The sequence below is a fragment of the Phymastichus coffea genome, unplaced genomic scaffold (assembly GCF_024137745.1).
Source record: "Phymastichus coffea isolate CEN01 unplaced genomic scaffold, Cenicafe_Pcof_1.1 PCOF00071, whole genome shotgun sequence".
Classification (NCBI taxonomy): domain Eukaryota; kingdom Metazoa; phylum Arthropoda; class Insecta; order Hymenoptera; family Eulophidae; genus Phymastichus; species Phymastichus coffea.
Window position 1 is genome coordinate 17,394 of NW_026706882.1, and position 60,948 is coordinate 78,341.

Sequence of the window (60,948 nt, forward strand, 5' to 3'; positions counted from 1 at the left end):
CTTGAATTAGCAGCCTCGTAAATACGAGGCATGCCAATGACAATTGGCAGTATTAAGCGGAGACTGCGCAGGATCGAATAACGACGTTGGCCACGGCGACCAATTAATTTCCAACCTGTAGAAGGCCAAGCAAGAAATCGCGAGCGAGCAACTCGCAGCAGCAGAAGAGAACAGCAGTACACGGCCTCGTCATTCGGGGGCCGGCTGTGGCTGCGGGCCCCGTAGCCGCACGAGCATCTGCCCCCCCCCCCCCTCCATTTTCAGGTCTCTCGCTCCACAGCTGCGCCAAATAACAGAACCGATCCCCATATGCCTCGCGCTTGTGTGTCCCTTTTTTCTTTGGCGCACCTCTCCGCCACCGCCGCCGCGAGCGCGCAGCTCCTACGGGCCCTTTGTATTGTATATATTGCGCAGCCTTATACACATCCTATCCCGCCAGCCAACTTCCTTTCGGCTGATTTTTTCTTCCGCGCGCAGCGCGACGGAGAGGAAGAGAGGGAGAGAGGGAGAGAAAAAGCTCGGTCGAGAGTCGCGCGCGCTAATTGTTGGGGCTCCTCGTTGCGTCGAGTGCAGCAACTCTTCGACCAGTTGCCAACGCCGAGACACTCGATTAATGTACGCGGCCATCGGTCATCGATCGCGTCGTTGATCGAGTTACGGCCGGCCGGCCGGCCGGCGAAAGCAGCCGCGATTCGATAAACTGGCCCATTGCAGCCGATGCCCAAGGGCGCGCTACGGAAGCGAGGCATCAAAACGAGACGCGCGCGCGCTCCGCGCAAAGGCCAGCAGCGGCTCGGTGAAAGGCGAGCAGCAGTCTCGCCTACGATCGCGTCGCGCCGCAACGACGCAGGACCAACGCGACAACAACGGCCGCCGCTCGCCTACGAAATGGAACGGAAAAGAACGGCGCCTCGTCTTCCCTCTTTTCTCTTCTAATCGGGGCGCTGGCACGCGCTCTCGTAGGCTCGTAGGCGGGATGAATGGGCCCGGGCGGCCGGAGGTCAACGTATCGTCGTGAATCCGACGCCGCCTCATCTTTTTAGAGACGCGCGATGCCTCGGCCGCGCGCGCGCCTCGTTTGTTTTGGGATACGCGTTAGCTTCGCGCTCGTCCGACGCACTTTGTGAGCCCCCAAGCTCGGGTTTTCTAATGACTCTTGCGACACGCGGTGCTTGACATTTGGGGAATCTAATATTATACAGCAAGTAGACCGGATGCATTGATATAGCTTCCGTTACAGGCTATAGCCAAGGAACTACCAGGCACGATACGCCCGACTGTCAACGCGCGGTCAAACATTAATACGTGATTTCTTCGATACACGTTTGCCTTTCACCGCAAAGCCATGAAATCCAATTGAATAAACTGCTGCGGAAGAGCTTCGGCTCTGTGCAAAGTAGTTGACGAGAAAAGAGAAAAAAATAAATTAACATAAAAAAGGGCGGCGTCATTTTCAGCTCCAGCTATATGTTTTCAGTGCCGGTAAGCTGATATCGAGCAGAGCGCTTACATTGGCTGGCGCGAGTGTGCTCTACGTCGGCGTTTCGAAAATTAGTGCTCGATGTCGTCGTAACCGGGCGAGGATTCGGCGGGCGCGGGGAGTATTTCGCGAAAAGAAGAGCGAGACCCGGTCGATCGCGGAGCGGAAGAGAATCGAAATCGCGGAGGCAGGCCAGCGAATTCGAAAATGGAGAAAAACGTGGGATAGGCGGCTTTTGAAAGCAGGGCTGTTTCCGGAAGGCTGCTTTATCCGGCTGAGCCGCCCGCTCTCCTGACTTCCCTCTGCCTGCTTCTTTCCCCCCCATTTGCGCGCTCCTCCGGCGCCTCCCAACAGTATACCTCTTTAGTCTTCTTTTTGCGGATTAACCAGCGTGTTTGCGGCGACTCGCGCGACAATTCGTGCTTTAGCGCACTCGTTTGGAGTCAATTTAGGTCAGCTCGGATATCTCGTCCTTATTCCTCAAATCCAGCTTTTACGCGCTCGCTCGCACGCTCGACTCGACATCACGTCCGCGATTTGCCCAAGTTCGTCCGGGCGAACGAAAGCGAAGCCGCTCACCCTCGGTGAGCGCAAAAACGACGGCGTCCGCGCAGCTCTGCAGCGGTGCGTCGGCGGGCCGATAAAGTTGATTAGCGCCGAGGCAACGCGCGCGAAATAGCCGAGCCGCGCAGCCGAGCCCGGCAGACGGAAAAAAGCGTGACGTTCGACGTGCGAAGTGAGAGACGAGCGCGGATATCCACGACGCATTGCGAGAGAACGTTGTTGCGATGGAGCTCGTAGGAGGTGGAATCGCCATTGGAGCACGAGCGAGCCGCAGCCAATTAGCATACTAACACGTTCGCCAGAGGGCAGCAGCTACAGCGAGCGAGCGAGCGAGCGCGGCCAAGCGCCAAGGTCGCTCATTATTCGGAATCGAGTGAGGCGGCCGCGCCGAGCCGAGCCGAAGCGCCGAAGCGGAGGAGGCTGGAAAAATGGGCCTTTTCTCGCGCCGACAAACTTGACCGACTGGCGCGTCAAACATCTGCTACCTTTTCGAATCGGCTCTGCGATCCTCTAAGCCGCTTATCTCTCCGCTCGCGCTCGCGTCTTTCGCTTTTCATATCCCTCCAACTCGGAAACTCGTCGCAACTGCGGAGAAAGAGAACACAAGCGCTCGTGCATTATTAATTCCCGCTGCCTCTCCCTACTTCTTTTATTGGAGCTCCTTATGAATAATCGAATCATTGTGCAGAGCTCGCAGTTGCCCGTCCAAGTTTTTCATTGAAACGTTCACTTCGCGCCAATTCGGACGGACTAGGGACGACAATGGGAGAGCGCGCAACCTTCTTAAACGAGCGGTGGGCGCTCCTTTGGTAATAAAAAGCGCGGCCGGCCGCGGTGCAACGATTACGCATCGCTCGGAATTGGAGCCAACCACTTGGGAACCGAGTGAGCGCATACGGCTACGTGTCCTTTAAAACACCGGCGCGTCCTTCGCCGGAAATAACTAAATCAACTTGGCGGAAGTTCATCGCTTTAAAAGCACGCGCGCGGACGAGGACAAAAGGGCGGGAAGGAACTCGGGAAAACAAATTCCGCGCGAAAAAAGAAGAGGAGGAGGAGGAGGAAAGTTGGTCGTGGCTTTGGCGGAACGCACTTGGCGGACTGCGAGCACAAGCGAAAATCGCGTCGAGCGAGAGGTGCACGACGCGCGGGAGCCTGTTAAATTGGGCCGTATAATGCGGAAAAAAGATAAATAAATAAATAATCAGGCGTTAACGACGCTAATCGACGCCGCCGCGCCAGTCCCTTTTCGGGTTTACGCCTTGCTTTCTTCTTCTGACGGCCGAGTTGGCTTCGCAAAGCCACGATCGAGTAGCTGCCCCATTGGGCATGCCGATAAAAATGTTAATATGAACCGGCTGACGGCGCGATCGGTCTTTTATGAAGAGGGCGGCTTTTAAATTGCTCGAGTTAGCAGCTTTTATTGAGTGAAGTGATACGGTAATGGCGCGTCGTGCGGCTAGATTATATGGAGCTACCCGCGAAACAGGGCGAAACTGTGTCACGAGCGGAGTCACGTATTTTTACGAGAAAAATACCCGGCCGCGCGGCTCTGTCCTCGTAAAAGTCGAAAGCTTCAATTTTCATACGCCTCTCGTGCGATCTTGCTCTTATCGACCGGCGTTTCAAAGAAATACGTATTGTTGACGAGCTGTTTAGCGCTTCAAGGCCTGTCTTTGTTCTGCTCGTCCGCGAGCGCCTGCGTATTGCATGAAACCTAGCGGGCACGCGTTTTCCTCTCGCGAATCCCCGCATCCTAACAGCCGATTGAATCGTTCGTTGTTACGATCGCACGAAACTCACGACAGTGATCATTCAACGTTGCTCATTGGGAAATCCAGCGACGCCAGCGATCGAGCCAAGTAACGCGAATTTCGCGCTTGTCCGTTTCAACCGGGCCGCCATCCCAGCCGTCCGGTCGAGGCTTTCTCCTCTCACTAGTAGATAAAGGAAGCATTAAAGAAGCAATGTTCACCCTCAAAACGACGTTCATGAGAATAAACATTTTCCTGAGCCACGAGAGACCCAGGATTTTTCATCCAACACTGTGCAGAGCCACCCAATCAGATTTAATGCTGTAACAAGTCAATTCGCTAACACGAAGCCAATTTTACGCGCTTGTTTAAAAATTCAGTGTCGCTGCTTGCTCTACATAATTGCGGTTGCTTTTTGAAATGTTGGATTTGGGATTTATTTTCAAGGGTTTCGCATGGCTATAACAATGTGAAATACGTTCGGCATAAGATTCGATTTAAAAACGCCTTTTAATGACCCGAAAATGAGTTGTTTGTTTTGAGTCATTATCCAGTTGAATGTGCGTGGGTCGACGTTAAAACGGGATCTGGACGCAAAATTACACCTACGTTCTAGATTTATATGGTGATTTCGAAAAATCAGCACAGGGCAATCGAGCTGATGTGTGATGTTAAGGACAGGGGCGGGAAAGATGGGTAGAGTCATGAAGATACAAGCGTCAGCGATGATAGAGAAAGCATCAAACGAGGTGGAAAATGAAGAGGAGCCGAAAGCGTTGGCGGAGCACGCGGAACCGGACCAAAACGAACGCATGTCGTCAGGACTGACCCGTAGGGGCTGACAAGTGCGTCATTAGCGGGGGTGCGCATTTTGGATTCCGGCGCTGCCGTGCGCGCTCCTCCTGCTGCGTGTCTTTCGCCCCGGACGATTGGCGAACGATCGATCGATCGATCCGCGGAACATCGGATCAACCAATTAGCCTACAACAACTCCGAGCTGCGACGCGAGGCGGCGTCGCGCCACTTTCGACTGTTTCCTCTCAATCAACCCCCACTCCCTCCGAGCAGCCTTACGCGTGCCTGGCTATGCTCCTGTTTATACTAAGACCGACCGCGAGATGCACGAGTAGTCTTACGAAATTCCAATAACGCCTACGAAAAAAAATCCTTCCGACCGTGCAAACATTTGCGAAGGCTGAGCGAAGGAAACAAGTACAGCGCAACGACGAGCTTCATAAATATTCCCTCCGGGTTTCCATGTTAAATGCGAGCAAGACGTTTATCATGGGCACGCGAAGAAACCATAGTTTCCAGCTAATTTTACAGGCTCCTTTGACCCTTTCAAGCACTAGCCACTCGTCGCTTGTTCACGTTCGGCTCAGAGCCCGCGGTTCATTGTGCGCGCGCACCTACACTCGCTGCATCTCTCTCTCTCTTTCTCTCTCTTTCGAGCTAATTTATCCATGAAGAGAGTGCCTCGGGCGCCCTAAGTCGTATTTTTATTGGTGTGCGCTATTCCCGGAAATTTCGAGTGACTTTTCGGTTTAATTAGTAGATTTCTTTACACAGCTCATTTGCTTGAAAGGTCTGAAGGGAGATAAGACAGTGAAGCGGAATGGGGCAACTTGTAAAAGCTGGCATCGAAAAATGGCATCAACGATCTTTCGAAAAGTGTTATCGTTCGTCGGTAAGCACCAGTGCGATTATGATGCCAGTACAATTTTTAATTTTATGCGTTTTCTACGTTACGGGGGTCAAGCGGACTTTCGCGTTGCACTACAAGCCGCAGACACACCACCCGTGCAAAATCCGACGAGCTGGACGGAAAATTATTTTTTCTGTTATTGCCGTTGCAAAATGTTGTTAATTGTTTGTTTCGTACTTTCGTTGAATTGACCTTTGACAAGCGCGTGTTTATATATGAATGTGCTCATATTCAAGCGACACTCTATTTAATGGAAAATTGGGAAATTTTCTTTGAACCGCAAAGAAAATGTTTTCCTCGATCATTCGTCCCAGGTAAAGATGGGTCTCTAGTCAACTTTACTATTTTTTAGTCAAGGCTTTGCTTCCTTCTGTTAAAAATAGGATTTCAGACGACGGCAAACGTATTACGAAATGTCAATCACTTATTCCACTTTGTCATAACTATGCAAAAGTTATGAGACCTGTTGGACTCAATTTGTACACATTTCTATCCTGATTCATAGTGTCGTAAGCTTGCTTCACGCTTTCGAGATGATTTATTGATGCAGCGGAACCGTCGTACGTAAGGATGCTAACTTTCTTCGACAAATAAATCTTTTGAAAATCTTTTGCAGTAGTCCACGTGGGGTCGCAGGCTTTCCCGAAAATCCGTGCCTCGGGTGACCGTCTCACGTTCCAACTTTCTCCTTTATTATAATTGGCCGCTTAAAAATTGAAATGAGTTTCGGCAGACAAAACCAAGGGGCAATTAGCGTCTAGCGGCGCAGCATGCCCGAGCCATAAACCGCGGCCGATCCCGTCGGAGGCCTGCCTGCCTGCCTGCCTGCCTGCCTGCTGCCTTCCGCGCGCTTTCCAGACGTACTTAGACGCGAAAGCGAAAACCGTGGGCGGCCGAGAGACAAGGGCACGCCGCGCACAGCAGACGCATCTCCGCGTCGACGCGAATTGACAGATGTCGACAGATCGTCACGAGCGGCACTCTCGGCAACGTCGCCTCCTCCCTCTCGAAGCTCAACCTTGCCCTTTGTACGCGCGATTCGGCGCGCTCTTGCTCGCTAGCTCAATGCGGATGCATTGTCTTACTGCTGCGATTGCTCGCCTGTTGAGTCGTGCCATTCTTCGAACTCGCTTTAACGCTGTCATCGAGCATCGAACAGAGCACGAAGCATCGGAGAAGACAATGGTTTTCCCAATTAATCTAAAACGATCGGTTCGACGGCTCTCTACTATTGGACTTTGTTTACCAACAAGGCTACGGTTTAGGTCGCCGAATAAAGTGCGCACGAAAGTTTGCGAACGAGAAACAGCTGAACGCGCTTGTAAAATGATTTGAAAACTTTGCAAGGGGTCAAGCTCCCTCCGGCCGCGCAATTTTTATTTTCCCACGTGGAATACAGGTACAAATGCTGAAAAGTCCAGAAAAAGGAGGAGCGTGGGATAGGAGCTACAGCCCCGGTCTAGCAGTCGGAAAAGCGTGCACAATTAAAAAAGCGTTGTCGCCGACGAGTGGAACGCCCTTAACCGCGCGAACAATAGAACGACGCCCACGAGCACGCAATAATAAATAGAAGCGAATGCACCAGTTGGAAGCGCAGAAGACGTACCCGACTAATGTGGATTAATTTCGAAAGCCGAGATGGCAATCGATCCGCGCTCCAGCCGCACACAGCGATAACCTCAGCCGCGCATAGGCCAGGATAGGCGTGTCGATGCATTCCACGCGTATAATGTTGTACAAACAAGAAATGCCGCCATACGTCGCCGATAAGATCATCGGACGTTTGCCCATTACAAAATATCGAGTGCAAGTTGCGGCAGTGGCATTCCACGGGCGGGCAGGCAATCGTCTTCCGAGCTCGGTGGGGATTATCAAATTTACAGCTGGAGCTGAGAGCTTGCGCCAATAAAAATCGGCAAGCTCGATTATGCTAATGGAAACGTATTACTTAATTGGACGGTCGGTCGTCGGACCGGAGGAAAGCAGTCGGTCGGAAAGGAGAAGGCAGGCGCGACCTTGTTCGTCGAATAGGTCCGGCCGGACGAAAAGAGGAAGAGAGGAAGAGACGCGGCCGCGGGCCGCTCTGGCGCGTTCGTCGCGCAAATCGACGGGCCGCAGTGCCAGGCCAGCCACGCGCTGCCGCTCGCGCGATACGCTCCGCGCGTCGGCCGGCGGCGTCGAGCGACTATCGGAATATCGGAGGAGGGAAGAAGATTTGTCGAATTGGCGAAACCAGTCGATCGACAGCGGGCCGAAGTACAGGCGCGGACGGGCCGGGGACGCTGCAGCTGGAGGAGGGCCGAGGCGACGGGCAAGGCCTAACTTATCGGCGAGACACTTGCGAAAGCAGCATTCCCCGAAGCAGCTCGCACGGAGTACACGGCCGGAGCGAGGCGCGCTTACGCTGCGGCGAGGACGGGAGCAGCAGGCGCGCGAGCGTAGAACGGCGACGACGTACGGATTCCAGACCAGCGCGCTGCGCCGAGCATAGCAGGGGTTATCAACCGCCAGCCATGACGTGAAAGTGCGCACCGTGTCTCTCCGCCCGTTTGCGAGCTGCTGCCTCCCTTCTCGCTGCGCTATTCTGCGCCTTCTTTTCGCCGACACGATCGGCCTGCCAATTCGCTCTTTGCCCACTGCCGTATCATTTTCAACTTGCAATTCTTTCGGAAGCGCGTGGCCCGCGCCGCGCGTCGCCTCGATTCCCGATCCTCCTTATCCGCGCGTCTTTTTATTTCCTCTCAACGGGCTCGTCGTCCCTTTCTCGATCGCGCGGCTCTGCGTTGTTTAATCGCTAGCTTTTAGTTTCGCGCATCGCTGCCAACTTGTCAATTTCTCGTTTCCCCGTTCTACAACAGCGCTTTCGAACGCTGCCTTACGCAATGCTTCTTTCTTTACCAAAACTGTATCAGTCGCAAAATTACCTACCACGCATTATTCGACCAAAGAACTGGCTCTACGAACTGGGAGGAGCGACATTCGTAAAGGAAATAGGTGTTTACTATCTTAGTCGTTCAAACGAACGCAAACGAAAAAAATCGATGAAGAATTATAATTTCTTCCCAAACATCCTCGTGACATTGGCTTCGGCAAACGATGAAAATGTCGCAGAGTATACATGAAAAAAAACTGTATTGCGGTTAACAGAGCGGGTCCTCAAACCAAAAATTAAAGTTTTTGCTTATTTGTGAATGACTCTACTACTGCTACTACTACTACTACTACTACTACTAATAATAATAATAATAATAATAATAATAATAATAATAATAATAATAATAATATAGATCATTTAATGTAAGCTGAACTTGCAGGTTGCATTTTTGTTATTCAAACGTTATTTTTTTAATGCTATTATATGAATAAATCCCAAAATAAAATTACGAAATTTTTTTTTTCTTCGTTCAATCAGTAGCAATTAAAATTATGTTCTTTTTCATCAATTTTACAGTATACAATTTTTTATAACAGATTGTACGTAAGACCTCAAAAAGTGCATTTTATTTCAGGATTTGCTCACATATATATATATATCGAGTCAATAGGTTCATAATCATAGTTAGATATGACAGACATAACCCAAGAAAATCGAAAAGTGATGGATTTCTGTGGAATATGGATAAACGGGGATTTTCACTAAGAAAAATAACCAAATCACAGAACAAACATTCCTTTGTGAAGAGAGCAATAACGCGTACTCGGCCGTTTACTCCATTTTGTTCAAAGGTTATTGCTTAAACTTTTACTATTAAAAGAGGATATAGGCTTGATGAAAATGAAAATGTTAAGAGTTCTTTTTGAAGCTCAAAGGCTACGTACTAAACGTTGTACATATTGAATTTTAACCGTGTTTATCCATTCACCTTGTTCGCTTGGAAATAAAAATTCGTAAAATCAACGACGTCACATTTTTTTTAAACGAAAGATTGAATTTTTGCGTCTGCGCGCATTTTCACATCATCATCGTAAAATAATAGAAAAGAAAAAAATTTGGTCCCGCGATGAGGAAATCGACCCAACGAAAATTACATTATAATTGTCTCCCTTTGTCCGCTGCTCCTTCGTTATACAAATCTTTAATTGGTGTCCCATGTGCCTACATAAATCATATAATTATACAGTGTAATAATGCATTACTCCTAAATTGAATTTCATCTTGAATATATTTAACAGTATCAATTTTTAAATTAGACCTCCATGCAATTTCCACAAATAACAGACAATATAAAAGCAATTTAGAAAATATTTCACTCTATGCATTGTGTTTACCTTTGATATTATCTAGACAACAGAGAAATTCACATCTACTGCTACATAAAGACATTTATTTGTGAACTGTGGATGATGTTCGTACGTGCTCGTAATGAAACGTAAGTCTTTACTTGTGTAATTTTATGAGGTTTTGTTATATATTATCACAATTATCACGATAGTGGTTTGCGATCACATGGAACTACTGACTGCTAACAAAAATTGATAATACTTTTTTTTGTTTAACCGTTTAATACGACTGCAATATAGATTTACACTTAGCCGTGCTCATGGTTTTACGATTATTATCAATTTTTATGACTATGAGTTCAATTTCAACTGAAAAAATCTTCGCGTTACAGAGATGACATATAAAATTTAAAGTAAAGAAATCCCTATTATTATACAGAATTTCAATCGAACTGATAAAGAGTATAAGAAAAAATTAAACTTTCTGGACAGTGTTAGCGAATGTGAAAATATTTTTATCCCGCTTTTCTTATAAAGAAAGCTTCAACTTAATAAACTGAAATAGAACTATCGTCCAAGAGAAAGCATACGATAATCGACGAGGATATATAAATGTGGGTACGGTTAAACGAACGAGTAACCCGATATTGAATAGGTCTCAAGTCCACGAGAGAGAAATGCATAGGTAATAAACGCACAGAGAGAGAGAGAGAGAGAGAGAGAGAGAGAGAGAGAGAGAGAGAGAGAGAGAGAGAGAGAGAGAGCGAGGCAGCAAGCTCGTGCCTTCATCTCCAGAATATTCAGCAAACTTGCAGATCGCGCAAGTTGAACAAGCTGTCCCGCCGAGCAGCGCACAGGCCAGACTCGCAACAGAACATTGTAAAGCACGTATCGGAGAAAGTTGGCCCAACACAATTAGCCTCTAGCCCACATTCAGCTTCCACGCCGCTACGGCACGTCATTTCGTGCGACGAACGCGCGATAATGATTAAAGGTAAGCTTAATTGACGCTGCGAGTCCACTGCGCGCGAGCCTTTCACAATGTCGCTTCGCGCGCGGCGGGACGACCGCGCGATCAGATATCAGTATAGTAAGGCTCGAATTGGCATAGATGATCGCGGGCCGATAAGGCGGCAGCTCGTACCGAGAGCGATGGCCGTTGCCGAATGTAGGCCGCGCGTTATGGATCACGGTCCTTTTCTTCCCGGCGATGCCCTGACGCAGCGGCGCCTTTGCCTGCACTTGGCCGGCCCTGACCGAATTACCGTTGCAACGTCACGCGCACGCGCCTCTCCGGCCGATTCTCGCGCCCGGCAGCTTCGCTCTTCTTTCGATCGTCCGCGCGGAAATGGGCTTAGCTCCACGTCCAAGATGAGAATTTTCCGCGCGCGACGCACCTCGAGCGGTGCATGCGCGAAATAACGCCTCGTTCGCCCCATTTTCGCGCTCCAACGTTTACACCGCTGCTGCGGACGAGCGCGCCACTCCTATCGGCCAGTCGCGACAAGTAGAAAGCCTTTCGGGAGCGGCGGCAATGCTCGCCGACGAAACAGCCGCGCCGCGCAAGCTTTTTCTCTCGACTGCGGGATTTTTCTTGCGGCGCACCGCCCCTCTGCTTTCGAAAGCCCGACCCGGGAGCCGCGAACTGCCAGCAAATAAATTGATCGCCGCTGCAGCCAAGTTTTACCCGACTAGGGAAATTCGCGTAAACTTGTGCTGTGCGTCGACAGATTGACCGAGGGCAGCGCGCGACGTTTATATTGCCTTCGATATCCGCAAACATCGAGCGTTACACGCCGACGCTACAAATCTACTAGCGAGCCCTTGGCAAAGCGACATCGCGAAGCGACGCGAATCCCAGTGTCCGCGTTCTGCAAACTCGAATAGCCCTTGTAGGTGTCGGACGAGAGATTGTTTCGCACGATCTTTCCGGGCGCGCTTCATCGACTCTTTACAATGCCACGTAAACGCGGACTGTGAGTAGAGCCTCGCAGCCAAGTGCACGCGCAATGACAATTCGGCGTGAGGTTTTTAGTGGTTCGCTCGCAGGCCTGGTAACGCCGGCAATGGAATCACCTCGCCAAGATGCCCTTTGCTAATATTCTGGATCCGTGCCGCCGATGAAACATTGCCATTGCCCCTTTTGTGTCCCAATCCATTTAGACATCTATTTATGCGCGCTAATTTTCAGATAAGTATCTGTCCTGCCGTTAGGCTTAAAGTGTTTAAAGACTGCAGTCCAAAAACTATTCTAAGCTATCCATAATTGTTTGTTCGAACTTAATCTCTTATAATTGTAACGACTAATTTCACGAAACTCTTGAAAGGTCTGGTAAACAAGAGTTTCGGACGAAAACTCAAATGACCGATGATTCTTTTTATACAAGTTTAAGGTCATGTGTGAACAAGGTAAATCAACAAGTAATTTGTGCAGTGCAGAAAACAATATTATGTATGGCTGTTCGCATCACTTTACATTTTGTCGAATTCACAAACCAATTGTACATTCAATTAAGCAACTTGATCAGCTAGGTAACGTCTGTTGTCACCAGCCATTGGAATTTCAGCTACGGCTATGAATTTGCTGACTAAACTGGAGTATCTCGTCTTCGATTTTTAATCATTGGAAAATTGAGATTTGGTCCAATTTTGGTTAATGACTATTAAACGACTATTTCATTTGTTTGTTGACTTAATTGTGCGATATTTAATGAAGCCAAAATATTAAACTGTAGTTAATGTATAAGCAGGATTACAGAACGTTACCTGACTAGTACGGGAAAGTAGCTCGCTTCGCTCGGGCGTCAACTTCACGCGAGACGAGGACTTCTTCGCTGGGCACGTTAGCTATGATATTTTTCAAAAGAACGGGCGGAAAGTACGAATTCCAGTGCACATTTCTTGCCGAGCAAATCGTACTTTCCGCACGATGTACTGAAAATACCCAAAAAGACGACTTTATTATTCCTACATAAACTGTCGAGCGTGCAAAGGGTTTTGCAAAGGTGCAACTGCGTCGTCCCACAGCTGAATCTTCCTCAACGTTTTATTGGCTATTAGTCGACAGTAATATCAGACATTTCAAAGATCCGCACGATTATTGAGTGGTGATATAATATAATGAGTTTTAAAAATGGGTTGCCATTTTCGAAGCCCATTTAAAGCCCATTAAGCGCTCATTCAAAAGTTTGTGATAAAAATCAAGGAATATTCGTTTTGATATGATTTCATTTGGTACCTTCTGATTCAGATTGTACAGCCTGCATAACACCAACAGAGCCATAAGATTCAAATTCTACGGGGTGCGAGTAGCACTCTCGCTCAAAGTCGCGCTTTCCCCTGCGTGACCTGTAGTTTTTTACGCTACTTTTCCTCTCCCTCAAGGACGAGTCGACTTTCTCTCTTTCTCTCTTTTACTATCATACTCCAAACACACACACAAAATTACTAGTTTCTCCGTTCCTGCGCTGTATTTTAAAGATATTTTAAAATAGACGACTTTAGCGAGAATGCAGTGTTGCTGAATATTTAACTGGACAGCAAAACGAGAGTTTTTTGACATATCATCAGATTTGTACTCAGTAGTCAGCATGGATTCCGTTATTCAAGTATTTAGCGAAGTGGAGCAATAGCACGGCAAGGGTATCGAATGATCACATGTTCATGTTTTTTAACTTATTCACTAACACTTTTGTGTGTGTGTGTGTGTGTGTGTGTGTGTGTGTGTGTGTGTGTGTGTGTGTGTGTGTGTGCATGTGTATAAATACTATTATTGAATATGAAATTGCTTGATATAGTTACTAACCTGCCATAGGCATGTTGGATGATTCTTTGACTTCGCAGGAAGGAATTTTGACGGCTGATGTATCAACGTAGATCAAACGAAAATGAAAGGCCTATAATGGCCGTGTCTCTCGATAGCTGAGCGACTAAACTTAGTCACTCACTCACATGGCACGTGGTGTTATCGACATACCAGCAATATTTACGCGAAAAATGCTCAACAGTATGTGGACACAGAGAGTTACATATTCCACAACGACGATGTTCTGTACTGCTCACAGCTGTAAACGAAGGCGTCGTCGATCAGATGAGCGTGTATTTACATCGCAAAGACGAGAGAGAGACAGATATCGAGCGAGTAAACTTTATCGCGGCTCACGCCGTTCCTCTCTTCGTTCGATCAGAATCGCGGGCGCGTCCAAACTATCACGAGCACCGAAGGTTGTGGTTCGATCTCCGCGGACCCAAAGATCGATACTCGAAGCCTGCGCTACGCCGTGAGAACACGACCACCGACGAGAGACAAGCCTATTACTTCTGAATCTTCCGCCATTTTTCATTCGCGTTCTTTTTCTCCTAAGCTACGGGGGCAAGTGCGGTGCTGCCATCGCGTTCGTACTGTCACATTTTTTGTTCAGCAGCAAGCTCTTTTCGATAAACTCTCCTTTGCCATTCCTAAGTTAATGTCGTTTGTTCGATGAAAGCATATCGGATCGAACGCTGCTTTTTTTTTGTTTTTTCTTCGTTCCGCCTACATGCATTGCTTACCGAGTGACGCACGACAGCCGCACGTCTCCATACGCGGAGCTGAAAACTTTACAAAATTGAAATCAAGTTCCGAAGGCTTTTGTCTCGTAGCGTCACGTGTGATTTGTCGAGCGCGCTTCGCCAATGTGACTCTTGATTTTGTCGCACTCGGCGCGCAAAATCCGCGCGCGCGAGTTTATTGACAATCGAAAACGTATAATTTCGCTCCAGCGATGCTGCGAATGTTCAATTAGCTGCACTTCTACAACTGCGAGCTGTGATTCACTTGCCCAACTGTTAACCGTCCTAAAAATAAATTGAATCCGATCTCGCGTCAGTTCATTGCATAATGGCAATACGCGTAGCATCCGTTCAACAAAGCCGCGCACGTGTTTTTCTCGTCTGGAGTTAATTTTTCGTGGTCGCTTTTCCACGCGGGGCGCTCGAGATGTCTTTTTTTGCGCAACAACGTGAAATATGACAATGGCCAGAAAAGCGAAAAATGCGGCTAGTTCGCCCGCTGAAAATTTCATTGTCGCGCACTTCGCAGCTCGCATCCTCTACCTAGCCACCTACTTCTTTTTATAGCGGCGCTTGCACTCGAGTCTTTTGATGAAATTAAAAAATGGTGGATTACAACGAAAGGCGGAGAAGGTATTGGCAAATCCGTAGTGCGTGTAAATGGCAAACAGGCGGTATGGGCTTGCTTATATCGCTACTATGGATCGTACGCTATTTTTTGCTCAGTGAGGTCGAAATTAGCATGTTACCGACCGAGCCGCGGTCGGGAAATGCATTTTTTTGGGCGAAAATGATCGTTTTTTCAAGAGGCAAGCACATACACTCGTTCTCTAATTGCGTAATTTTACGAGCGAATCTTGTACGCTTCGGTTCAAGTTTTCGAGCATTCATTCGAACGGACTGCAGTGAAAATGCGCGCCTACGTCTGTCAGGGGAGATCTTGGAAGGAAACAGTGCTTCGTATCCGGCACAAAACAACGAACAAACAACATCAAGCGCGAAGTGGCGGCCCACTATGAGTGTCCGATAAACGCGAACGTAAAGCGAACGGAACGATGATAAACGAAACGAAAGTCAATACGTCGAATAGGAGCTAACGGGCAATATCATCAGTCAGCGATTGAAAAGAAGCGAAAAAAAGGCCGTTGCACGCTCGTTAAAAGGCGCAGAGCACTCGCGGCACGATTGGCCAACGACGGCGTCGACGAGTCGAAAATAGTCGCTTATCAGTCTGTGACAATGCGCAGGCAGCGGCGCCTGTAATAATAACAATAATCGTATGGAGTGCTCGCGAGGCTACGAATGTGCGCGCGCGAGAGAAGAGTCGAACCGGTCGCCGCAACCAAACGAAACACGTGAGAAACGAGCTTCTCTCCGTCTCTCTCGTTATCCTCTTCTCTTCTTCCGGCTGTGCAGGCCATGCTCGCGCGCGCTCGCCTTCGCTTGGGGAATAACGCAACGTGTCGTTCCTCGTGCTACCTTTGTTGTATTTGGGTTTACCCCCGCCCCCCTTTCGAGCTTCTTTTTTGCGCCTCTACCCCGTCGACGAAAGTCGCACGTTGGTCGTACGTTCGCGCCTCGACAGTAGCGAATCGCAAAGTTGAACCGCGCAAAGTCCACCCGGCGCTCTGCAGACACGGATAATCGTCTCCAAGAAAAGCCAACGGTTGACCTTCCGGGCTCTCGCTAATTACCCTATAAGCCTAGGAAGCAAGCGAATCCGTAGACGCGGTTACGCCGGCAAGTGCAAGAGGGAACAGCCGCTTAATTACAGTGTGACCAGAGCCCACAGTACGTTCGTATCGCTGGCGGATCAGCGGGTGTAATGCGAGCTAGCGGATAATCAATCGAACAGCGGCCATAAAGAAGCGCTAATCGGCCGGGAGACGGCACTTATCGCGGACGGCGAGTAGGAGAGCGGCGAACTCGGCGAAGTAATTGGCGACGGCCCGGGCGCAGGTGGCAACTGGCGGCGCAGAAGCGGCGCCGAAGCCAGGCCGGCCGCGGAGCCGCTCGCAACTGCGCGGCTCGCCGGCAGCGCGGAGTGCGCGACGTCGATTGACTCGCTCGATAGTCTCTCTCCTCTATGCAGGCTCGCGGCCGCGCGTTGAACAGGTGCCCGGTGGCCGCCAACTGGCGCGTTTTCCTCACCTGTTCAGCGGAGGACAGCGGCGGCGGCGGCGGCGGCGGCGACGGCGGCGACGGCGGCGACGACGACGACGACGACGACGACGACGACGACGACGACGACGACGACGCCGACGACGACGGCGGCGACGAGGAAGAAGACGACGACGACGACGACTACTACGAAGAGGCACGGCAGCAGAGGAAACACTAACATGCGCGCTGACAGAGCCAACAGCGCGACTAGCTGCCGCGCCAGAGACGGACAGCAGAAGGCAGCGCGCACGTGTTGTTGCCGCGGCTACGAAGCGTTCACTGCGTAGTTGGGGGGCACTGCTGGGCTCGCCGCCGCGCCGCTCTCAGAACTGCGCATGAGCTCTCCGGCTTGCGGCCGAGAAGCACGAGAGAGGGAGCCGCCGCCTCAGCCCCCACGAGGCCGCAACAAAGACAGCCGGAGCGGCGAGCGGCGAGCGGCGACGAGCGACGAACGGCGAACAGCTCTCGCTCTCCGCGACGTACGTGCTCGTGCCAACGTTCATCGACGTGCAGACAGGCCAAAAGTCCGTTTGTTTGTCTCGCGGCGACTGCTGCTGCCGCCGTCCCAGCTCTCGGCGGCGCTCTGCTCCTGCACGCTTCCCGCCCGCCGAGCTTCTGCCGCCGAGCTTGCGAGCAGCTCTCGCCAGGCAGAGAGCCTTCGATCGACCACGTGCCGACACTTTATCGCTCTGTGGCCAATGAGCCTCGATTGCCAGTGCAGCAGCGAATCGCACCAATCTGCGCTCTGCCAGCAAACGAATTTTCGCAGGCGCGCTCTCGCGCTTGTCCGCCGTTGTAGTCCGCGCCACATTTTCACCGAAACTCGCGGACCGAATCGCCCGGTCGAATTCTGTGCTGCACTTTCCGTTCAAGTGGCTTTCCAAGCTCCAATGTGCGCTTTACACCCTAAAAATGCCTTCAGCAAAAACAAACTTATCAGCGTTTCAATTTTCTTGGCTACTTATGGCGACCACAATAACTGCTATCTTTCTTCTTTTGCTTCTCCAATATACAGATACTCGTATTATGCTCTTCTTTGCAGTATCGAGTCGTCTGGTTTTCAATTTCCAAGCTTTGGCAGTTTCGCCAAAATGCTTTCAACACAAAGATCTTTATATTAAATGCGATTGACTCGATCTCTAATCGACTGGAATATTTATTTAAAAGTGTTTTTACCGAATCGTAAGACCGTTTATAGTTTTACTGTAAACGGCGTATGCGATAAGAACAAGTTTTGATGGTATTTTACAATAACAATCTTTATAATCTACAGTAATATCATCTTTCTAATTCATGAATTGTCGATTAGTACCCAATGTTTTTATTCATTGCATCACTATTGCTATAGTGTCAATCCATTTCCGTGAAGAAAAATACGCTCCGATCCACTGTTCGTCCAGAAGTCAAGATTTGTTTTGAATAGGTAATATGGACAAAAACACCATAGCGCTATATGACGCAAATTCATAATAGTTATCATATGAGCGTCGGTAGGGCGCATTTTAAGACGACAATAATTTATTCAAGCTTAAATAAGTACACGGTATCAAAGTATTTGATTTCACTTTGCTACAAAAATGATTTTTGATACGACATTGACCTGTTAATAACTCGAAAAGCGCAAATATTTTGAAGCTTGTATTAACGAGTATTCATGCCGAAGCTCTTTATATAGCAGTGACGTTCTCGGTTTTTCCACGAAAAGCGATTCCGAATACTTTATCTTTGCACGTTTTTTTTTCTGTAAACAGCGTCATGAAAAAGTACGTTATCGACGTTATGGCTATGTAATACACCGCCCGCTCTTAAGAGAAAAGCGGCTTGCACCTGAAAAATGAAAGTTACTTGAAAATCCTGCGAGCTCTGTTTCAACAGTACCTCGATGCAATGCACACGAAGATGGCAATGGAAAAGCTCAACAGTGTATGACTGAAAAACCACGTCTAGCATAGCGACGTCACAAACGATGCTCACATATACATCAAAGAGAACAGATAAGAATAACAGCTGAAAAAAAAGGAGCGGCAGCAACAAGAAGTCGATGCAAAGGCGTAAGTAAGCAAAAGTAAGTTGTCGAAGTTGCGAGATGCGTAGAGCAAATGACGGACCGGCAGAAGGGAGCCTCGGTATTCGAAATAGAAAATCAGAAAAGGAGCGGGAGGGATGCGCCAGCGTGTGCGCGAGTTGCAAGCAGAGCGCAAGAGTACGTACGCGTGGCGGCTGGGCAGACTTCGAGCGAAGAGCGCCCACATGCATGCAATATCGAAAACTACGCGTGGGGGCGCCGCGAGAAAGCAGAGCTGCTGCGCGCCAGCGGATTACGTATTGTGTACATATTTGCACCGCGCTGCGCGCGACAGACATACTCGCTCGCTCTTTTTTCATTTTCAAATTATACCGGAGAGAAAGAGTCTATTCCGCAAATATTTGCCTTTCACTCGTTTCTCTGGCTAAATTATTTAACGGATTACGTACCGGGAATCGCGCTATTTTTATATACTCTGCTAATTACTCGCCGCGAACTCGACCAATTTCATCGAGTCGATTATCCACTGCTGCAAAGCTAATTAGTCTTGTAAGCGACAATCCACATTATCACGCTGACTAAATTGCAGCTCGCACGTGAGATTTCAGTGAGGCCGAATCTATCTGAGTTGCGAAAATGCGACGCGCGAGTCTGCAGCGGAATCGAATAACTGGCAAAGCCGAAGAGCTGCCGGCACAACTGTTCGTCCAGCTATATAAGTGCATGACTCGCGAGAGAAAGAGAGAGAAAAAGAGACAGAGAGAGAATGTATGTCCGTGCAGACGGAGACGCTGGCCCCCTGGACGTGTTCTTCCGCGTCTGCATACGATGAAACGAGCAGTGCAGGGGAGCGAACGAGAGAAATGAGAATGCCGCGCGCGAGGCAACGAGCAGCCACTGCAAGGACGATGACAAAAGAAACGAATGCGACAGATTGCTAGTCTGCCAGGAGGGACTACGCGAGTAAATAAATAAACTCAGCCTGTGCGAATTTGTATCTGGCCTACTTCGTAATCGTAAAAGTGGGTTACGGCATTGCTACCGTTATTACCAAAAAATATTTAGTCCTTTGTTTCTCTCCTCTCTCTCTCTCTCTCTCTCTCTCTCCCTCTCTCGTAAAAAAACTCTCGAACAATGCCGCAGATTCGAAATTGACGCGCGAAAGCGCTATTCAAAGTCGCTGTGTCACGGGAGGGTTTACTTAACGGTTCGCCAATTTTTGAGCTACTTAGCCAGTCGCACGCGCCACTGAAAAAGATAAACGACCAGTTTATACCACAAGATGTTCAATTGATTTCTAGAATCTTCAGTTAACCTATCTGTTTGCGAATGGAAAATGGATACTATGCTTCTTTTGATTACACAAGAGAATGGTACTTTATTAATCATACTGCGCTCTTTTCTTCGCAAATATCTGCATTTTCGTTCTACCCAAAAATAAAAAAAAAATATGCTAGAGTTGATATTCGTGCCGAATGAAAAGCATAGAAGTGAAATTTTACCCGAGCAGAGCAAATTTTTCATCGGGGCAGATAGAGAAAGACTGTCTACAATAGAAAAGAATTTCGCCGCTCCCACGAGAGAAAAAGAGATACGTACTATCCGCTCAATTAGGCTTGTTTGATTCTTATCGTTCTTCCAATAAACTTATTTCAAAAGCTGACACACAACTTGCGATTATCCGGCATCTGAGCCCACATTTTCGATTGAATTTACAGTACACGAGATGAAATAGATGCTGGACAAGTGGAAAAAGAAGGGAAAAGCGGGTTTTGGAAATAGAAATCAGGAAGATATGTAGAAAGACAAAGAGCTCTCATTGCACGGTTATTTCGCGGTCGAAGTTGAGGCCCTTCATACATCAACGGGTGCACGGCTGCAAGTGGAATTAAAAAGTAAAGCCGCCAAGAGAGACGGAGCGAGAAATATCACTGCTCCTTAGACTCGCCCGCGCACGCAAACAGAGAACATTTCTCTCTCTCTCTCTCTCTCTCTCTCTCTCTTGCTCGCTTTTCCAGGAAATTCTAGCGACTGTCCAGCCTGGGGCTTTGATACCCGCGTGCAGAAAACCCTGGCGTTTTATCCTCGCCTTTCTTCCTGCTTTTCGCTTGTTCGTCGTCCTCTTCGTTATGATTTGAAAAGGCTTCTCTCTCGTTTACAAGAACCACCTCGCAATTGAATTCGTCGCGCGCATTACGTTATTACGCTGCATTGAGCAATTTTTTTGCGCTTGTCCACTCTTCCGCCCCGCCAGGATGCATTCTTTTTCTCGGATCCGGAGCAAGCTGATGAAACAAGTCTCAGTGTGCGCATCTCTCTTTTTCACGAGTTTCTACATTTCTTTTTTGTTGTTCAGCGAGTTAAGTACTTTGCCAGACTTCTCCTCTTGCGCTCAAAGATTTCACGTGTTAGTTTTTTCAAGTACGCTTTGCTGACCTTGCTCTGTTAATTCTGTCATCGTAAATGTCCAAATTATTTCACATCTTTACAGTCAGTGTCAAACCTTCAAACCACTTTATTAATTGAAGACTTGGCGACTACGGAAAATCCCAAACGCAATTATAAATGATTAAAGGTTTGAACCCCACTGTAAAAAGCTCAAGTTACATTTCATTCTATACATGATCGAAATTACAATTTAAAGTAATTCATTGTTCATCATTCGCTGGAATATGACTTACTTTTATTGATAAAGGTTGAGAAAGAAAAACTATTGCATACGAGAAATAGCAGGTAACAGTTACATTGTCAAAGTGTGATGGTGTAGAAAAGCGCAAGAGAGTTGACTCACCATGCTGATGTGGCGCTGAAAAGGCGGAGTGCCGCCGAGGAGACATGTTCGAGTGGTTCTGCGAGCCGGGCGGCTGCATAGATGAAAGCGCGCCGAGTGGAGTGTAAGATTTGCACGGCTGTTCCTTCTAAAAAAAAGTAGCCAACCGTCTCGTTAGCAGCTCGTCACCCTCAATTTTTTTTATTTAAATTATACGCCCAAAACGATGTCATTTGATTTTTTACGCTACCCACTCGTATATGACTGCTTAACTATAGTTATTGCAGGTTTGACGATAAAAAAGGAAAATTGCTTGAAACTTCTAAAGCATACCAGTGTTGTGATATATTTAATCTGTTTATGACTGACATATCATGTGTTTAAAATTTCTGAATATTATTCTTCTATTTATAATTCGTTTCGCAATATATATTAATTTGTAAGAATTTGGTCGAGTTTGATACACAGTACGTGTAGATCACATTTTTTTATATTCACATGTAATAAAAATCGTCTTAAAATGGAATCGATTTCTATAGAGTTTGCTCAAGCAGACGAGATTAAATATTCCAATACATATTAATTTTATAAGACGCGAAAATATAATTTTGTTTTTAGTTTATCAACATGTTGAATCCATTTAATCGAGACAAACATACTTTATGTATTCCATGTTAGATTTTATTTCATGTAAATGTATTGAAAGATAAAGGCTTTAACTTTTTATATCAAGAATACAATTTATCAAACTGTCATGCAATGCAATAGAATAAATATTTGCAAATTCGTGTTCAAAGTTTTAATTAACAAAAAGATTTATTAGGTCAGTCACATTATTTTACGGACCAACAGAATGGGAGCAGAATGAGAAACGCAGGCAATCGTAAAAGTTGGTTAAAGGGCAGTAACTCGTAAAACGAGCAAGAGTTGTAGGTTAAGCTAAAGTGTAGGAATTAAATAGTAATTATATACCTGATCGTGGAGCTCCGTAGCGACGGCTGTCGCAGCAGTTTGCGTGTGGCTGGTCGAACTGATTCTGTATTGGAGTCCAGCGATACTGCAGTACTCTTCTCGATGAGTCGACCGGGTTTGATTGACGTAGACACCTTTAACAAATCAATTCGTGTTTGTTTAATTGGATTTAAATACGACCTTTCAATTCAATCAGTCCTAATTGGTTGTTCATGCATTTTTATTTGCATTATTACTGTTGAAAGGTACGCCAAATTTGAAAAGATTCCTCTAGATATTTCTAACACGTTATAAAAGAAATTTAATATTCGAATTTCAAATGTTTTAAAAACCATATAATTTGAACAATATCGATTCATGAAAAGTATTTTCACATTGTAATATTTACGCTTAAGACACAGTGGATATCGCAATAATTTTATTATCAACGTATAAACAGCACTGAATACATCCTGATTCGGTTGTATTAGCAATAAATTTTAATGTTATAAATTAAATTTAAGTTACAATGATATTATTACCACGTAAGCTTATTACTAAAGAACACATGCGTCACATGAATTATTCATATGTCAATAAAAGAGTGATTTGAATTAAACAGCTTTTTACACGTAGAATTTATTTCAAAACCCATTTTGAGATGAAGAATGTGCTAAATGTGAATAATAAGATGATGTATATTTCCCCAACAATTATTTACAGGTGCATAGAAAACATGAAATAAAAGTATTTGGAAGAAACTGAAAGCTCACCTGTGATGGTAACATCAGTGTCCTGATTAACGATGACGACCTTCTTCGAGGGCTTGACTAGGTCGTCAGCGTCAGAGCCCGTTTGCCGTCCTTTTCTCTTATCCAATTCCGAGTCACTCTGCCGTCTCCTTTTGATAAATTCAACATCGGACTCGCTACTGGACGAGGAGTCGCTACTTGTGCCTAATCGGTTCTTTTCGTCGGAGTATGAGGCGGCAAGAATGGCCGAGGCGTTAAGACTGGCCATACGTTTGCACACCACCATATCCTTAAGATCCATCACCTCCTGGTTCTTCTTACGGCGCTTCTGCTTGGGTTTCCTTATCACCACCTGTCCGTCCTTATCCTCCTTACGCAATTCTTCTTCCTGTAGTTTGCGTTCTTTGACCCTTTCCAGCCTCTCTCGCTCTTTTTCCTTCCTCTTGCGCTCCTTGGCGCGTTCTTTTCTCAGTTCAACGTCCTCCTCCTCCGAGGAGGTAGCAGACGACGACGATCCCATACCTCGCAGAACATCGTAGTGTTTGCCCCTTAGTCCTGGTACGTTTCTAAGCTTGCGCTTGGACAGTGCGTCTTCTTCTTTGCAGACTTTCGGTTTCTTTTCCTTTTTAGGCTCCTTAGGTTCTTTCGCTTCCTTCGTGTCCTTTGATTCTTTGGATTCTTTGGACTCCTTGGAATCCTTGGAATCTTTTGCGTCTTTAGGCTCCTTCGAGTCCTTGTCCTCCTTCTCCTTCTTAGGCTGCTGTTTCGTAGCGTCCTTCTCGGGCTTGGGCTTGCAGAAGCCACCGAGGTAGACTCCACCGTTCTCATTCTCGTAGAGACAGTGCACCTTGGCGAGGGCGTTCAGCGACGCGACACGGTGCCTTTTGGGTCCACTCCAGAAGCCAAAGAGCTTCATGCGATTGGTCATTGCGCGCTCCTCGCTGGGCGTCCTCTCTCTAGCTGTCCCCCGCCTCGATCTGCTTCTACGCGCGTTGTACTCCTCGTCGCTTGACTCTGACTCGGAACTCGTCGCCTCACTATCCCCATTCATAGCCTCCGCCTTCACTTTACCTATCGCCGGCTCTTCCTTGGGCGTCAGATTGTTCACTGGATTGCGCACCAGGTTGTCGTTTTGCTGCTGCTGTTGCGATTGCTGTTGCTGCTGTTGTTGATGCTGTTGATGTTTAGGGGAACGTTTGGCCGAAGCTTTTTTAGCGCTGGCTTTAGACTTGGGCTGCTTTTTCGCGGGCAACGCGGGTGGTGTTGGCTCATCCTCGATCAGCTCCTTCTTGATGTGGTCCGTGTTGACGAGCTCCGACTGTTCTTTTTCTTTGCTCGCCGCTTCTTTCTTCTTGGCTAGTGGACTATTGCCATGACTGCTCTTCAGCTTGTTCTCGGCTTCTTTCTTGAGCGGTGCTGCTGCCGGTGGCTGCTTCTTCTCAGACTGCTGTTGCTGTTGTTTCGGCTGCTTCTGTGCCTTTAGTTTCTCCTCGGCAGCGAACTTCTTGATGAGCATTTTCTTGCCCTTGGCCAGGAAAGAGGTTGGTGGTGATTTTTTCGACGGGTGATGGTGCTGATTGTTGTGATAATGTTGATATGCCCTGGAGTCCAAAAATGTTAAGGATTATTCATAAGCTTAGAACAATAATTCATGTTATTTTTAATTCTAAAATCTCGAAAAAAATGTTGTCTTGTGCGAAAGATAATTTAATTTCAAGTAAATTCTCTTGTTAAATAAAGAATAGTATTTGTCTCGAGAATATTTTTTTGTAATAAGTATACTTTTTAGCGTAAGTGTATGTAGTATAGTAATGATGGTCTCCTTGTTGCAAATGACAAAAAAACTTACGACTTTAAAATAGAAAGTTATTTCAGGCTAAGAAAAATTTCATTTTTAATAGAAGATATTTACTAGAAAAATCATGAGCACTCAGCAAGAAAGAAGAGGACTATAAAATATAAAGTGGAAATTTTGCCAGATTAATAAATGTGAACCATACTTTGTTTACCTAATAGCTTGATACATGACTAATTCAAATGTTATTCGAATCTAATAAGATTTTTATTTCATATAAAATGTGACTTATCATTTTCATAAGGAAAACAAATACGAAATTGAAATCACGTAGGTTTATTTTACCAGATATTTAACGAACGATGAAAATATTTTTCACTTTTTAATTTGACAGTCGTCGAACACTTCAAACACGACATTATATCTCGATTACAAGTAATTATGCAAAGGTCACAAGCAGAAGTTGAAGTAAGAAAGTTGCAGAGCTCGTAAAGTGAACGATCAGGGTGGAAAGAAGAACGCACCTCGGATGGTGAGGCGGAGAGGATGCGGCCTCGGTCTCGGACTTGTTGACTAGCTTCGGTTTGAGGGGCTTCTTGGCGATGGCGCTGGGCTTCTTGGCGGCGAGGACCGTCCTCTTGGGCGGGCTGGGCTTCTTGGGCTGCTTGGACTGGTGCTGCTTGCCAATGTCTTTGGCCGCAGGCTCGTGCGCGCCGCGCTTGTGCTCGTCCTTGATTCTCTTCTTGACGGGCAACGCGTAGGTGGCGGCGAGCGGCAGCTTCAGCTGCTGCTCGTCCAGCGAGCCGCTGAGCCCGTTGAGCGGCGCCTTCTTACCGCGGTCGAGCTGCTGCTGTTGTTGCTGCTGCTGGTGCTGCTGCTGCTGCTGCTGCTGCAGTTGCTGCTGCTGGTGCTGCTGCTGTTGCTGCTGCTGCTCGTCGCCTGCGTCGCTCGGCGGTTGCTCCGCGGCCATCTGCACTGCCGCGAGCAGCCTCTTTTTCTTGGGCTCGGATCGCGGCTGCTTCGGTTCGTCTTTCTTGGCCGCGGCGAGCGCCGCCGTGGTCGCTGCCACCGTCGCCGCCGCAGCCGCCGTGGTCGCCAGCCGCTGCTTCTTGGCCAGCTCGGCCGCGCTGCTCGCCGTCGTGGCGCTCGCCACCGCGGGCCACTTGTCGACGGAGGCGCGGCGCTTCTTCGCCACCGCTACCGGCAGCTTGCTGGCGGCCTTGCGGCTGGCTGCTGCCGCCTTCTTCTGCGGCTTCATCCCTGGCAAGCGCGCCCCTTGCTGTCCTCTGCTTCTATCGTCTTTCGGTCGCTCTCTCTCTGGCACTCTGGGACTCTCGGCCTGGCGCTCTGCGCTTCACATCGTTCCGGCTGCCGTCGACTGACCTCGCTCCCAACTCTTGCCGGCTGGACAACACTACCTCACCGCCATTTTCGTGTGCCGGCCCACTGCAATCGCTTGCAGCGGCTATCCTTAGCTTCGCATCCGGATAAGTGTTTCTGAAACAGACGACAAACCAAATTGTTATTATCAGTGGTCATATCGTCGCTTGTTATTTGGTCTTTCTCGATGACATTCGAGCATAGAGCAAGAGGACAAAGCATGCCACGCGCGGTCATCAGTGCGATAATTGACTTCGGAATGGCGACACTCATTTAGCATTCTGTCTGCAAGTGACGAGGAAATGAATAAGTTTGTCGTTCCAATCTAATGGCATCATTTGTCTACTCCGAACTAATTCTTCAACACAGTAAATTGAGACGACAAATTACTGTACTGGCTATTCCAAGAGAAATGCGCAATGTTTCTAGTGTCCCGCACGATGAAATTCGGAGTCGGTCTTTAAATAAATAAAATATGATATTTTTGGATGCCAAGGAAAAATCTGGTGTTTCAAAACGGCATTGAGATAAAGCCAAAAGCGCCACGGCGGTATTGACTGCTAACGAGCATTTCTAATTAAACACGAATTAAAACGAGCCTAGCGTTTTTCAACTTTTCTCGCAAAAGCCGTTGGCCCTACTCTGGCGATAAGAGGAGACTCTCTTTCACTTGAGTTTATGATGTATATCATACTCACTCCGCGAAAGCCTTCAGCAAAGTGTAGAAGAAAGTAACAAATGACTGCCAACCGACCTGAAAAACGTTGTTTATTTCGAGGTCGCGTAATTTTTTTGCGCGATACAGAGATAAAAAAAAATACGTGAAAAAACTTGATTTAGCTCGTAAAATATGAGCATAAGCCGACAGGAAAAGTGCGCTCCCGAGAGCGGACAATGCATTGCAGTGTGATCTTTTATGCACCAGCACTAAAATTTAAATTCGAGAATACTCCAATTTTCGCGCGTATACCCACATAAACCTGCCTATCTGTGCGCGCCAGCGACGTGGCAGCTACTGAGATTTTAACTATTGCATAATCTTCCTCTCCTGTTTTCTCATTAATTTTCATAAATACATTGACAAAATAGTACTCTTATAATAAGAGCACAGTAATTTTGAACAAATCTTACTGTGATACACAGAAATCCGCTCGTAATGACAAGACTCATCTGGCGACAAGAGCCATTCGGTCTGAGATCACTTTCATAAGAAAATTTCGCGGCAAGAGGAATTCTGTTGCAAGGGGGGTTTCTTTTAGTGTACTCTAACTATCTTTGTAACCAAGTTTCACAAAAATCAATATTTATTCCCGACAAATTTCAAATAAAAAACAAGGACAAGTGAATGTTCACGGCTTTGTCTAACAAAATATGTGTTTTCTTTATTTCCAATCTTTTTAACTTTGCAGTAATCCTCGTGCATTACAAATTCAATTACGAACGTTGCGACAAAAATGTCTTCGATTCTTGTTATTTCATTAAAAGTATATGCTTGAAATGGTGTTTCCGCGTAAACATAATTCAAAGTTTAATAATAAAACAATGTGTAAAGTAACAAACGAAACGATTTGAAGAAAGTCTGAAAACAAAATACTTAAAATTCATCTTTTAAAGAGAATTTCTTGTATTATAGGAAGAATCAGTGGAAATAGCAAAGAAAAACTTTTTTTACAAAAGAGTCACTTCTTGTTTCAAGATAATAGGTTGGGATGACCGCGCTCTCTTGCAATGTGAAGGCCATTTTTTTTCAACGACACATTTATTTCAGGAATCTTTTCTAAAATATTTATCAATGTAAGATACGCGAAGATTCGTTATAATAATCTTTGATTAGGCTAATAAGTAGAGCATTCTTTTGCATAGCTCGAATATGCTCACATCAAAATGGATCAAAGTTTGGACAAAAGTCTTTTTCCTTGAGTCAAAATGGACAGGTTAAGTTAAATTGATCTACCTGCATGAATAAAAAAATTGCTTTCAAGATAGAAAGTAACCTTTACTTTCGGTTACTGTATCCGAGTTACTCGTTAAAACCAATAAACAGCGCTTTGAAGAAATGACATTTCACAACCAAGGAGCTGTGGAGATTGTAGACACGAGTCACGCGAAGAAGGGATCGATGCGACAGGACTACACGTCTCATAATAATTATAAATAAGACTTGAAACAAGAACGTTATTCGTAGCGATTGACGACTTGACGCAAGGGCCGCTCGATCACTCAATCAATGTTGCCCAGAGGGTAGCGATTTAATGAATTGCGAAGAATTCTACGAGCGATGTATTGGCTTAATGAGAACATAAAAGATTGAGCAAAGAAAAGTAGCCGACGGGACGGGAATGTATATTTTGTGCGTCCGTGGCCGCCAACAAGAGCTGCAACTAGGTATAGCGTTCGGTTGCGCGAGGGCCTCAGAAGAACAATCCATTCGACGTGGAGCCGAAAGGAGCGCAGCCGGAAAGTACAATGGCGCTGCGCGCGTAGCTATTATCGCGAAACTCGAAACAGTAACTAATTTTTTTGACGCCGAGGGGACAGCTCCGGCGCCGGCTCTGCTGGGCAAGCACATATCTAAGTGCGCTGATGTCGCAACAATCGACCCTTCGGCGGCTAACGATCGCAATTATTGGGTCGGCACGCAGAGAGGAGAGATGCAGCAAGTCAATATTGCACTTGATCGCTCGAGCACATACACACGTGAATAATTAGCGAGACCTCGTAGCGAGGATCGATTTTCCGCGGGTATTGTCCAGGCGATTAAATCGCGCGAGAAGGCGAGCGCCGTTAGAAGCGCGGCGAGACACGCGGAAGGCGCGATACTGCCGGGAAGGAGATCGGCGCGCGCCGCCGGCCGATGAGCTTGCTACACGGCCGCGCGGCGCGGAGCCTGACAAAAAGTCGGCTTGCGCCAATTGGCAGGTCAGACTGCTGGAGGGCCAAGCGAAGGGTCCGCGTGCCAGGCGATCGCTTTTTCTTCCATCGCAGTCTTAGTCTCTGGCGGCTACTTTGTCGCGGTACCGAGGCCGCTCGTCCCGAAAGCGATCGTGTTCCGTTACAACGCCCAACTGCGAACAGTCGCTCGAAGTGTTCGTAAGTAATGCGTGCGATGCGTGCTAAGAGCTCCAGTCTGGAGCAGATGCCTGCGTGTGGGCCGTCCCAGGCCATAAAAATGGCTTCGATACACTTCGGAGCTGCAAGGACAATAAAGGGCTTCTCGCTTTGTTTTGAACTTCAATTACTTAAAAAAAAAAAAAAAAAAAAAAAAAAAAAAGCGGCAGAGCGCTGTAATTTCAGGTTGTTTGCACTGCGCTCAAATACACGCCGCGAGTAGCGCACTGCAATAAAAAGTCTTTTCTTTTCTGTCCCGTCGCTTTCTCTCGCCGCGAAACTCGCCTAAGTTTCACGTTGCGAAAAATCCTTTAGGGCACCGTATGGACGCAGCACACCAAAACTTTCCATGCCTTATGCACTCCATTTGCTCGTTTATTGCTTATATTTAATAACTTTTCCTTAACTTATGCGAAAAGAAGGTCGAAACAACTTCCTTGCAAAGTACTTCCCTCCTCCACGTCCCCCCTCCCCAGCTCAACCAAGCCGAGAGAGAATTTCTTCATCAAATTTCCGTTAAAAATTTTTACGCTTGTAATTCGCTGCCGAGGAAAACTTCACTCGAGCAGTATACTTTTGCATTGTCTTGGAGGAACAAAGTGCGCCAATTATTGCAGCAAGGGCTGTTTGCCAGAAAGATTTGTTGCGCGTGGCCGATGCAGTTTAACGAGTTTATTTCATTCCACTTAGTTCGCGCTAATTATTTGACTACCGAACCGAGTTCCGTCCGCAATGAGAGCACGGATTTTTCACGCGAAGAATAATTTAAACGTTCGAGTCTACCTTACAATAATGTCATTGTATAATTAAAGCGTAAGTCGCGAGCGCGTCGTGAGACTTTTCGGGATTACGGTACGTAAGGTTTCAAGACCGAAATTTCGTAGACCGGCTTCTTTTTTTCCAAATGACTTTATTTCGTAATAACGAGCGCGCGCGCGCGACCTTCTTTCTTTCCACTTGTAGTCGAGAGTTAATTTTCTTGGTCGACGACGAATTCTTGGGTTTACTCTCTGCACTCGTTTGAGTTTTCCAAAACAAAGACCTGGGTCTAATTGCGCGAGAACTGAAACATTAGTCACTTAAAGAATCGTAACCATATACAGATGGAACGAAGCTCGATTATATCAATATGGACGTATCACGCGGGTTCTACTTGGGAAAGTAATCAGGCGCGATCGATAAAGATAGCGGAGTTTATAAAGCACTCATTACTAAATACATATCCAGCAATGCTCGATTCTCATCCGGTTTCATCGGTACAAAAGGGGCGTAATCGCGTTGAATTAGACATCATATTGACACGGGGAAAAAGGAAAAGGGGAGCAGGGACAAAAACACCGAACTGTAAATCACTTAAACGCGCTGTTCATTAAAAAGGATGATAAAGGAGCTCGCGCGCACGAAAATACAAGTCCCCCGCAGAGCGAGAAAGACCGGCGTAGAGTCGCGTATGAATAATTTGAGAGAGGGAGAGAGAGAGAGAACGAGAATGGGTGCGCGCGGTCGAAGGAAAAAATCAAGAGAGAGAGAGAGTCGAAAAAGGATTTGACAGTAGTTTACGAGACGTTAATTTCCACGATATTTTCAATTGGGATGTACATGATCACGGTCAAATGCGCCTACGAGATATTTTGCAATTGAAGCGCTTTCAAATGTGACGCGCTTTAGCGGAGGTATGCAAACAAAATTGAAAACTTTCATGCGAGCTATTACGCGAGCTCGAAAAGCTGCTCTTTTTTGGTCGCTGGAAAGTCGCTGATGCGATTTCCAAATTTGCCAGTAAAAATCAAGCTGCACAGCTGCAGCACCAGGCCGGCATGAATAAATTTTGGCGATTTCAGTTAGGGAATTATCAAGGTACTGCGCATGAATTTAATCGAGGCCTGAATTTATTAGCGAAGCGCCGTTCGTTTCGGGCTCCCCGCTATCGGATTTTTTTTCATTGCCGAACGTGTCCTAAACTTCTAGAATTCCATAGCATTAAATAAATCCCTTCGTCAGTTCTTTTACATTCGAAGAACATCAAGCCATTACTGCGCGCCTTGTTACGCGTATAATAGTATCGTGGTAGGAAAATAGCCTAAAGAATCGTTATACAGGTGTGCTTTGCGCACGATTGCGGCACTTTTTTTACGTGACTTTATTACGACGTCGCGCGATTGGCTTTTGCAAATTCAACGTTTGCGCGAAGAGCAGCATGGCTCGTCAGAAAAAACGAATCGACTTTACGTACTTTCATTCTTTATTTACATCCAGCAAGCCGACGCAATTTGTACGCTTCCGAATATTTAATATCGCCCTATCATAGCTTTACCACGAGACACTGGCAATAACTTGCGCGCGGAATTTTCTTCTCGCGGCACACGCAAATATTTGCACTTTGGCGTTTTCCATCACGTCAGGCTTTTTTCTTTTCGTCCGCGGCTAGTGAAGCGGACGGTCGTCCTCCATTTATTTTCCGAATAACGTTGCGATGGCAGAGGAGGCGAATCGAGCACAAGGGGGCGAATATGAAAAGTTCAAGCGAGTTAAGCGATCGCCGCCACGAATAAATCTGCATACAACGCGTGCTCTCTTGCTTACGACTGAGTGATGTTAACAAGTGATTCGACGGTATTCCGCGTAATTCGATACAAAGCTTCGTCGGGAGCGTGCGTGAATTTAATTTTAATCAGCTACGGTAGCATCGCTGCGTTAAATCCTCGATTAAACGCCGCGCTGGTGTTCGTTCGCAGGCGCGCACGCCGTGGCAGACAACGCGCGAATTTACGAATTCCTAGCCCGCAAGCGCCTTTTTCAAAGGCTCCACTGCAACGTGCTGCATGCGCGCGCAAGTCACTCAACAACGAAGGTTGCATCGTCGATGTCGGCGTGCAGAATAAAAAGCTCACCGACGCGGCCGCGGCGGCTCAACCAAAGTCGAAGCGGCGCTCAATTGAGCCATCAGCGCGCGAGATGCTAATTAATCCTCGACGAACGGGAGCGTTGGAGCAGCCTAGCACGCGCAGCAGCGTTCGGCTCGATAAGGCGGCGAGCTACGTGAGTTTCTCGTCGCCGACGGCGGCGCGTCCCTTTCGGCCCTCCGCTCTTGCCGAGAGAGAGAGCGAGAGAGAGAGAGAGAGAAAGAGAGAGAGAGAGTTTCCCTTCGCCGGCAAACGCGCGAGACTGAAGCTGAGGCCTGAAGCGCGAGGGGAAGAGGGGGGTGGGCGGGCGGCGGCGGCAGCGGCTGGGCCGATCGATTTCCTTCGACTTGCCTCCTTGGTGGCTTGCTCTGCCGCCGCGCACGAGAGATTGCACGGGGAAACTATGCCTGCTCCTCGAGCAAACGAGCCAGCGACTGCAGGCGCTAACCTACAAAAAAGGGAACGGACGGAGAAATCGCTGCATTGAGCGTGAGCTGCGACGTGGCTGCTTGCACTGCAGCACAACTCTCCGTTATGCACGCGTGCACGAACAAAAAAAGGGAGCATGAGGAGGAGGCGTGCGTGCCTATCTGCGTACGTCTGCTCCGCTCTATGTTGCGTGCACAGGTATATACATGATTGTGTGTGCTGCGATCTCACGCTCTGTGTGTTTACCTTGCTTCGCGTTTCCACTCCAAATCGTAGTGTCTGCTTGACGGCTCCTTATCGCAGACGACGACGACGACGACCAGCACTGCACCACTTCGACAGATTATTTATATACGCGCACTCGAGGCGCAGCAGCAGTAGCAGTAGCCAGCAGCAGCACGCGGCCACTCATACATGTAGCACACACACGCGCACACTCTACGGCACACGTATGTACACAAAGCACGAGCACACTTATTTTCTTTTATTCGCTACATTTGCAGTGTCGCGGCGAACGTAGTAGTATACACACAATGAGTTGTTGCTCTCTCTCTCTCTGTTGTTTCTTTTTCTCTCCCGTAGTGCAGAGATCGGCAAACGAGACACTCGGCGTTCGCGTGATGCAGGAGCTGCGGAGCCACTATAGGGAGCAGCCAACGATGAGCAGTGCAGCGAGAGGCGAGAGCGACAGGAGTGTGTAGCTAAGCGTAGCGCCGGAGAGCAGCAGCGCACGTCCCTGCCCTTTTTCTCTCTACTGCTCGGTCGCAGCTACAGCGGCCCAGTAGTAGAAGCACTAGCAGCAGCCATTTTCCGCGCTGGTGTGGCCAGCAGCGGGCTGCCGTGTTGTCGGTGCACGCTGCCTATGTACAACAACGTCGTCGCCACGGCCGCTGCCGCCGCCGACGCCTCGTAGTCGTCGTAGCGGTGCATGCAGCAGCGGGCAGCAGGCAGGCTGAAGGCTGCAGCCGGGCAGCAGCGCCTCGCCGACAGCTTGTGGCCGAAGCCCGAACAGCCGTCGCCGAGAGAACGATATGTGTACACTATACTCGCGCAACACTATCAACCACGGCCATTTAAATCTACGATCCGCACGACCAGTTCGTGTCTACTGCTGCTGCGGCCTGCCACGCGCACCGCCGTTGGATTCTCTCGGCCAACTGACTCCGCACTGCTCGCTCGCGTCGCGTCGGCATGGAAGGGAATGCCTCGGCCCGCCCCCAGCGACATCTATCGACATACCTAGCCAACTGATAACTACCAACGCCGGTGTCGTCTGCTAACTTATTACTCCGCTGTGTATAGCGCGGCGTGCTTGACTTTCCTTGCTTTATGTTTTAGTTTTATTTCTCCTCGTGAATCGCGCCTCCTACTGCTGTCTCGTGTTGTTGTTGTTGTGTACGTGTGTGTCTATATGTGCGTGTGCGTATGTATGTATCTTTCAATGGGGAGGGGGTGGCAGGTGTTTGCCAGCAAAAGCGCGCCCTCACGCACATGCCGATTGGTTTTTCATTCGATCTGCGCCAGATTTGTTTGCATGCCATTTTGATTTCCGCCGTACAACTCGCTCACCCGCGTTTTATTCGCATCCTCGGTAAATGGTTATTTTTTTCTTCACTTCACTGTCGATATGCACTCATACTATTTTCATCTTTTATTTTAGAGCTTATCCGAAAAACTGGAGTTCTTTCACGATTCATTTTTTGATCGTCGTTGATAAAAATAACATAAACAGCTTCTTGCGATACGTCATATTTAAAATTTGTATTACAGGAATGATATGAAATAATTAGTCTGATTTTCAGATAAGCATAAATACCGACTTTAAAATTTTTCGCATGCTACTGTACGGTGTTATAGATTGATGTAATAATTATATTACATCTGCACAGTAATTATCGATATTTTCTTTTGTGTAGAAAACTACAGAAGTGACAAAAAACGATAACGAATGTTTGAAGGTTTCATTTACTCGTAGTGAAAGACACTGCTTATTGAAAAACATCCGAATTAAATGTAATTTTTCAATTTATTGGAAAAGTTTTTAAAAATTATTGTTTATTTTCATTTTTTCAATCCTTAACTGATTCTCAACCGATGTAGTTTGTGACGAAGCCCTTCTCATATTTAAGCTTCCATCCCTTAAATTTCAGATGTTTTGACAACATAACTTTTCATTTTTCAGATTTACATGCAAACTTAATCTTTCAATTCTAAAAAGTAATTCTTTAATAAGCAATTGGTTCTACAGAACAGTAGTGAAAAATTATCTCTGCATATTTCTACTTGAAAAATACTATAGTTTACTCTGCAAATATAATATAGTATTTATGATTACGAACGCCTGCAAGTTATGTAATTTTCTCAAAATGGACTAGGTAAAAGTTTAATGTACTGTACAATTTTTATTACGACATTAAATATTGACTTTTATAACTCACAATTGGCACTTGGATATTTTGTTTTAAATATCACACGTTATATTTTGTATTAGTTATGATAGTTACAAACGTAAAAATGTATAAATAGTAATAATTACATTAATCAAGGGCGGTATTCAGTTAAGAACACAGTATTTCTTAAAAAGAAATTCCATTTGATATAACGAAAAACAATGTTTATTAAAATACAACCATCAAGTATAGAATCGGAAAAGTTGTTGAAGAACAATTTAATGCGCGCGCGCGCGCGTGTGTGTGTGCGTGGGTGTGTGTATATTATTGTTCATATATATATATATGAATAGGGAGATCAAGCAACATGCTGATTGAATCCGAGCAGCATAGCGGAAATGAGTTCTCCCTCGGCGAGCTCGGTCAGCTGGGCGCTTTTGCCAGGCAGCATCAGCAAGGCGTTTGCGTTCTTGCAGCTTAGCAATTTGCTACTAATTTGATTGCCGGTACTGTAGGCCTTTGGATATGGCTCGCCGTCCGACCACTCGAGAATCACTCTCGCGAATTCCGGCCTCGAGTCCAGCACGTACTTTGATGTTAGCTACACAACCATTGATCAGATATAAGTTTCAGACTTAACTACAAGTTTGTTACAATAAAAACTGTTCTTATCGTTCAAAACTCATTTTTCACGAAGACCTATAATAACATTATTTTCTAATTATTTCTCATTTATTATAACAAATTAATCAATAGTTTGCACAATTTTCCAATTTTTCTTAATTACGTTTAAATAATCCAATTTAAATTATCAACATTTACAGAAAAATTGTACTTATGAAATAAGGACTATAAAATTTCCCAAACAATATTACGGACTATAATTGTATATCGTTTTAGCTATTGTAATTGAAATATAAATTATTCGCAGTAAACTTCGTCGTATACTAATAATACAAATATAAAAGATTACCTTAGCTTTCACGACGATTGGTTTCGAGTTGTTTTTAGTTAAGTGGTTCAGTAACGGAAATACGAAGATATTCGCTGTAACCATTGCAGACACAGGATTACCAGGCAAACACAAAAAATATTTTTTTACTCCATTGTATTCGCAAGTAGCGTATGTCGTCGGCTTCCCTGGTTTTAAATTGACGCGACCTGTTTTTATTATAATTAATTAATATCAAACATTGAAAAAGATATTTACATGATACGATAATTCACTACCAAAGTGAATAGTAGCATTAAAAACTTCTTTTAGAATAGGTTTTAACATGTCTCTATCACCCATAGATACTGATCCTGTTGTGATAATTAAATCAACTTCTTGTAGAGCTTTTTCAATTGTATTAATCATCACCTTTTCTCTAAAATTATATTATTTTTTGAAGTTACAAATGTTATGCAATTATAAAAATTATATACTTACTGGTCGGTGGCTATTCCTAAATCAACAGCATTATATCCGTTTTCTTTCAACATCATTATCAGTGTAATTTTGTTGCTATCATAAACATGTCCTGGTTTTGGAACCTCACCGGCAATTTGCAATTCATTACCAGTGGACAGTACGCCAATTTTCGGAATGCACGTTACGGGAACTTGTGAAAATCCGCAAGCAGTTAAAATTCCCATTTCAATTGCTCCAATTCTTATTCCTTCTTTCAAAACTGCAATACCCTTTTTTATGTCACTGCCAATTGGCCTAGAAGTCATTAAATTATTATTTCGTTATCAAGAAATAACTAATTCAATAATATGAATAAGTTATTAATATATTTGCACCTTATATCTTGATTTTCTTTAGGATCTATGAGAATTTCAATTACTTTCTCTTCCTTTCCATCGGACCCTTTTTCCAGCAGCTTTGTGTCTTCAACTTGCACCACAGCTGTGGCTTCTTACATTGGAATTTAAAATATTGTAATTTAACTAATAACGTTGAATGATTTCAAAATTGTACTTACCATCTGGTACAGCAGCCCCCGTATTTATTCTTACACAAGTCCCAGGTACAACTTTCAAAACTCCTGGCTAAAAAGAATAGAAAAAAACTTTTTTAGTCTAAAAAATTATAAATAAATCAAGATTCCATTACTTCATAACTAAATTTTTTAATTAATTACATACTTCATGGCCAGCTTCCAAGCCACCTAAAACTTGCTTTCTGCCTTTACCATCTTTTGCAATAACAGCATATCCATCCTTGATTGATGCTCTGAATGGGGGTAAATTACATGGAGAATAAACTGTTTCAGCTAGAACTCTTCCAAAAGATTCCCAAATGTTTATTTTTTCAGTAGATATATTTTTAGGAACCGTTTCTTTTAAAATCTCCTGGGATTTTTCTATGCTAATCATTGGAAACGGTGACTCTCTCAGTCGACCAGCTACATCATCCAAATTTAGTGAAGTTTGGTCTTTTTTGTGTGGACAGCTGTGGTGATTATTACTTTGTTGAATATGATGATGAGTCTTTTTGACATTCTTTGTGTGATCTAATATCAAATCTACAGCATGCTGAATTACTTTTGCTACTGCACTTAAACATTCTGTTGCAGCTTTTGGTGACCCAGGTAGATTTATAATCAAAGTTTTACCACGAATACCGCACACAGCTCTGATTATTATTTGAAGCCATTATTTTTTTCTACTCATGTTTTATACATATAGAAAAATTTTAATACTACCTTGACAATGCTGCCATAGGTGTAATTTTCAAACTTTCTATCATCATGGTTAAAGAAATTCCAGGAGCTTCTTTATGAATGACCTTTTTTGTTGCTTCAGGAGTAACATCTCTGTTTGAAAAGCCAGTTCCACCAGTAGTCAAAATAACATTAACATCATCTTTGTCAGCCCATTGGACTAAGATTTTCTAAAATATAATTAATTTATAGAAAGTAATTTAATTTATGAACTTAGCAGAGTTTGTATTGTTTTTTATTTACCATAATAGCAAACTCCTCATCTGGTACTACAGCAGTACATTGTACTCGACTGTTTAGTATTTGGTTAATTTCAGTACTTGCATCTGTAAGTAAACTTACCAAAGCTGGGCCACTCTTGTCATTTAATTCATTTTGAGAACAACTATCGCTAACTAAGAAAATAATAAAAAATATTAAAACTAACCTCAATAAATTAAAATTTTCATGCTTTAAGTAAAATGTATAGTTGGAGTTGAAATACTTTTATGTATAACAAATAAAAAAAAATAAAATCTAGTCTTACTAAATAAATTAAAAATATCATCTTACCTGTTAAAACCCCAAACTTTATGGAAGACATTTTATAATTGACTGTTACCACTTCTGTTACATCAAATGTATACTATACTTTTTACAATATGCTGGAATCAATGTTTTCTTGTGTTATGAAATCTCTTCTATTTTCTTTTAGATTAGATAAGATTCTATATGTATATATACATAAAGAGGTGAAAATATAAGCAGGTATGAATAAATACACAGCAAAATTAAAATAATACGAAAACAATTTATTAATCAGTCATCAAGTGTTAAAATAACATAAAACAAGTGTTGGCAATTTTTAAAAAATTCACAGCACTCAAGTTATAAGTTCTGATTTTTTCAATCCTTATCACTTTCACAAGTCACCTAGTAATCAACTAATCCTCTGTAAAACAAAAAAAATATGTTTCTTGAAAGTATATGGATTTCCATAATAAAAAATAACCAAAGTGATTATTACCGATTAGCTTTAGGGCTAGAATGTCGTGGCGAAGTGCGATGTCGTCTTCGCGAATTGTGCCTGCTACTCCTTTCTCTGTCGGTACTTCTTCTTTCTCGCGTTCGTTCTCGGTCTCGGTCATCGTTGTGCTTTCTGTGTTCACGATCTCGCCTGTCTTTACGAGCAGATCCGCGTGAACTGTGATCTGGAGTTGGTGAACGAGATACGCTCGAACGAGATTCAGAACTGTGACCTTCATAACGATGTCGCCGCTCCCTTTGCCTGTTAAATCAATTTGATCGTTAATAATTTCACTAAAAATACGAGATAAATGTATACTATTCAGTACATACTTTCTGCGAAGTTTCAGAGACATTTCTCTTATTTCGTCCTCTCTGTCTTGTCTCTGCTGCTCAATCTTTTCCATGCGAGCTTGTTCGGCTTTCTTGTCCGCTTTATCTAACATTATTAAAAAAAAAAGTCAATGCCAATCTAAAATTTTCAAAAGTAGCAATATACACTTACATTGCCTATTCAATAAAGCTTGCATCTTCTTCTTAAGCCGCTCCTGCGGTGTAATTTTTGCATTCTGCAAAATTTAAGACTTATAGATATACATTGCAAAAATAAAAATGAATAAGTTTTTTATGATTGTTTTTTATACCACAAAATGTAAGCTCAAATAAAAATATATGTTGTGCACCAACAGTGCACCTTTTAAATGGAATGTAGATAAGCACGCATTATTCAGTAAAAATAAAAGTTGAAGCAATGAGCATTGTATGTGTAAAGGAGATTTGGTTGTGGGAATGACGATGTAACATGCAAAACCTCACGATTAATATAAATAAACGAGTATTTCTTGTAAATAAAGATCAATAGAGAAGGGAATATTTCATGGTTTTCTTTTGCATTGTGCATTAAGTGACTAATAAAGCGTTACGGTTCTTACTGACTTTGTGGCTGCCACCAGTATTTGTACTTAACCCTGCTTTTGGCTTGTTTCTAAAGAATAAATATTGGCATTTTAGTTGTTACTTTTTAATAATTTATCCTATTCTTAAAAAAAAAAATTATTACGTAATTAAAGTAGATGAAGATTTGGAGACAGATTGATTATTTTTTTCCTCACTGTCGGATAATTCTAATTCTAAACTTGAAGACTTTCCCCGTCTACCATAATACCTGAAGCAAAAATTTAATGATAAATTGAATGGTTTATATTGATTAGTTACAACGAAAAATTGTATTGTTTCGCAATTACCTTGGAACTGCCGGTGGTTTATTATCGGAGCTATTGGATCGTTTGCTGTTAGATCGGCTTCTGGATCTGGATTGGCTGCGACTTTGGCTGGGAGATCTTGATCTTGATCTAGACTCCGTTCTTGATTTGCCTCTGTCTCTGGATCTGGACCTTGACTTCGACCTTGATGACTTTGATCTTGACCTTGAAGGCGATTTTGACACCGTTTTCGCCCTTGATTTCGACCTCGACTTCGATTTGGAAAATTGCTGTTTCTTGATATCCCTGGGCTTGGATCTCGATCTAGATCTACTGGATGAGGAGGTTGTCGAAATCGAGCGCGATCTCGATCTCTTCGAGTGAGAGCGCGTGCGCGACCTCGACCTCGATTGCAACCGCGACCTTGACCGTGATCGTGACCAAGATTTACTGTAGGATCGTCTGCCGCGCGATCTTGACCTGGAATACGAACGGGACCAACGAGACCGACTTCGCGTCCTTGATCGTCGGTACTTTCTACTTCGTGACACATTTAGGTGTGATCTAAAACATTATTTAATGAATATTATATTGTATATTATGTCATGGAAATCGTAACATAATTATATTTGATTGTCAGAAAATTGGTAAAATAACATTCTAGTTACTATATTAAGTATTTTTTCAATTCAAGCAGTATTAACGAATTTACGTAAGCTTGTGAAAAACTTCTAAAATAAATTCTATTTCTGCCAATAAAGATTTGCAATTTGGAATAGTATAATATAAATGCATTAAAGAAGGCTTCTGTTACATCTAAAAATCTAATTATTTACCTAGAATAAGATGAACTTCTTCTGGAATCACGTCTGCGATACAATTTACTACGGGACCGCGAACGACTTCTCGACTTTTGTTTTGCGTTTTTTCTATTTGATAATCTATTATTTACAGATAAACTTCGTGACCTTCTCTTTTTGTGATTTAAAGAATTGACTTTCTTTGAAGCTAATGTTGCGTTGGAAGAACTACTTTGAGTCGCGACTTCTTCTTCACCACCAAAACTAGTTATATAAGTTATTTGGCCGGCATTAACTGGTGATGCAGAACGAGAGCGTGATCTGGAAGATGACTTTCTATATGGATTGTACTCCGGACTTTCTCGTGCAGCATAGCTGAAACCATTTCAAAAATAAATTTTAAGATATTGTGATTAGAATGCTTTACGTTTATAAAAAATACTAAATCAACATGCCATAACACATATCAAATATTTACCTTGGTGGACTCATGATTCTACCAATCATTTTTTTCTCTCTAAATGCTCGCCTTTCTCTTCGAGATCTTCTACCCTGTATATGATGAACAATTTATTATTTTGTATCATTTATTGTTTTTCATAATTCATCAACAAAATACATACTGAATACATTGCTTTTTCTTCTTCCTGTTTTCTTGCTTGGCGTAAATTTTCTGCTTCTTCAAAATCTTGAGTTAAAAAGCTAAAGTAATCAGCACCTAACAGTCCATATTTTTGAGCCACTTGATTCATTTCATGTGCCTGTGCAGGTTCAATCTGTGAAACATCAACACATATATCTAAATCTATATCACTATCATCGTCTTCTTTTTCTTCTGGTACACTAGAATCTGTTTTAGGAGCTTCTAAAATTGCTTCATCAGTTTCATAATTATAACCAATTGCAGCATTATTGCTAGATTTTTTTTTATCTTTATTAACTTCTAATTTTGTAGAAGAGCCATACTGTTCCTCTAAATGAATTTGATGTAGGAATTTTTCCTCTGGTACTATGGACAATTTTTATGTATTTAATTAATTCAATTCAATTAATTCAATATTTATGAATTAAATCGATTGTAACCTACCTCCAAGAAACTCATTTTGTACAATAATTCGATATCTTTCATAATTAATATGCCTATCCTCACTAGTTAATGGAATTTCAATGTCATTTTTATTATTGGCTTCTGGAATCCAATCAAGATGAGCTCTGACATCAAACCGATCTATCAGATTATCTTGATGACCTTGCCAAGGCATCCTACCAATTAAATTAACAATTATTATAAATACAAAATATGTTAAGTAAATTTTTAATTTCAATTAATGTATCAAGATATCAAACATTTACTAAAAAATAATGCAACTTACATATTAGCAGGGCTGTCTCCTGCTGCTGCAATTGCAGGATCTAAATGAATTTTACATGGTCTACCATGAAGTTGGAGAAACTGAGTTGGATCTGATTTCTATAAAAAAGTTGAAACATCATTATCATCCATGATGTATAGACTTAGATATTTAAAAATAATATATATTATATCTCATTTGTCATTGTCATTCTTAAAATGTAAATTTAGTTGAAATACAAAATTGGAAAAAATCTAGACAAAACAGTTTTATCTTGACTACAAAAGTGATGCAGTGAGATGTGAGATGTTTGATGACCACTCCCAACCCAAACAACTTTTATTTTTAAAAATAAATTGCGTATGTACTGATATTAAAAGAAGTATAAAGAAAATTTACAATCTTTTCGTAGTAATCTCGACGTCGTTCAGCACGTCGTCGATAATCCACGAGCATCCCACGTATTTTTTTCTCTTGCTTCCTCGCCTCATGCCACATTCTTCCACCAGTTTTTTTCACTGAATAACTCATTTTTCCTGTTTAAGAATTAGACAATGTTGACGTGGTGAATAATTATTCATTTAAAACGTCAATTACCACTTCGTCCAATGAAATTGAAAAGAAAAAATTGCTCAAAAGCGGTAAACCCACGTTGTATAGTCTCCTTCAACATTCGCCATATTGCTTTTTCTGAATGAACTAACTACTATATACCTATTAAGGCCGTGGAACACGCGTTAGTAATCTGCACTCTGCAGACTCTCAGATTGTATGTACACGCGCATACCGGACATTTTTCACGTAATTGCATGTATGAGTGCAGTTATTTACTGCAAAAATTTCTCGATGTATTTTATTTCTTTACAATTAACCATCTTATAAATGACATTAAATAAATATTAATGTTTCTATGTTAGATAATAATCTATTATAATATATATTATAATTATTTATAATTATAATGAATCAACAAAGCAGATAAAAGTTAAATGGATACTCTCTAATTATTTATTTATTGTAAGTATAATTATTAACAATTATAAATGTTTATCAACATTTTGAATAAGCGTTCTATATTACCGGCGGGATAAACATATATGTATATATACCGATTGACAGATTTCTTTGTTATAATTTCCCGCGTATTTTGGTAAGGAAAGAACCATAATTAACACAAAACGACACATAATGGCACAATGCAATTATAGTTGATTTTGTTAAATTTGGAATTTACTAAAGTTTGTAAAGCGACATAGTTTTAGTTAATCGATATCAGATATTATAGACGTAAAAGTGACCATTTTTTTTAGGTACGAGTATTCATCAATATCAGATTAAGATTACAGTCAAAAAATTGTTACTATAAATAGTTTTATAAAAATATGGATGAATCCAATTTTCCTGATCTGCTTCGTTTATATTACAATAGATTGTTTCCATATGTAGATTACTACAGATGGCTTAGTTATGGAGAAGGTAAGATTTATCAAAAAATTTTATAGTTGATAAATAGCCTCTCAATTATAATTATTTCAAATTTCAGGACTTATCTTTGCTCGCAGGGAATTTTCATTTACACTCAGAGATGACATTTATATTCGGTATCAATCATTCAAACAAATTGAGGATTTAAAAAGTGAAATTAAAAGGCTTTGTCCTTACAAAATAGATATTGGAGCTGTCTACAATGTTCCGTAAGGATTGAAAATCAATTGATATTTAATATTGCAAGAAAGGTCATTTATTGTCATTTTTCTTAATAATTAATAGACCATCAAACAGAAGGAGAGAGTTGAAATTTGAACCAATCCAAAGAGAACTTGTTTTTGATATTGATATGACTGATTATGACGAGGTCAGGACTTGTTGCAGTGGGGCAGATGTTTGTAATAAATGTTGGAAATATATGGTGGTAGCTGTAAGAATTTTGGATGTAGCACTTAGAGGTATGTGATTCTGTTTGTTTAATTAAGACTTTATTTGGTTTAAACAAAGTTTCAATCCAAATGCATAATAGAACTTTTGCCTAATGTTTAATAGATGACTTTGCTTTTGAGCATATATTATGGGTTTTTTCTGGAAGAAGAGGTATTCATGGTTGGATATGTGATAAACAAGCTCGTTTTTTAAGTGTTAATGGAAGAAAAGCTATAGCACATTATTTACAGTTAATTATGGGAGGAGAATTCGTTAAGAAAAAAGTAAAACTACCTAAGAAGATGCATCATTCTGTCAAGTATGTTCTCAACTAATTATTCAAAAGTTATGTTATATAACTTTTATATAAGTTATGTTTTATAAAAATTTATGAAGTTTTGTAACTGAGAAATGAAATTTTAGAAGAGCAGTTAGTATTATTGAACCAATTTTTGTCAATATGTGTGTTGAAGAACAAGGAATGCTAGACACAGAAGAAAGGGAAAACAAATTTTTAGGTATTATTCTTGAAGAAGATATGAGGAAAGAAGTCAAAGAAATATTTGATCAACATTTAACAGGTGTTAAAAAATGGAATGCTTTTGTGGACTTTTTCAAAAATCAAATTCAATCGGTTAGTAATTGTTTTTTCAGTTTTGAATGAATTATTAATTTAAAGGTATGAATAAATATATTTTTTGTTGATTACAGGGATCCAAAAAGTGGCGTAGAACTCCTTTTCTTATTGAAGAAATAATGATTCAATATGCTTATCCTAGATTAGATATAAATGTCACTAAAGGAATGAATCACTTGTTGAAATCACCTTTTTGTGTTCATCCCAAAACTGGCAAAGTTTGTATACCTATAAATCCTAAAGTGGTAGATCAGTTTGATGTCAACAATGTACCAACAATAATGACTTTGATTGATGAAGTTAATGCATTTGATGCTAAAGAACTTAATGACCAAGGAGAATCAATAGATAATGTGAAGAGGATAAAAGATTATAAGAAAACTAGTTTGAACAAACCTTTCCATGCTTTTCAAGAATTTTTAAGAGGTTTAGAGAATTCCCAAAAAGGTGAAAAAATGATAAAAAGTGGTAAGATAAATGATTACAGCTAATAAAAATTATTTTTTTGTAAGTAATAATTGTCATACCACATTTTTCAGATATAAAAATGGAGTTTTGATCCCAGTTTTAGAACCATAAATATTTTACTATTTATTTAAATTTTAGTACCTGTTCATTTATAATGAACTCAAATTTCTTATCGTTTTTGAATCAATATAATTGTATTTCTTAGTCGAAAAATTATTTTATTACAAGAAATGGCGATGATCCCCAAAAGAATATAGAAATTCACATTGATAGTAACTTATTTTATAAGAAAAGATTTCAGACTTGAGATAAGTTATGCAGTTATTCTAATTCTGTGTTAATACAAACACTGTGTTCCAAACAGTTTGTTATAACTATTTCAACTGTAACACAAATATCATTGAACAACCCATAATGCCTTTGCTGTTTATTTGGTAAGGTCCGTTTCGTATACATACTGATTTTTTGTGATTTGGATTGAACATAAAAGTTTTTTAATAGGGTTTGTTTAACATGGTGTTTTTCTGTAGAATATGAAAAATAAAATACTATTATCTTAAAAATATAAAATATCTGACATTACAACTCTTTACAAAAAAATTAATAAACGATTAATTGATGTAAAATATTCAACAGGTCATAATCATTTGATCATTTTCTAGTAAGGCGCGAGAATGTTAGACATATAATTAAAATATTTATTTATTCCTGTAGAAATCTTTTACATAGAATAGTTTAGGTAAATTATTTTTCAATCGAATTTTCTTCAGGAAGTTTACGTGTACAGTAGTTTTATGCTTTCTGTTCAATAAAATAAGTATTGTGTTAAACAAAATTTCAAAATTCGTGTGTAATAAAATTGTTTAAAATTGGTATTTGCAACGAACCCAATACAGTGTAAGATCAAAATCTCATCAGTAGATTCCATAAAAGGGTATTTAATTTTGATTGATTCGTCCTGATTTGCTTTTTGAATTAATATTTGTTAAAATGGAGATTTGATTTGCCGGTAAACATTTTATTATTGAATTTCAATGAGTATAGAGCAAAGTGACGTATTCAAGATCTATAGAAATTTCAAAAAATTGATACCGCATGAAAAACAGACAAGCGGACTTTGAAATGGTTCGAGTAGCTCTTTTTGCGCTCGGTAACAGATAACTGCAGTTACAAATGTTGCGGTTTCATCCCCGACTATCTATAACGAGTGAAAGTGAATTATTCATGTCTTGACAGATATATTTTTTCTGGTTGTATTTGCAATTGCTCTCAATGCCGCACCGACAAGCAGTGCTGAGCTCATATGTTACTTCTGTGTTGTTATTTTTGGAAAAACATGTACAAAAGTATGGGTAAGTCATATTCAAATCGTTGTTGTGAAATGTGTCGGGTAGTGTTTTAATGACTTGCTATAGTAATATATCGTTTCAAAATATTCAACAATACAACCTAAACAAACATACATACAAGCTTGGTGTGCTAAGATAACACATTATTCTTTCCGTTATACATGTATATACATTAGAATTGTTAAAAAAGCGTAATTTTCAAATTTCGTGGCGGCCAGCGGATCATTCGATAGCTTATAATTTTGCGAGCCATTGAGGATTTTTTCAAATTTTTAAAATAATATTTAATATGATCCTTCGCATTTTATGTTTTCATGGAAAAACTCACGTAAAAGTTGTGCCGCCCTTTGGAGTGTTAATTTTTTTTAATGAAATAATTATTTTAACTATAATTTCATAATATTATCCTTTCAAATAAAAGCGTAAAATTAGTCAAAATTTCCCATGTTGCTAATGCCTTTATAGTAATATTAAAATAAACGTTTATAAATATGATTACTTCTTCTTCATTCGCAAGTTCTTGCTCTAATATCACTTCAGCCCTTTATTCAATATCCATTAATATACTTCTAATTCATGGTAACGATTATTTACATAGTCGTGTTGTAATAAAAAATTCGCATCGGTAAACCACAATATGATTGATGTCAATAGATTATCTATGCACTTGTACATACGGGGTAACATTGTAGTCGTACTTTGTGTCGCGCGGTAAAAAGTCTCCAACTCGGGAAAATATCATTACGAAAAGCCACGTAACATTTGGCTAATGAATTTTTCATAGTAGCTCTTAAATCATTCAAGTTAGCTCGTAGCGTCTTCTCTTCATTAACTACTTCTTAGTTTTCTTTATTAATAACTATCCGAGCACGCTGAGGAATATGTAAATCAAAAACATTAATTACGGACTGACATTGTTCGATTGAGCGTCTTATTACTGGGTCTAAAATTAATCAACGACTGGGCATTGCTCTGAAAAGTCTGTGCTATTTAACTCGTAAAAATCTCTGTTCTTTAAGCACGTATAATCTTTTTGCCGATCGAAAAATTATAGATCTTATTCGGTAATTCGCGAATCCATTGTGCTATTCATTAAGTGCATGGCCAGCTACGAGATACACTATGCGAGCTGGACAAACAATACAAATTTTGTTCCGAAAGTATCTCGTGAATCTTCGTTAAATAGAGTTTGCCATTCCTACCCGTAGCATTACAGCTCAGCCGTTCGAGCAAAATAATCAAATATTTGATCTACGAATTATTTGAAAATCATTCAATCGATTCTTAATTCGTTTATATAGTTACTTAGCTGAAGCGACAGATTAATGATTTCTGTTGTCAAATATCCGATATTGTTGCCTATAAAATTTCTATAATAGTATTTGTATGCCTATTAAATATTCTTACAACAATGCAGCCGTATTAATTTGTTGAAATATCAGTTGTCTCATCAAAGAAAACAGAAAATTTATTAGTAAGTTCGATTTTTAAGTCCTGTTTATGGATAGTTGCTATGGTTTTCGCTACATTAGTGAATGTCGTACGTTTTATTTTTGCCGCTTTTAAAGCTTCAAAGCTTATACCGATATGTTGATTATAAAGTTTATCAGGTTGGGTCGAACCCACTTACATTCTGGCCGGTATTGTTATTCGCGCCTCCACTTATTCTTTCGTGGCCTCCTGTGATCATCGGTTTTTTGCTCATTGTCTTGTTACTGTTGATGATCTTACAATTGATTATTGTTTACGTCTTCTTCTTCCATTTCTTCTTCAAATAGTTTGTGCATACTTCTGAATGCGAAAACATGCAAACATGTGTTTTATGCGATATGAAGATTATTTATGAAGAGTCAATATCTTTTTACACTAAACTGTAATAGTAAACGTAACGCGATGGGATTTTTACAAAACTGTAATTTGATTTTCTGTGAATTACTTTTCATTGTTATTTTTTCAACAAATATACTCTTAAAAATCATATTTATAAAAAGCTAATAATCTTTGTTTATTCTGCAAACAGATAGATTAGACAAAAAATGAGGATTAGCTCCTCGGATGGTCAAGCAACTACCTGCACTACTCAGCGACGAAAGAACGGTGAGCGCGAGGACTAAACTCAAGTAACAACACATGTTCGACACATTTTTCTACTTTTACGTGACTTTTTACGCGTTAGTTGACAAAACTTTTTATTTTCCGAAATTGAACATTACTTTTGCAGTGGACATTGTTTTGAAAATTTTCAGTGATTTGCGAAGTTATAAGCTATCAAATGAGCTGGTCGTCACAAAATTCGAAAATGACGTTCTTTTGAACAGGTCTAATATACATGTTTACAGTTTTTCGACTTTGTATTGCGCTCGATAATATAGGATTAAGAACTCAGTGCGAGAAAATTCGTTGCCGGAGGAGATTTAGGCTTTAGGTGAGTCAGTGACATACGTTGCCTACATACTTTAATTATATACGCGTTGCATCCCACGCAATCACACCCTTTTCTTCGTATACTTACGTCGTAAATCTGTGGCTAAACGTGTGTGCGTGCGCCAATTTATTCTAATTTAATTTCTGTTTCTGCCGTTGTCATTTTTATTACGTGTTCAGCTTAATTACTTCGTTTATTTGTTATAGCAACGTGATTTACGTGATAGCAGGTATACCTATACCGTCTTTATTTACTTTATCAGCCAACCAATTGTTTTAATTGTAAATCTAATTATATGCACATAATGATATTTAGCCGATTTGAAAATATTTGATGAAAAAAAATCAATTATATTGCACGTATAAGCTTATGTCATTTCGTAACTATTTATACATACAATATTCTGAAAGCTATTAGTGAAATCTGAATGATTATGACAGTGAGAGCTAAATAATTAATCGATTAAACTCGTCGAAGTGAAACTTAGACTTTTTCAAACGCGTAATAGATACGGGAATAACCAATGTTTTATAATTCTTTTGAATTCGTTGTTTTTCTTTGTTTTGCTTATAACTGTAATATTATTATATTGTAATTAATATATTGTAATGTTATTTAAAGAGCTTTAATTGTATTGAATTCAAATAAAAATTTCAATTAATTCGATTCCATATAGCCATCATTCTGCTCACACAATTTTTTTACATGTCGTTGTGTATATTTTGATAGTTTCATATATTTATAGGATAATATACGTTAGTGCATTACGATGCCGTAAAGTAACGGAATTTCATTTTTGTATGATTTCCTCATCTTCATTTCTACTGGGGCGAAATGTTCATAAGATGGTGATATTTATTCCTTTATCGCGTTTGTTATGAGACCATTGAGTTAACTCCTAAAGCATAACACTGGATCACAAAACACGAAATTGCTCAGTAGATTTTTATATATTATACAGTTATATCTAAGTAGATTACTCTCTTTCAACAAATAGAAACAAAGAAATGCATGAAAATTTGTGTATTTTTTCATGCTATTGCATATTATCATGACAATAATATAAAATGTTTATAATGATGTAAATATATAGGTGGATTTACAAATCATTTGTTACTTTTATATCTGTAATGAAATATAAGAATATACATCATTTCTATTGTACGCAGATTACTTTACTCAAAGAGATAGCTGCAATATTAAGATATTTTTCAAGGACTTTTGTGATATATGCAACTCATATATTATACCAAATAACTACTAAAAACATTAATTATGTATTAATTGTTGAAATAATCTGTAAATACATTTAATATATTTTCAAAAAGTAATATATTTTTAGATCTTTTTAATTTTTTTATCTCTACTCACGTGTTGTTCATAAATTAACAATTTTTACAAATGAATTTAAATGCTACAATACGTGATAAAATGTATGATATGATTATATAATTTGAAGCATTTTACAAACTTTGAATATTAAATAATTAAATAATCGATTGGATTTCGGAATAAGTAAAACAATTATTTCATAGCTTTAAATATATAAATATAAAAAAAATTGTCAAATAATATTACTTCCTAAGATATTAATGTATAATCTTATTCATAATTTATATTATAAGCATCAAACTTTATTTTATTTTTTCGGTTAAGAATAAATGAATAAACCTACTTAAAATTGATTGTTTGCTAAGATCTTTTATAGTTGAAAATTGAAATTAATTTATTATTTTTGTACGAAATTTGATTTATTACTTGATATTTTGGTTAATATTAGCATATATATTTGTGACATTAATCAGTTACAGTTATTGCAATCGGAAAGTTAGTTTATTTGTGAAACATTTATATTTTATATATTATTTGAACTTCGCAATTTATCACATTGAAAATTGTTATTTTATCCATCTTTACAACTACAATTATCCAAGATGATTATTCTGTATTATTGTTAATCACTTTTACTATTTCGAAAAAAAAATTGAGATATTTTCAGTTGACAAAATCAGATTATTGGTTAATAATAATGAATAATTAGCATATTAGCAATTCCGAAACATAAATTCGTATTTTTTCGAAACGATTTCGCGATATCGATTTTGCGCGCCTAATCGAATCAGCGACACATACATACATATATATACATGATACATTGTACCACGTGACTATCTTTCAACCAATCACATATCACGTATAAACTGTCGATCTTCGCTTTTCAGTTCACGGGTTCTCAGATAACAAAATATCGGAACTTTGCCGTCATAATTCACAATGCGCGTCCATATGACTCCCAGGTGTATCCGCATACTAACGTCACATTGCGAGCATTATGCATGCATTCTGACCTATTCTGACAGTACATTCTGATGCGTATGAAAATCATCGTTTGCCTCGATGTGCGAAAGTTATGCCGTCATGTGCCTCCATATTCTGCAGCACGGAATGCTTGCACGGTGTAGGCATTGTGACTATTTTTAATAATTTAAATATTGGTTTTTAAGGTTAGGTTGGGTTAAATAAAAATATAATTATTTAAATTGACGATTTCTTTATTAAAAAATAAATAATTATTAAAATACATATAATTAATGCATAATAAAATATAATATAATAATTAGTAACTATACTGTTCTATACTGCTGCAATCGCTAGCAGAGATTTTACAACCCTCAATTAGCACTCGAACAGGCCGTGGTAAAATCTGGGAAAAACCTAACAACTGTCACCAGGCGCATGACAGACAAGGCGCACACCGGAGCTATAAAAACCGGGATTAGTCGCTGGTGTCGCCAGCTAGCCGAGGGCGAGAGAGAGCGGAGTGTCCGTGCGAACTACGATGAGGGGTTGCTATGCACCATCCTCCCAAACCACCCCTAAAGGATTGGTCCTTTTTAATGAGGCCCTAACACAAGAGGAGGAATATCCGCGCTCCCGGTGCCACGAAAATATAGTCTTGGGAAGATAAACAAGGTTGTTTCGCTCTCTCTACGTCTGTGTTTCAACCCTCCTGAAAATATAGGTTGAGTTTTTTCATAAGAACTCGGGTAAGAAATTACACATGAAATTAGATAAGAACGTATGTAAGTTCTTGCAGAAGCTCTTACGGGCGTATTTCGACTCAGGTGCGTTTTTAAGATTCATGTAGACAAACATTTCAATATTTACCGACTCATCGCTATAAAGAAATATAAACAGTTATGTATATGAATAATAGTAAAATATGAACAATAGTTTGGATCATTTTATTTTCAAATATAATTGAAAGATACAGAGTGTAATATGTATATATATATCACAAAATAATTTTTTAAAACTAAGGCTTACACATCTTTTCAAACTAATTATTTACGACTGGAAATGAGAGAATATAATCATAAAACACATAAAGAAATTAGCTTACATAATATGTGACACCATTTCAAATGATAAATAATATAATGTAAAATACAATATGAATACATACATTAAAATACGCGACAATCGTTAGTAATAAAATTGATTTGGCAATGGACATATGTATGAATTTTCATTAACTGACATGTGTATACAAATATTATGAATACATTCTGTTTCGATTGTATCGATTTTTTTTCAATGTCAACAATTCTACGTAATTGTTGGTAATTATTACTGAAGGTATGTATGATAATATTAATTAAATGAAATATTGTTAGTTCTTTACCGTCAATGGGGTCAACAATAAACTAGTTTATTTTAATAAATCTTTCATCCTAGAGTTGGGCGAAAGAGTTGTTAGATCTTAAGTTTATTTTAAGACAAGATGACAGCTATCTTTTATCATTCGTTTATAACTTATACTCGTGCTCGCTAAAACAAATTGATTAATAATATTATCATCTAGCTTACAACCTTTGCCAAAATATGTAATTTTATCGAGCTAAATACTTTGTCTTGCTTGAGATCTTAATTTATAATTTAGTTATCTCTGTGCAGCATCAGATGCATTAACAAAAACAGCTTTTTCCAAAATATTTATACTTCTATTGGTATTAATATGCCTTACAATTTGCAAGCTTACACCACGTGTACAATGCATTGCTTGTAATAAATCATGGTTATCGGCTTGCAGAATGCAAAATAACTCCACAATGGGCCTCGGTTTAAAACGCATCCGGCTATTTGTAGAAGCAAATATACTATTTGTGAGAGCAATGAGATTTGACATACCTGAACACGATAAATGATTACTTTTACGAAATCTCATAATCATTACCAGGGCTATCGGTTATGGTGCTAGTAATAATTTGGTAAAAATTTTTCAAATTAAGTAATCTTTCAAACGATGGGACTTTTTCTGTAGACGTTATACGTATTTCATCGTCATCTGGATTCAAAATATTTGTCGTGTTATTACTTTCTTCTTCTATGAGTTCTTCAGAATTCGAGTGAACCTGTAAATTGAAATTTAATTACAAATATTATGGTTCATTTATAATATTCCTCTTTTATTCCCATTCAATAAACATACGCACGTGTATATATAAAGTGGTTTTAATTCTGTTGGTGACATACTAAATAACTGATGTGCGCGCGCGTGCGTGGGTGTCTGTGTGTACTCACAAACGATCCATGGACCCTCCCCGCACTAAGCCGGACCACCTCTTAGTCATAGTAAAAGTCCCTGAATATAAAAACACGGACCCCATCTCCTCCTTCAAAATCGACTGGCTATCTCCCCCATACCACTTAGAAAACTCCAACTTCAAATGTCAGGCCATCATTTCCAAATCCGACCTTGAAGCAGCCTTAACAGCAATAACCAACGAAATCCAAGATAATATCTATATTGGAAACTATATCTGGAAATGATAAAGAAGACAACGAATTGTATAGGAGAAATAATCGAAATGGAGGACAAAAGATTACCAAAAATATGTTTAAAAGAGGAAATTAGAGGGCTATTGAACAATACAACAAAATGGGGGAAGGAGTTGTTAGAATCGGCTACAAAAGCAGGAAACGGTAAGTTAAAGATACTCATAGAAAATGAATTAGAAAAAGGGAAACTACTGGAAACTTCTGGGAAAACTTTGATAATAAGAACAGAACAAGACATTGAAACAAGATGGAGCAGGATAGATGAGTCAAAATACTGGAAGCACTATAAGAAATGGAAACCAGCTTTAGGGAGAGAGAAATACTGGAATGAAAGAGGTGAAGAGGGTCATCTGAAAGAGGAATGGCCAAGAATAAGGTGTGGGATCATAGGAATGGAGGGAAACAAAGGTTACAACAATCAAGATTGCAGAATTTGTGGAGAAGAGAATGAGGATCTACAGCACATCTGGATATACGAAGCAGTGAGGAAGATTATTAAAAAAGAATTGATAAAGACGGTGGATGGCTGGAGGGGCGATAGTAGGGGAGAGGAATTAATCAGAAAACTGGGAAGAGTATTGGAAGGGAAGATGGAAGAAGGAGCATGCGAATATGCCAGGGCATTCGAAAAAATAATAGAAAGAAACAAGAAAAATAAGGCTAAGAAAATAAGGAGGAGGGGGGGGGGGGGGAATTAGGAGGTTAGCAGCGACTGTAGGTTCGAAAATCAGAGAACGAGGGAAGCTGTGATAAGAAAGAATAAAAGGAAAATTGGAGCGACAGAATAAGGAACGAGAAAGAAGAAGAGGGAAGAAGAAACGAGGACCAAAGAATGACATTAATCCTAGACCGTGGAAAAATTATGTACGTTGTTAGAACAATTTATGTAAAGGGGAAGTATTATATGAAGGGGGTAAAGTAAGCAACTTATGTATTCTTGGCAGGAAATAAATTATTATTATTATTATAGCTTTTCAGAGGCCCAGATAAAAAATAACAACAAAAAATCAATATCTATACCAATAAATTATTAAAAAACATGGAACTCACAATACTGATTTAAAATTTTTAATGTTTTGGAAGTTTGCATGATGAAGCGCGTGTAGTAGAAAATAAATTGGTCGAATTTCAAGCTGCCGCGTATCAAAAGAATTGAATGGCCCCAATGGTCTGCTCTGCGAATAAGAGCTTTAATTTAATATGTCCATCTGTAAAAAATAATAAAGCCAGAATACCTATGCTACGAATGCCTAATTATTTATATATGTAAATTCAATTGTTATAAATTATTTTCAAATAAGTGAATTGAAAAAGATAGTCACTATCACTTTTATTTAAAAAAGTCATGTTCTGAGCTCATTGAATAAATAATTCGATGGACTATAAAGCTCCTGGAATCATCTTTTTGGAGCTTAAGACTGGTTAATAGTTTGGTTTTATTCAGTTAAAACGTGATTAATTTAATTAATTTGTTCAGTTTAATTAAAGTTTAATCTGAACATTATATTTTTCTTAACTTAAATTATTATTTACTTATTCCTAATAAAAATATATTTTCAAACATTAGAAACAAAGTTATTAGCACTTACAATTTTGCAGAATTCTTGATGATGATCTCGATTTTCTCGTATAAGGTATAATTACTGCTCACTTTTCATGTACACAACACTATTTTAGGAATTGTCTTGTCAAAATATCAATTGTCCACCGAAAAAATGTTACTTGTTGGCTATTTTAAACAAAAGACGATTTGCGGTGTAGCATGTAATTGTGACGGTACCTATCTAGGCAGGGTTCTTTGTACCAGCATTTTGCGTGCATTTTGACGCCATGGCGTGACGTGCCAGACCGTGCATGCATGCTGTGATGCCGCCACAGTGTTGTCTGGGTGCTAGATCGTGCCGGCACGCTGTGTTATCTGGGTGGGTACGTATTTGTTTAGAAAGATAAATGCGACACACACACGGGTGCACATATAAGGAAATAAACCATGAACAACGCATCCGTATATTTTTTGAATAGTGCATTGCATTGCAAAAATATAGTTATTTAATAAGATACTATCAATACTAACTGTACTACAAATATACTAAGTTACATTTCTGATTAATTTTTGGTTTTAACATTGGTTTTAATTTTTGGTTTTAACATTGGTTTTAACATTTACAGAATAATTCCAATAATTCATGACTATATGCAGTTGTAAATCATCCTGAACGCAAAGAGAATTATAACGGTGAACATTATAAATTAAATTAAAATATAAATTTGAAAAATGATTAGTTCTGAGCGTGGTATGTATGATTACGAGGATATATTTAAGTTGTGTAATTTGGCATTTATTCAACATCTTGATCTCGACAATGAAATGCTGGAATACGAATATACCAATCAGCATATACCACAATTGGCGAATAAAATACGGATGATCTTTTCAACAGGTTTCAAGTGAATTTTTGGATTAATTGATTTTATTTAAAAACCGAGTCTGCTGAATGACATTAACATTTAGATAAAGTCTTCAGGGTAAAATAATATATTTCTCACAAAATGGAGTAAGGTATGCAACAGCTCATTGTCAATGAATATAAGCCTTAAGCTTTGTAGAACACTTCACAAAGAGGAACTCTCGCTCACTGTTTTATGTGTGTGTGTGTGTGTGTATATATATATATATATATATATATACACACATACACTTCGAACAAGATAATACTACTTGATCACTTGAACATAAGTTGTGGGTCTGCATTAGTATAAAAACGAATATAGCTTGTTCGTTGGTATAAAAATTAGTTGTAGTGAATAAGTTACCTCTATTTTGTATCGAAATATTATTTTTCTAAAAACATGTAAATACATTTGTAGCTGAGCTTAAGAATAATAACTCCAATTTCTTTTACAGTGATTTTTGTTCCAGAAATCTACATACAGACGGACCCACGGGCACACACACACGCACGCGCGTGAGTATATTCACACAGTTTCTTTGTATAATTTGCCGTTAACACTCCATAGTAAAGATATGGAGGCCTTTGCTCGAGCTCCGGAAGAATTGCCTGATAAGCAGCCTATGAATAAAACTTGGAGAATGTGGAAACAACAGTTTGTTATATTTTTGAAAACTGCCAAACTAGAAGAAAAAAGCAGCGAAGCAAAGGCCAATTTATTGTTGAATACAATTGGAAAATTGGGAATTGAAGCAATGCAAGAATTTCCAGATGTTGATCTCGATAATTATGACGCCATATTGCAAAAACTTGATGAGATTTTTGATCCACCGAAGAGAGAGATCGAAGAGCGTTATAAATTCTTTACAAGGTCCAAGAAAAATAATGAATCAATTGAAGCTTACATTAGTGATTTGGAAGAGAAATCTAAAACTTGTAATTTCGAAAATTTAACTTCAAGTTTGATTAGGGATATGATTGTATTGAATATCAAGGATGAGAATATGAGGAAACTGTTCTTTGTAAAAGAAAATTTAGACTTGAATAATCTAGCATTATTTTACAAACAATGTGAAGTTCAAGCGGAAAAAATTAAAGAAATATCAAAGAATTCACAGCCTGAAACTTCTGATAATAAAATCAAACACGTTTGCTGGAGATGTGGAATAACACATGCAATAAGAAATTGCCCTGCGTTCAATATCACTTGTGAAAAATGTAATGAAAAGGGACATTTCACTCAGAGATGTGGTAATAAAATTCGAACCAGTAACAATCCTTGCCATGCAAATCTAAAAAAAATTGTAAGTATAAAATACAAATTAGTATAATAATACGTCATGTTCAATAAGTATAATTTTATTTTTTAGATTAACAAAACTAAGACTATTAATATTAAAAGTCCACTCAATGTAATTAAAAAAAAATAAGCTCAAGAAGTGAATGGTATTATGATTTATCAGTAATGCATACGTTGAATCAATATTAATTGGGTTGTATTGATATGTAATTTTAAAAAATGGAAGATTTTTCAATATATAAGGTCAAATATGTAGTTCGTTTTATATACGTTTCTTAGAATCCGCATAATTTTATTACAGAAAAATGTATTTATTTACATTATTTTGCATTCTAGCTTTATCATCCAACTCGTGTAAGATAATAATATTTACTAAAAAGTGAAATATTACCAGAAAAAATGATTTTTTGTACTGTAAGTTATTAAAAACTAAATCAAACGTAATATTCAATGACTCGCTGTAATATCCATTACATATAATAAGTTAAAATAAAAATTATGTATGTCCATTTTTGAAAATTTCGAAAAAGTTTTAATACTCGAAGTGGATTTTAAGTCTAAAGAAACTCGAACTCGGCCGAGCTGTAGTTACAGCCAAGCGAGTTTGCTGATTTTTTGTAACAATCTACTTTTTGATCAAATGCTATTACACATTCTATGAAAGTCACTACATAAAAATATACACTTGAAAAAATTGTGTTGAATCAAATTACGATTAATCTGAAGTAAACCGCAGTAACTGCATAATAGTATGTAAATTGAAACTTAAAACAATGAAAGAAGTTATAAATATATATTTGCTGTAATAAGTTATAAAAATTATTAATCTTCATTGAATCAAATTAAATAAAAGTATTTTCTTTTCACACGAATTTCAAAAATGTCATGACTTATTTTTCCAGTATTTCCGGAATGATTAAAATTATGCATGTCAAAAAAGAAGTATATATTGGTATACTTATATATATATATAAATATACCAATATATATATATATATATATATATATATATATATATATATATATATATATATATATAATTGGTTACTTAAAATTAGAAATTTTCTTAATTATCATAACAATTATTTATTAGAAAAAAATTAAATATATTGATTCCCTTTTAATATATATATATATATATATATATATATATATATATATATATATATATATATATATATATATATATATATTCTAAATATACTTTAAATAAAATGAAATTAAAAGTTTCAATATGAAAAATAATCTATATCAATTGTCATATCTATATAAATTGAGTAATAAATATGATTATAAGTATATCATACAGAAACTGAATTATACGTATAACCAACGAACATTTAGATTGAATATCACTCACTAGCTCCCAATAGGTAGAATTTTCTTTGATATCGGTTATGCGTACTTGGACGTTGCGCGGTACATTATGCGTCGTCGTGTCCGTCACAAAACTAATTAACATTGATCAGTTACTTCATTGACAATATTGACATTCTCCATGTGACGGACAGATCTATGCACAATGTACTGCGCAACGTCTAAGGCCCTCGCCATATATGCGCATATGCGCGCGTACGAGGGCGTACAAACGCGTACAAATCGCTAAAAATTTTGATAAAATAATATTTATCATATCATAAAGTATGATCACATTTAAATATACAATAATAATAAATAAACAGAATTTTTTTATAAATAATCAGCTTCGCTTGATAATTAATTTTAAGCGGGCCGCATTACAGAAATTTAATATTAACGAAAAACAAAAATTGTCTAGATAAGTTACTTATATATGGTTCTAAGTATGTATGAATGTATAATTTTATGAGATGTAATAAATTTTTATTTTCATGTAATTTCTAGTTCGTTAAAATTAAATTTCTATGATGTGATACGTCTTAATTTATATATGCAAAAATAATTTATTGGAAAACTGTTATTTAAAGTGAATTATTTTTTATATTTTATTGACGCAACGTCGAACTAAATTTCATAACAGTTTACTATTTTCGACAAAACTATTTTAAAATATTTAAAACGAAATTCCATTTATTCTGAATACTTATATAACATATATAAATTTTAACAAACAACAGTAATTGTTTAAAAGTGAAAATTCATTAACCAGTACTGGAACGGTAATCGATTAAAGATATCGATTCGTTGGCAATTCGGTAGCATTCGAGGCGCGCGAGCTAGCGATTTGGAAAGAGAGGGGAAGCGCGCAAGAAGTATCGGCAGTATTGATTGAACCGGCAAGCGAGACAGGTGTTAGAATTTAAAAGTGTGCTAGTGGGGAAAATCATAGAGAGGCATTGTGAGCACTTTGTAGGCGAGTGGTGTGCAGTTCTTGGAACCATTATTGCACCGGCAGCAACCAGCAGCAACTAGCAGCAATACTGGCTGACAGCAACCAGCACGCAGCAGCAACAGAAGTAGCTACCCCTGTGTAGACCAAGAGCTCCCAGTTGTCCATCAATTCATTAACGGTTCCGGCTGATTACCGTAACTGCGATACACGGTAGGTGCACCTAACTAATGCGTGAGTTGTAACTACACGCATACTATAATAGTGCACAAGATGGTGAGAGAATGTAAACACGCAAATAGTATAACGTTATTTTATTGTGTCGTGTACAATGTTTGTAAGACTTTTTATGTTTAAAATAAAATGATACAATATATATTTATCAATAAAATGCGTATACTCTGTTTTTTACCATTAATACCATAATTGTTGTTTTCAATATATTATTAACAATCAATGTTTTTGAAAATCCCACGTGGGTTATTGGGTTATTGATCGATTGCAACGTGGGATCGCACGTGGGTATTCCCAACCTGGTGAACATTCTAATAAGTTTCTGCTGGTACTCGCCTCCTAAAAGAAAATCTGTAGAACATAAAAGTATTTTCTTCTTACATTTTGCTCTACAAAATTGTAAGATAATTATATTAATTTTAATTCTACAAATGGGAATCTGATGACCAATTTATTGTAATATAATCAGCAGTATCCTTTTGATTTTCTTGAACGACCTACTAACTGTATAATTCTATTATTTATTAGTCTTTGAGAAGATACGCACATTTAAATTTTTTATAAATTGAACTTTCTATCAAAATATAAACATACTTATGTCGTGTAACGTGATGTATGACAATCCTATCCTGTCCTTTTCCTCTTATATTATATTATTATTTTGATTATTTTATTTTCTGTTCCTATTTAAAAAAAAGGACGAGTCGCCGATATCTAGCGTTGTGATTGATTAATGCTAAAAAAAGAGCATGTAACAATGAGATTCGATATCTCGCGCTACAGTTACTGAGCGGTCTCTCGCGCCAATTGATGGTCACCATGCGCGCCAAGTTTTCCCCCCAAAATCGGTTATAAGAGCACCTAATGCGCTGTGCGGGAATTTAAAAGCGAGCGCAGCCTCGCGGTTAGAACACTCCTGGCTAGAACATACCTGGACTCTGTCTCTGACAACAACGTTGCTTGTTGAGTTTGGCTTACAGAAAATTCACGAACGAGAGAGTAACTC

General features: G+C 40.4%; 5 protein-coding genes across 16 annotated transcripts; 2 read left to right on the top strand and 3 right to left on the bottom strand.

Moving 5' to 3' along the window:
* Positions 1-17,312: 17,312 nt before the first annotated feature.
* LOC131667868 (trichohyalin-like) lies at positions 17,313-33,912 on the bottom strand. Of its 2 annotated transcripts, none has more exons than XM_058941610.1 (6): positions 32,799-33,912; positions 25,257-26,229; positions 22,959-24,538; positions 22,207-22,340; positions 21,256-21,382; positions 17,313-17,354 (listed from the first exon to the last, which is right to left on the bottom strand). In XM_058941610.1, the coding sequence occupies exons 2-6, from the start codon at positions 25,988-25,990 to the stop codon at positions 17,338-17,340; spliced, it is 2,592 nt and encodes an 863-aa protein (XP_058797593.1). In that variant the 5' UTR covers positions 25,991-26,229; positions 32,799-33,912; the 3' UTR covers positions 17,313-17,337. The 2 variants fall into 2 exon arrangements, with proteins under 2 accessions (XP_058797593.1, XP_058797592.1); XM_058941609.1 differs by lacking the exon at positions 17,313-17,354 and adding an exon at positions 17,999-18,265.
* A 1,023-nt stretch (positions 33,913-34,935) lies between these two features.
* On the bottom strand, positions 34,936-38,289 carry LOC131667853 (gephyrin). Its single transcript, XM_058941584.1, has 10 exons — positions 38,206-38,289; positions 37,897-38,048; positions 37,636-37,823; positions 37,076-37,565; positions 36,913-36,979; positions 36,731-36,845; positions 36,375-36,650; positions 36,173-36,312; positions 35,916-36,103; positions 34,936-35,543 (listed from the first exon to the last, which is right to left on the bottom strand). The coding sequence occupies exons 1-10, from the start codon at positions 38,234-38,236 to the stop codon at positions 35,301-35,303; spliced, it is 1,890 nt and encodes a 629-aa protein (XP_058797567.1). The 5' UTR covers positions 38,237-38,289; the 3' UTR covers positions 34,936-35,300.
* Positions 38,290-38,445: 156 nt separating this feature from the next.
* Positions 38,446-42,684, bottom strand: LOC131667829 (CLK4-associating serine/arginine rich protein-like). 2 transcript variants are annotated; one of them, XM_058941538.1, is made up of 14 exons: positions 42,610-42,684; positions 42,412-42,548; positions 42,034-42,131; positions 41,748-41,923; positions 41,284-41,669; positions 41,139-41,212; positions 40,697-41,035; positions 39,903-40,424; positions 39,719-39,823; positions 39,595-39,643; positions 39,164-39,227; positions 38,992-39,097; positions 38,660-38,920; positions 38,446-38,584 (listed from the first exon to the last, which is right to left on the bottom strand). In XM_058941538.1, exons 2-14 carry the CDS (start codon positions 42,541-42,543, stop codon positions 38,566-38,568), a joined length of 2,331 nt encoding a protein of 776 aa, XP_058797521.1. In that variant the 5' UTR covers positions 42,544-42,548; positions 42,610-42,684; the 3' UTR covers positions 38,446-38,565. The 2 variants fall into 2 exon arrangements, with proteins under 2 accessions (XP_058797521.1, XP_058797522.1); XM_058941539.1 differs by lacking the exons at positions 38,446-38,584; positions 38,660-38,920 and having other exon boundaries at positions 38,994-39,097; positions 39,591-39,643; positions 42,412-42,684.
* A 442-nt stretch (positions 42,685-43,126) lies between these two features.
* LOC131667849 (DNA primase small subunit) lies at positions 43,127-45,708 on the top strand. 2 transcript variants are annotated; one of them, XM_058941572.1, is made up of 8 exons: positions 43,127-43,250; positions 43,323-43,488; positions 43,556-43,706; positions 43,783-43,958; positions 44,053-44,248; positions 44,353-44,563; positions 44,641-45,034; positions 45,106-45,708. In XM_058941572.1, exons 2-8 carry the CDS (start codon positions 43,395-43,397, stop codon positions 45,123-45,125), a joined length of 1,242 nt encoding a protein of 413 aa, XP_058797555.1. In that variant the 5' UTR covers positions 43,127-43,250; positions 43,323-43,394; the 3' UTR covers positions 45,126-45,708. The 2 variants fall into 2 exon arrangements, with proteins under 2 accessions (XP_058797555.1, XP_058797556.1); XM_058941573.1 differs by having other exon boundaries at positions 43,145-43,162.
* A 9,810-nt stretch (positions 45,709-55,518) lies between these two features.
* LOC131667851 (uncharacterized) lies at positions 55,519-58,271 on the top strand. Of its 9 annotated transcripts, none has more exons than XM_058941579.1 (4): positions 55,552-55,576; positions 56,092-56,210; positions 56,556-57,404; positions 57,471-58,271. In XM_058941579.1, exons 3-4 carry the CDS (start codon positions 56,676-56,678, stop codon positions 57,528-57,530), a joined length of 789 nt encoding a protein of 262 aa, XP_058797562.1. In that variant the 5' UTR covers positions 55,552-55,576; positions 56,092-56,210; positions 56,556-56,675; the 3' UTR covers positions 57,531-58,271. The 9 variants fall into 9 exon arrangements, 8 of the variants coding, with proteins under 8 accessions (XP_058797559.1, XP_058797563.1, XP_058797562.1 ...); XM_058941577.1 differs by lacking the exon at positions 55,552-55,576 and adding an exon at positions 55,589-55,886; XM_058941581.1 differs by lacking the exon at positions 55,552-55,576 and adding an exon at positions 55,589-55,886 and having other exon boundaries at positions 56,571-57,404.
* The last annotated feature ends 2,677 nt before the right edge of the window (positions 58,272-60,948 follow it).

What these genes read in the sequence shown, in the direction of transcription:
- LOC131667868 (XM_058941609.1), bottom strand. Translation starts at nt 25,990, where the DNA reads ATGAAGCCGCAGAAGAAGGCGGCAGCAGCCAGCCGCAAGGCCGCCAGC. An exon ending in CACTGATGTTACCATCACAG is followed by an intron (nt 22,341 to 22,958) that starts GTGAGCTTTCAG and finishes GATTTGTTAAAG; the next exon opens with GTGTCTACGTCAATCAAACC. An exon ending in CTACGGAGCTCCACGATCAG is followed by an intron (nt 21,383 to 22,206) that starts GTATATAATTAC and finishes ACTTTTTTTTAG; the next exon opens with AAGGAACAGCCGTGCAAATC.
- LOC131667853 (XM_058941584.1), bottom strand. Translation starts at nt 38,236, where the DNA reads ATGTCTTCCATAAAGTTTGGGGTTTTAACAG. An exon ending in TTAGGAATAGCCACCGACCA is followed by an intron (nt 36,313 to 36,374) that starts GTAAGTATATAA and finishes ATATAATTTTAG; the next exon opens with AGAAAAGGTGATGATTAATA. An exon ending in TAATGCTACTATTCACTTTG is followed by an intron (nt 36,104 to 36,172) that starts GTAGTGAATTAT and finishes TAATAAAAACAG; the next exon opens with GTCGCGTCAATTTAAAACCA.
- LOC131667829 (XM_058941538.1), bottom strand. Translation starts at nt 42,543, where the DNA reads ATGAGTTATTCAGTGAAAAAAACTGGTGGAAGAATGTGGCATGAGGCG. An exon ending in GAGATTACTACGAAAAGATT is followed by an intron (nt 42,132 to 42,411) that starts GTAAATTTTCTT and finishes ACTTTTTTATAG; the next exon opens with AAATCAGATCCAACTCAGTT. An exon ending in AGCTTTATTGAATAGGCAAT is followed by an intron (nt 39,098 to 39,163) that starts GTAAGTGTATAT and finishes TAATAATGTTAG; the next exon opens with ATAAAGCGGACAAGAAAGCC.
- LOC131667849 (XM_058941572.1), top strand. Translation starts at nt 43,395, where the DNA reads ATGGATGAATCCAATTTTCCTGATCTGCTTCGTTTATATTACAATAGA. An exon ending in GGAGCTGTCTACAATGTTCC is followed by an intron (nt 43,707 to 43,782) that starts GTAAGGATTGAA and finishes AATAATTAATAG; the next exon opens with ACCATCAAACAGAAGGAGAG. An exon ending in AAGATGCATCATTCTGTCAA is followed by an intron (nt 44,249 to 44,352) that starts GTATGTTCTCAA and finishes ATGAAATTTTAG; the next exon opens with AAGAGCAGTTAGTATTATTG.
- LOC131667851 (XM_058941576.1), top strand. Translation starts at nt 56,676, where the DNA reads ATGGAGGCCTTTGCTCGAGCTCCGGAAGAATTGCCTGATAAGCAGCCT. An exon ending in ATGCAAATCTAAAAAAAATT is followed by an intron (nt 57,405 to 57,470) that starts GTAAGTATAAAA and finishes TTTATTTTTTAG; the next exon opens with ATTAACAAAACTAAGACTAT.